The sequence below is a fragment of the Notechis scutatus genome, chromosome 2 (genome assembly GCF_049901735.1).
Source record: "Notechis scutatus isolate UNSWTSFEM ecotype Mainland chromosome 2, rNotScu1.2, whole genome shotgun sequence".
In the NCBI taxonomy this organism is placed as follows: Eukaryota; Metazoa; Chordata; class Lepidosauria; order Squamata; family Elapidae; genus Notechis; species Notechis scutatus.
The window spans coordinates 78,161,393-78,233,481 of NC_142010.1; the positions used below are offsets into that span (position 1 = coordinate 78,161,393).

A 72,089-nucleotide genomic window follows, 5' to 3' on the forward strand; every position below is an offset into this window, starting at 1 on the left:
TCCTAATTGGTTACTTACAGTTTGAGTTTCCTGGGCTTAGATTGGTAAATTTATGTTTAATTCTTTTGTATCTGAACATTTAGGAGTATTTTTTTCTTTTTCACTGCATCATCTAGAGTTCCACTAAGGCTTCAGAATCAATGATTTAAATCTTTCCAGCAATGTAAACAAAATGAGGTTATTATTAGGACTTTGACCAGCATTACAAATAAGAGAAAGGAAACAAGATTGCCATGGCAAACCCATTACCAAGAAAACATAACACAATAGAACCACACATGGCCCAGTAACCACACATGGCCCAGTATTCGGCAACTTGGAATATGTGAAAACTTAACATAGTTTTAAAATAATGAATATAAAATTTATCTTTACAACCCTCAAATGTGGAAACAATTGGGAAGAGCAAAACATGTGTCAGGGTATCATGAACACACAAGGGAGACTGTAAAAAGAGAATGGGCAAGAGTTTAACCTCCCTAGAGCCACAAGAGCTATGTCTCTGAGGATTTATGGTCTCTAGGGAGGAAGAAAGAGCATTAAAATCACTTATAGAAAAAGTCCATCTATATTTACTCAGCATTAGATGTGCAAATACCACACAATAAAGAGTTTGCAGTGGTCTTATCTAGGAGTCCTCAAGCCCTGGGCCGTGAAAGAAGCAAACCAATGGGTTTGTGTGCACAGCTCCACTTGTGCAAATGGCACAAGTGGAGCTGTTCTCTCCTCACCCCTGCCGCCCGTCCACAAAGGTGGAAATGTTGGAGACCGCTGGTCTAACATTTGGCTAGAAAATGTAGGAAGAGTGGTAAGATCATTCTCATAATCAATGTTCCTAATTTGCTCCTTTACCAGTGACCATATTCAGAAGAGAGGCTGAGACTAACAAAATTTATTTATACAAGTTGTTACCATGATTGACAGCTGTCTATCAACAGCAGAGGTAACAATCCTATAGGAATAGAAATGATTCCAAAGCATGAAGTTCTCAGAAATGTAAATTCTAGATCTTGCAAGTTCCTCACCATAAAACCCCTTGAAAGAAACTTGTTTCTCAGACTGAATGACAGATCTGACAATGTTTCACTATTCCTGTTCTTGAAAAATATATGCCATTCTATTTGTAGTCTAATAATCAGGTCAACATTCATACTCCTTTTATCAGATGCACGGTTCCTTTTTAAATTTACCATAGATATTAAAAATGCAATCATAAGATTAAATGGCAAAAATGAAAGGCAAAAAGCAAACAAAATGGAAAGGCCATTTCTGTCCGTTAGAAATCTAAGGATTCAAAGTGCACCTACTTGCATTTTCAGTCTCAATTGTTCTGGTCAATTAAATGGAATTTGGTGTGTCAAACAAAGATCTTCCTAAAGACAAAGATTCACCCTTACTGTAAAAACAATCAAACAATCTAATGAAATTATATTCATTCACAGATGAAATATGAAAATTAGACTTCAAGGAGATTTGAAACAGATATTGAATTTATTGGTCAGCTATGAGTAGGAAAATACATTGGTAAAGAAAAAAAAGACAACCCTGTATATAAATATAATACTAGCTAGTTAAAATTTGACCAAGAAGAAAGTTCCACTGAAGAGAACAGTAAAAGCCCTTGTTTACCATCAGACCATATTCAATTTCCCATTTATCATATTGAAGAGCTGCCTATGGACAAATGCAACATTCTTTGAGCTTAGTGCAGATGATGTGCTGGTTTTTTTTTTTTGTTACACATATGGTAAACAAGAGTTAGTCCAGTGCATTACACGTTATACAGAAATACTGTGAATAGAGACTATCTAAAATTTAGACACTACTTAAACATACCAAGATACCTACATTTTAAAGAAGCTTACACAACTGAAAAGTATATCAGGAGTTAACATATATGAAAATACTGTGTCAGGCTGGATGGGAAAATAAACAGACTCACCACTTAAGCAGTAAATTTGACTTGGAAATTTGCAGTGATTAACTCTGTTGAAAAATGGTAGTGCAATTATTTTGTCTTTGAGTTCTTTGTCCTATGGATGAAGTGAGAACTTGACATCTGAACCTACTATTCTATATTTAAGCCACAGCAAAATTCATATAATTTTATCAGAGATTTACATAAGTGGGTGCAAGTCTGCATTTTGAATGGTTAGTTTTTACAATGGAGACTTCTATGTTTTAAACCCACAAATAAACAGGGACAAAATAATTACACACATATCCTCGATATTTTCCTCGGTGATCTTAACATTTCAAAATCCCTTAACATTTATATTTTCCATTTAAGTTCCGTTAACAACTGAATGTATGCACATTTCAGAACCAAATAGACATACGTAGTTTTTTTTTCTTAAATTAGGGGACAGGGACAGGACACTTCATGCCCAGCAATGCTCTATGGTTTTGACTTAATATATGTGATTACATTGATAAGAAATACTGAACATATATTATGGCAACACCCAAAGCCATCTTAAGTAAATAAAGTGTTAAAGTTACCGGAAATTAGCATTTGTGAAGACATTGTTTATTGCATTTATTTATTATCTGAATTTGTTTGATGCAGAAAATTATTTAAAAATATTACACTTGATGCAATTAATGTATCATCCAGTAAAGTTGCAGAATATTTCCTCAAAGTGAGCTTCGATTCATTGCTGCAGAATCTGACCAAAGGTCCACTGATGCCAAAGAGGCTCTATTGTTTCTGAGATTTTATTCTTCATCTTCTTATCCAAACATAAAAAATTTTAATTGAGCAGCTCTGAGACTGCAATATGCCCAGGCAAGAATAGAAGAGCACCTGAATAGGCTTCTAAGCACTGAATATGCTACCACAAATTCATACAGATATGTATTTAAGACAGAACAACTAAAGGTGAAAATGGATTTGTAAAGCTTAAACCTTTAAGATTTACCAAGTGCACTCAAGCTCCAACTTAAATGGAAAAAAATCAACTCCTTTCAAGAAATATAAAATGTATAAGTGCTTCCCTTCTATAAAGCTTTCTGGACATACTACTAAATAATCCAGATGATCAGGAAACAAAAGAGTTGCAAAATATGGCAAGCTAAATTGGTTCCACTGTCATAGAAAATTGTCATGACATACATTACCAACACATTGTTAAGGAAAGATGAGTAAAACACCTTTTATTCACACTTTTACAAAATAACCCCAACCAAAAAAAGAACAAAAGAACAAAAAACATCACTACTCATTGGATCTACTACATCAATTGTTACCAGCATTCCGATGTACTGATTATAAACTGGACATGTTTGGTATTTGAATAACTAAAAAAAAAAACCAAACAAAAAAAAAAACACCCCACAACAACAACAACAAAAGAAAAAAAAATCAGGTCCTAGACAAGGATTCAAGATCTCCCCTTTTTCTACTGAAACTTTAAAATGTTTTAAACATGAATTCATTGTAAATTTATTGTTCTCTTCAAAACAAAATGGTTAAGCACTTCTAAGTGCAGATAATTTCTTCTTTATAAAATATTCAATTATTAAGATCCATTTTTATTTTTTTAAAAGTCATTATTTTCTGAATTTCAATACAACAACGTGCTTTTATTTCTCTGCCTGCAGTTGAAACAAAAGCAGTTTGACCAAGTTCTTTCTTTATATAAGGTAACATTGAAGGTCCACCTACTAAGGAGTCGATAAAATTCCCCTTTAGAACAGATTGTGTGTGTGTATGTATGTGTGTGTATACAGATAGATACACACATACACACACACACACATACACACAGCTTTCAAATACTAATGGCACTATGTGGGTACACAATTTTATTTTTGTTGACACTTTACAGAAAAGGACTTGGTCACTTTAATGATTGATCTGAAATGTTGTCTAGGGAACCTGTACTGAAAAAGCATTTCTAATTACACTGCTTCATAAAATAGAAGACGGTATACTTAATCTTCAAGGAATGGCGACTGAGGAATACAGTTAAATTGAAAAAGGAATTCACATGATGGTATTTAGTGGGGGAGTGAGGCTAGGAAAGAAACAGCATTATGCAATAACATTGAAAGAAGCAGTGCAGGGGTATCAGAAGCTTAGAATTTGTGTACCCACCATCTGAGCATGTTCATAAAAGTGATATTCCAATGCTTCACAAAAGGAAAACAAAATAGATGCCACAGCTTATACAAAAGTATCTTCATAAAATTTTCACAAAATGTTAACATTATTTTTTAAAAAATAAAAGAGGATGCCCAGGTTCCCTCTGCATGCACAGGCAGTGCTAATTGAGAACAAAATCAAGCAGGCACAGTGGAGATAGGAAATTGGTGACTCAACACAGAAACTAAAGAGCTGTACACAATGTTCCGCCCAACCCACTTCTGACAGGAAAAATGCTAGTGATCATACTGATGAGTGCTATCCATCCACAAACGCCTAATCAGACACTGCTTAGCTTATCTGTTCCGAAATCAAGTGAAAGTTGCCACTTTTAAGTGAAAAGAAAGAAAGAAATGGATGCGTGTTAACTATGAATTTACCAAATTCAGATTTAAAAGCGGTGTTCTCAATTTAAAAAAATGAAGTAGTACATATGGGCTAAAAGCCCTAACAGTGCAAATCATTAGCAGAGAAAATCTGGTGCAACTTCTTTTACAAGCTGGCCTTTATAACACATGAAACAGATAAAAATTTAGCCTTAGTTTACAATACAATCATTTTCCAAATCTGATTTTTTTAAAGTACAAAATCTCATAAATCAGGTTTTCTGTTGTTCATATACAATCAATAAAGGCTAAATTCAAATTCTATATTTTACAAACAAACAAGTCTGAAAAAGAAGGGAGTGAAGTATGGAAGAATGGTCTTTTGATTTTTAACTACTGGCCTCAAAAAGTAGTGCTACAGATATCTGTGCAAAAGAGAATTTATTATAGCAATTCCCTATTTTCAAGGCATGAAATATTACATTGGATAAAACAAACAGATTATTGGTAACAAATCTAAGAAAGGTGCCCATGCACCAATCCCTGTCTAACAGTATATAAAGCATGTTGGGCTCAGAATTGTGTGTCTGATAGCACCTGGCTTTTACTATTTCTTTAACAAATTATTAGATTTAAAATTAAGATCATTAAGAAAGATCCCTGTTGGCCATACCTCACTCCTCTATATTCAGATTTTACAATTTTACAAATTACATCGAGGTTGTCCTCTAAAATGTACTTGACTACCTCCTGCTAGGCAGATGGATTCCATTTACCGGGGGCAGGAAAGGCAGCACCAGCTCCAGTTGTGCAAAAAGTGAGAAGTGGTCAGAAGGAATGAGCGGGTGTGGACAGCCACTTATATTGTTCTCTATTAGCCAATGATGATCCAAAGGTCCTAAGATGCCAAGAATATTCAGCTGAGGTTTAGAATAGAAGATGTAATCAATAATACCCTAAAAAGAAAAAAGAAAAGAGAAAGGAATTGCATAAATATCTTTACATTAATAAACCATAGGCTTGTTTGAACACATTGATTTCATGTTAAAATATCCACTGGTGTATTTTTAGATGGCTGGCCTATGCAGAGTTCTGAGACACAGAAAAATGCCTACTCCAATATACATTTTCCTATAGTTTGAAATCAGATGTGACATTTCTACTGCTTGTAGCTATCAGGTTGTCACTCCAATCCCGTCTGCCTATAACATTTAATTTACAGTTCTCTCTAACCACAGATGATGCATGCAATAGATCAACTCACATAACTACCGAATAGGAGAGGTATAAAATTGTAAAAACCATTTAAATATCTGGAATCATAAGTCAGAGAAGACGGCTTTTGCCATGCTTTCTTAGCTACTTGGTGTAGCATATCCAGCATCAGAATGGCTACCACTGCATGTGTGAATGGGCTAAATTACAGGACTTTGAAAGGGGACATTTTAAAAGGATCTATTGTCTTATATTTGTGATGTTAAGAAATGGCCCCTGATCCCAACTTCAGAAGATGAATTTGATTAATTACCTTCTGATTAAAGGATAGATCCACAATGAGAGAAAGACTCTTGTTTGCAGGAAAACAAGATCAGGTTTATGGCACCATAAAATATGGTGTGATATTTTGGTGTGGAGAGAAGAAAATAAGCTATAGTTGCCACATGATACGGAAGTCACATAAAGTCAATTGTGAAACTAGTGGGATAGCTATTTGTGACGATGGCGATGGTTACAATATCCTTTTTCAAATACTTTTAAAAACACAACAATTTCTAGACAAGAAAGGAGAGGTGATGTAAGAGAAGCCATAGAATCTGAGTTGGTTTGACACATTCACATAATCTCAACAGATGGCATATGAGATCCATACTTCAGAAGTACTGAGGCTTATTGCTTCTGGGCAGAACAGAAATCTCCACGATACTGATCTAGAAGAAGTCAAATTCTACTTCTGAGGACAGAATAGAACATTTTCAAAATGCTTAGAACTAAAATTTACAAAATCCCATAGCTCTAGCTACGAGGGTTGGGATCTAAATATTTGGAGAACATCAGATTATTTAGCTACGGATAATTCTAGACTCTAGATGAGACAATGGAGGCTAAACTAATTCCCCATTCATCAGACATCTTTCATAGTACATTAGTAGCAGTAGTTCTTGAGAAATACCAATAATTTAGCCAATGTACATAATAAGAATATTGCCCTGAACCAACACAGCAGAAAAAAATGTTCATCTTATTATTCAGAATCCAATATCTGAACCTTGCTGAGCCAAGGACTTGTTTTCCAAAATCAGTATAGCAAAGGAGAAGAGACATGAGAGAAGCATCAACGAGATAATATGAAGTAAGAGTATTAGCTATAAATAGGTTTCCTAATCTGAGTTTATATATTCAAAAAATTAATATACTCTCATCCACTTAATGGCTCTGGGTAGCTTACAAAGGTGTGCTAAAAACAAAAATATTTAACCTTGCAACAACAAATTCCTAACATTAGAACACTGAAACAAAGTCTGCCAGTATGGCTGTCTATCTATTTTAGAAAAGGAAAATAGATGATGGGACGCTAAGCCACATGATGTGGTTCTGATCCATTATCATCAGTTTAATATTCATTAGCAACAGCACTTAGACTTATATACTGTTTTACAGTGCTTTACAGCCTTCTCTGAGCAGAGTCAGCATATTGCCCCCAACAAGCTGGGTCCCCATTTTACCCACCTCAAAAGGATGGAAGGCTGAGTCAACCTTGATTTCATGGTGAAATTTGAACTGCCAAATTGCAGGCAGCCGGCAGTCAGCAGAAGTAGCCTACATTACTACACTCTAACCAGTGCGCCACCACAGCTCATTAAGTTTGTAATTGTACTGTTATAAACATAAATATGATTTAAAGCTGGGAATGTATTTCTTAATTATACATACACACAAAATGTAAAGAATTACTGATTTTACTGAACTCTGGGGTGGGACAGCAATAAACCATATATATCTCTTCATGTTGTAAAAACAGTGTGACCTTCAATTTGCAACTTTGGATTGTCAAAATGTGTTTGTTGTGTGATTGCAAGCTGGCTATTTATCAATGCAATGGAGCGTCTGATATCATTCCATTGGGTCAAAATTTAATGGCATGTTTAAAGATTGGGCTAAGTGTCCTGGCTGATCTGGCAGGGCAGGGCAGGGCATTCTCTAGGTCAGTGGCACCTATTCTTTTGGTCTCTAGGGACCAGTTCTGTGGAGAAAGGTTTTAACACAGACAGGAAGGGGCGTGGTTTTGTGTGCTGACTGCATCCCATGGTTGGGGCTTCGCTTGTTTGCATGGCCGTTTCTGGCATGCCGCAGTCTGGTGCCAGTCCTTGGACCGGGGGTTGGGGACCCCTGCTCTAGGTACTTTCAGCTAAGGAATATTGGCTGGAGGGGCGCAAAAGAGCCTTTTTGCTATGGCACCCACCCTTTGGAACATCATTCTCCCATATTAGATTGGCTCTGGCCCTCTTGGGTTTTTGTAAAGCCTTAAAACCTTGGCATTAGAGTCTAGCCTGGTGTCCTGGGCATGTATTACGACCTATCACTTGGCTGTGTGAATGATTGGTTAGATTATGCTGGCTGCTATCCATTTTATTTTATTTTTATTGAATATTTTATGCATTTTTATTTGTTCTATTGCAACCTGCCTAGAATCACATAAAAGTGAGATACACAGCTACATAAACTGAAGAAATAAAAGATTTTATGTGTAGCATAATATGTTTTTGTTATTTCCTTATTTGTGGGGGAAGGGGTTTCCTCCCTCCCCATTCTCCCTTTCTTGAACATTATACCCTATTTTTAAAAACTCAGGCATTTTCCAAGGCCCCCTCTAAGCTGTAATAAGAAAGGAACTTGCTTTATCTCCTGAGGCCATCTGTTATAGCTACAGAAAGCAGAATTAATCGCTAGTGTCAAATGCATATTCTGGCAAGATAAGCAATAAGTGCTTCTTTGAGGTCAATAGGAGATGAGTCACCAAAGCCAGGTCTCTCTCACCAGGCAGGGACAGGTCTGATTTATCAGATGGAAATGATAAAAGATCTACCCGTTCACTGATGTTATATGATTGTTCATTCATCAATGATGAATCAAATAGGACAATCTCATGCTGCCCCTGATCCTTAAAAATAAATGCCATTCTCTCCACTTATAATAAGTGTTTCTTCAAAATTGTAAGTCCATCTCCCACATTCAGTAACAAATATGTCTTGTCCTATAGAGGTTGTTTGTTCTCCCAAACAACCTGGAAATGCTCAAGATTTCCTGAGATGTCCTGAATTTACAGAACAATAAAAATAAACAACATGTTAGCAACAACTAGGCTCTAATCCTGTGATAATCCTTTCCAGAAACTTCATATACATATGAAATAACAGAACCTTAGGGGACACTTCTAGATAATTACAACAGGAAATTCTTTCTTTCTTTTTCAATTTCCAAAGCACTGCACATTCTCAGCCTGTACATGCCTAATTCCCACCATAACTGACTTCACATTTCATGTTTCTGGATTGAGTTTTCCACGCTAAACTACATAAACCTTAAAGCAACATTGGTGCAATGGGAATTTGTTTTAAGGAGTCATAATCTTTGTGTAAAATCAAGCTTACCTTGAAATCAAATGTGTAATTTGTGTAAGGCATTAAACCATTCTCATAGGCACTCTTCAACTTGAAACCATGAGTAATCCTTCCATTGGTAGTTCCATTTTTTCCATTATAACTGAAGTTAGAGAGACTTTCATTATATCTCAGTTCCTTGAAATCTTTATGATTTGTTTCTACGCCACCAGTGCTCAAATATTCAACCACACCTATTACAATGTAAATTAACAAAAGAACTATTAATAACAAAGCAAATGTGTTCATTTCAGTACTATTGCTCCACCATAACCAAAGGAAAATATTACCATGCATTTTATTTTTATACTGCTTTTATTGACTAAGAAGCTGGAAATATTTACCAGCTTATTGTATTTTTTGTTTTCTATACAATAAGCATTAAGTATGATTTGGAAGAATCAACTAAATTAAAGACACAGTGAGGTTCTATGTGTTTGTGAGTCAAAGGTTAATAAAATGAGCCTAACTCCACTACTGGTAGTCCTTGACTTACAACCATTCATTTAGTGACCATTTGCAGTTACAAAGGTATTGAAAAAGTGATTTATAATCATTTTTATACTTACAAAAATGTAGCATCCCCATGGACATATAATCAAATTTCGGACGATTGGCAACTGGCATGTATTTGGGACAGTTGCAGTGAACCAGGGTTATGTGATCACCTTTCTGCAACCTTCTGACAAGCAAAGTCACTAGAGAAGCCAGACTGACAGTTGTTAAGTTACCATGTTACTAATTTAACTATATTCACTTAACAGCTGTGACAAAAAAGATCGTAAAATGGGACAAAACTCAGTTAACAACTGTCTTGCTGAGCAATGGAAATGTTGGGCTCAATTGTAGTTGTAAATCAAGTACTACCTGTACTTAGTATTCATATCAAATTTCAGTCTTCAAAATTCTTTCACTTCACCAATACTGCAATGCTTTAATGAAGGTCAGTATATTCCATGCTACATACGGGAGATTAGAAAAATTTCCAGCAGGTGCAGTGAGATTGAATTGAAACTAAATTTATTAGATGTATTAGTTAAGGTGCTAGACTAGGACTAGAGAGACCTAGATTCAAGTTACCCTTGGCCATGGAAACTCATTAGGTCACTTTGGGAGAGTCATTTGAGGTCACCAAATTAACTGAAAATATTATTACTGTGGGGAAAACTGAAGGAGGAATGGTAATGTATGTCACATTGAATATCTGTGGAGGAAAAGTGGAACAAAAATCTAATACAAAACACTAAATCCATAAAAAGCTTTACACGCTCATCCTCAATTAAATGCCCGCTTAACTCAGAACCTGAACAAGTGATGGTCAAGCAGAGAATTTAGAGTGCTTTGGACCTTTGCTACTCATAGTTTTGAATTTTGAACCATGTACAACTACTTGGGCACCTCTTACATTTTAATTTTGTACTCCACCTTCTGCCTTATTTAATTCTTTAGAAGCACTAATTGAACCTGAATTCAGAACTGATCATTCAGTGTGCTCAAGAAGACTTTAGCAGCTTGACGTTTCTGAAGTCCTAACAGCAAGGACCCCATCCTACACCTTCAGAGATTTTTCAGTAAATAAAATGTAAACTCTGTTAGACTGTACAAAAGATCAATCAGTCATATCATTGTTCTAATAATTAATTAGAATATGTATCTGCTTACCAGAATCTGGCAAAGAATTCAAATCTGCACACAGTACAAGTGGAATTGTTGCATGTTCCCCCGAAGCACTAGGCCTGAGATTCCGTGAGGCTTTGTCAATTATGTTCTTTACTTCAGAAAGGAACATCATTGTCTGAACCAGCTTCACATCAGAATAGTCTGGGTCCCAGTGCATGTGTGCATTTGCTACCAGAACCAGCTGTTTATCCATTACAGAGTGTGGTTTGCCAGCTAAAATTTAAAAAAAAAAGTAACATATCCAATGAGGCAAGAATGGAATTGTACTGTATGAATCTCAATGGTTAATTTACTGTAACCTACTTCTGGGCAACTAAATTGAGACTGTCAATGGAAATTAACCAGGATTCATTAGCATAGCTAGCCATTTTACCATTTAAAAAGAAAAATTAGTCATTTTTGTTGGCATTATTACATTACTAACACAAGAACAAAAAGCCACATGGTGATAGTCTGCACACAAATTGTGTTGCTTTAAAACAACTGCTGCTGCTATCTATAACTATGTAGCCAAGATGATCCTTTAGTCTTTTGCACTGTCTGCTCAGAAAATCAGAGGCAAGGTGATAATTTTGTAAATGGAAAAAAACCTAAAGGAACTTAGGCCTAACCAGTAATTATACACCCTCTAAGGAACAGCAGCAATAGAAAAGGACTGCAGCGTATCTTTAACCTGACCCTCATTGTTGCTTGAACTCTCTATCTTCTAATGTAACTTCTACATTTTCTCTTCATAGAGGCTGCCTACATGAACAGAAATATGAGAATATCAGATCTCTAAGTCACACAGCGACTCCCATGAATAGACAATGGTCTCCCTTGCAGAAGAGATATCGTCACAATTAAAAAAGAAAGTGCCATGTTACTTAGAGGCAGGATTAAATGCTAATAAACTGTTCTACAACTGTTTTTATTCAAGATGCCCCTTTGTGTACTAAATAATAACTAAAGAATTAAACTAAGAATTAAACTAAACTGTAAGAATAGCTAAAGAATATGTTGTAGCACTACCAAAGAAATCCGTTCTCCTCTAATAATACAAGGGGATCAACGTTCTTTATAAAGCAATTCAAAAGTGGCATCCTTACATAATTACATGAAATACTATATATGTGTCCATTTTAGTGTTTTACATATGATTTAATTTTCATTAGACAATAACAAAACATACACAGAAATATGAAAAGATGATGGCATGAAAAGCAAGTTGTAATAACTCATTCATGTTACATTTTTACTTTCAATTTGCTGACATCAACGGATCTTTTGTACTGCAAAAATTAGATGTAGAGCCACCTCTTGTGTACTAGGTAAGATTGTCAGCTGTAGCCGAGTCAGATAAAATATTTTTCTTTGGTACAAGAATTAAAGGTTTCCTCTTTTAGTAATGTTGAAAGCTAGGAAATTCTGATATGTGAAGAACATTTTGGGAGGGGGGTGTTCCATGTCCAACTAACCATGTTGTAAATAGCAGTACAGGTAGTCTTCATTTAGTGACTGCCTTGTTTAGTGACTGTTTACAATTACAACCATGATGAAAAAATACGTTTCTAGACATTTACAGATCGGGGGGAGGGGGGCAAAAGATTGTTACCACAGTTGCAATTTTACTTAAAAACTGCATTGCTGAATGACTGATTTGCTGCTCACAATTGTGGTTGTCAAATGAGGACTATCTGTAAGGACTAGAACTAGAAAAGTATTATAAAATAAATGTTCATTCTTAAATCAATCACAACACAGAAAGCTTCAAATAGCCACTGATTAGTCATTCATCTTTTTAGTTTTTTTAACAGGCCTTCTGAATAATTTTTCCCTCCCAAAGTAGGTGTGTGTGCGCACGTGTGTGTGTGTGTGTGTGTGTGTGTGTGTGTGTGTGTATGAAATGAGTCAGTCCAGTCTACTACCAGATTAACAACAAACTTACATGACATTTCCATTAATTCCTTTCGCAGTTCTAACAGCACAGCAACCCCAATGTTGTCTTTCGTCATGACTCTGTTCAGCATTGCCTCAGATCCTTCAGAGTTTGCCATAGCCAATTGGTTAAACTCAACAGTATGTTTTTGAACCAAGGTGAACCTTAAAAGAACACGGCAGAAGCAAAGACGTCATTTCCCATTTAAAAAAATAATAATTACTTGGCGCATCTTATTTACTTAAGAAAAGGCTTTTTAAAATATAGAAATGATATAGTGAAATGTATTTATTTAATACGGACAATGCAATGAAGTGATAGCTTATGCCATATATAAGTAAAGGTCACTCAGACTGAATTTCTGAGTAGGCAAAAAAAGTGATTCATTGGCAGAATGAAACAAATAACCAGGTTATCAACATATGCACTGAGATGTCAGACTTTGGCACTCATTTCCAATCTATATAAAATTTTAAAGGAGTTTTATACCAATTATGCTCTAAATAGCCTCTCTACAAGGAAGTCTGGGGTTCTGCTCAAATTTAATAAAGTTAATAAAGTAAAAAAAAAAACTAGTGTACTGGCAAACCAGTTTCATACTGTTGCCAAGAAAACAACTTGGATATACCCATTAGAAGCTGAAGAAGACAGTTTACTTATTCCTATTAAAAGAAGACCAAACTAAATTGTAGTGTAGTCCAAACTAAAAAATGCTATGTTTATAATTGTTATAATTAATTGTAACAGCTGATGTATATATAGTCTTCTTTAAAAATAGAAATGCTTCATTTTGCAAATAATGTTATCTTGAAAACATCATTTGAAAACCAAGTGAATTTTAAAAAATGTTACAGAATTATTTTAGTGAATCCTTGAAAATAATACTTAATGATGCTAGTGTTTCAGTACTGTATACTGCAGCAGGATGAACAATCTATTAATTCACTTAAGATTCAGTATATTATTAATAGCTTCATAACCAAGGTTAGACATAATTTAGTGATTTGAAAATTTATTGGCGTAACTATTATATCAAAACTTATTTTTATAATCTCTTACATTTTGCCAAAACAGATAGAATTTAAATATAAAGGGTTATTTATTTATTAGATTTATAGGCTGCCTTTTGACCTTTTCACTTCAAAGTAGCAAACACAATATTTCTTTGCATCATTTTTCCAACAACAACCACAGGATAGATTGGACTGAGACAGTGTGACTGCCCCAAAGCCACCTAGGGCTAAGGATAGACTTTAGTGGATCTTCCAGATTCTGATTTGGTATACTTTAACCAGTACAGGTAGTCCTTGACTTACAACAATTTATTTATTGACCATTCAAAGTTACAGTGGCATGAAAAAGTGACTTAAGAACATTTTTCACACTTATGATCATTGCAGCTTCCCTGTGGTCACATGATCAAAATTGAACTGCTTGGCAACTGGCATGTATTTATGATGGTTGCAGTGTCCCGAGATCATGTGATCATCTTTTACGACCATCTGACAAGCAAAGGGGAAGCCAGATTCATTTAACAATAATTTCACTAACTTAACAACTGCAGTGATTCACTTAACAACTGTGGCAAAATTCACTTAACAAAATGGGGCAAAATTCACTTAACAAAATGTCTCACTTAGCAACAGAAACTTTGGGCTCAATTGTGGTGGTAAGTCAAGGACTACCTGTATACCACACTCGGAAACCTGTAATTGTTTAAGAATCATATCTCATTCTGTGCACGGAGAGAATGAGATTGAAAGTAAAAGAGAAGACAACTGCTTAAGATTGCCTGGCAATCTTATGATGGAGAATTTTTATATTTATTTGTTTGTATCCCTCATTTATTAACTTTACAAATAAATTTATAAATAATTCAAGGTGGCGAACAAAGATGCCTCAATTCATAGCTCAGTCGGTTTCCATGCTACAGTAGCACTCTTATGGTGTAACTTCAACATAGGATATCTTTCAGCTACAAATACACATTCATGTCAAACACAAACTACAAAGAAAACAAAAAACTGCTTTCAACCAACATACTAAACAATTCTAAACATCTGAATCTAGAGGAGGAAAAAATCAATACTGATTCTTCAATAGCAATCAAATCTCCTTGCTATTATGAAAATAATGCTGAATATTTGACTCCAACAGTTTCAGGTGCTAAACACCTCATTAAAATATGCAGTATTCCATCTTGACTGGAGAACAGACTGTTTTGTATAGCTCAGATGTATTTTGAGCTCAAATAAATTCTGTTCTCTTATTTGTAATATTCCCCAAACACTTGAAACTGCCCATCTCATACCTGAAACAGGTATTTCACAACCTTGTGTGGGACATTTTGTACCCAACATGGGTGTTTCAGATTTGAGGTAACTCAGTTTGAAATGTATTTCACATTCTTACTTTCAAATCCACAGTTCCCTTTCTTCATACCTCACTAATGAACAGTTTTGCAGTTAACGGCTGAGGTATTACAAGATTCTTAAATCAGTAACTTATCAAAAGACCTTTTAATGCAAAGTAACTAAAGATAAAGCTAAAGAAATAGCTTTTGTTGCAAGGGGAAAACTGATTTTGTTATGCAAGTTAATGTATCCAGGGAAAAAGCATTTGCTTACTTTTCTGTCTTAAAAAATATTGCACAACCATCAACATGCTTTCTTTCTTGTTCAGACATTGTTCTAGCTCTGGATTTTGGACTAAAAAATCCATTGTACCCACGTTCTTTCAATTCTGCTAGGAAAAAACTGTAGTACTGCTCAGTTTCAACCTCCTAAAATATAAAAAAGCAAATAATTAGTTGAATACAATATATTCATTTATAATTATTATGAATATTTGAATATCACCCAATTCAAAAAGATTCCAGGTAGTTTACAAAGTAATAATGAAAATTTACCATTCAAAAACACCTGAGACCCACAAAACAAAACAAAAATCACATTAACTGCAAACTGTTGACTGAAAACCAGAAAAACATTAAAATATACCCTCCTCCCAAAAGGCAATCCAATACCAACATGAATGGCTTTGTGGAAGTAAGTTGTTCCATAACCTTGGGACTGCCATGATCAAGAAGGACTGCTTGTCAAGCGCAGGAAATCAGGAGTCCAGGAAGTTCAAATGGTTTATTGTATGCTAATGCTCTCTACAAGAATCTGAATTACTAACAGTCAAAGCAAATTGGCGGTAGATAAGAGTCAATGGATTTCAAGGTCGAGACTGATGACATGTTTGACCTCTCCCTCAGGCTCAACCTGGTCATCTCCTACATCACCTCTCTACTTTCTGTAGACACTGTAAGCATGTATTCCTGGGATGAATAGACAGAATGGTTTGATTCTTGCTATAATAAGACAGCTGTGAAAATACATGAGAAGTGAATCATGAAAAATGTTATAGGCTCAAGACTGAAGTATGCATTGGAGTTGGCAGTCTGCTAGTAACCACTGAAGTTATGGAAGCATCAGATGTTATAATCCTAACATCTAAGTGCTAGATTTCGCCAGCAGCTATGTTTTCAGCCAACTACACTTTCTCAATTATCTTCAAACACCCATTGTAATAGTCTAAATCAGGGATGTCAAACTCAAGACCCGGGGGGCAGATCCAGCCTGCGGGGTGCTTAGATCTGGCCCATAGGGCCACCCTGGAAACAGCGAAGAACAGCCCATGATGCCTCTGCCAGTGAAAACAGAACTTGGGAGGGTTGTGTGCAGCCCTCCCGAGCTCCGTTTTTGCTGGCAGAGGGTTGCAGGAGGCCATTGCAGCCGAAAACGGAGCTCAGGAGCCTGTTTTCTTTGGCAGAGCGCTCCACAGGCACCCCCGACATGAGTAATGTTGAACTGGCCACACCCTCCCTGGCCATGCCCCCCCCCCCAAGGTCAAACACAACCCCAATGCAGCCCTCAATGAAATCAAGTTTGACACCCCTAGGCTAAATACAGTAGTATGGGGGGCAGAAGGCGCAGTTTAAGGGCTTCATAACTCAGAGGCTACCACAATAGAAGTGCCAGCCAAAGCTGGGCAAAACTCCTATGACCGAGGCCTCCTTATTTTTACTCAAGCAGAAGTCCTGACCTTAGGAAACCCCTCAAGTCACAGACGTGTTCCTTCAGATCTAAACCGATTACTCATAGTATCTGATGATAACCAGACCAAATGAAAGAGTGGAACCAAGTTGTGTCACTCAGCAAAATGTTTGCACATTTCCTCATCTGATCCTTAAGCACCTGGTCCTTAAGCACTCAGACTTCCAGTTGCATAGATTCGAAGGCTGGCTCTTATGATTTAAAGTAGGCAAATGATTAAAAAGTAGCTTACCCAGTTTGCAAAATAAGATGTTATTCCTGTGGATGTATGCTACATTTATATTTGTAGCCCATAGAATTAATAAACTACTTTGTTAATAGCGAAGTAGTTTGTGCATGACTGCAGCCTTTTTACCATTTACTGGATTTTGGGTGACCCATAATAAGGCTTGACTTAAGCATTGGTATGAAAAACGTGGCATGGAACAAGCAGTCTTTTCAGCCTTCTAGCACTGAGTGACCAAGTGTTGCCCAGATCATGCCTGAGGCAGGACTGAAGCACAGAATATCCTGGATGTCTAGTCCAGTGCCTTTAACCATTACACCAAACTGGTTCTCATGTGAATGAGATATCATGCTCCAAAATAAAATGTTTGTGCAATGCATAAAGCTGGGGGTGTGGTTCAGGAACAATTGAGCTAATTTGTTGGCAAGCCTGAGGAAGGTATAAAGTGTACCATTTTAGAAAAAGTATCAACACTTTTGTTCAACATCTTTGAGTTTGATAAGTCAATAATGAAGAACAGATACACTTGTCCAGGGTCTAGGTAGTAGAAATAAAAGCCTTGTGCATTTCCTTGGTTGGTCTCTGACAACAGCTAATAGCACTTCTGAGCTACTTGTAAGTATTCCAGGTTACAATGATCCATTCCAACTTCAACAGGGTTTTGAGTTTCTTCCAGTAAATGCTTCCAAGTTTCAAAGGCTACCTACATAGCTAAGAGTTTCTTGTCCCAGACAATATAGTGCTATTTTTATAAATTTAATTTTATCTAGTTATAGGCTAGATACAGGGAAGCAAGGTCTGTATTTTTGCTGCAGCTCGTAGCCAAATAACCTTTGGAGTCCTCGGAGCTCTCTCAGCTTGGTTGTTTGCTTGCAATTGTTTCATTACCCATCTAGATAACAGCATCAGTTCTTAGGGGTGTTACCTAATATCTGCCAGCAAACAACCAAGCTCAGAGAGCACCAAGGTTCTACCCTGAGCTACATATATTCTCTTCTTGTTGAAATAACATTTATTGTGATATCAGAATCATTAGTTTCCATTGCAAATGGTTCAGCAGGGTTAGGATAGTCTGGGTGGAGAAGGATTCATTTAGTTCTTGGAAATCTTTCTGCCTGTGGTATACCATCTGGATGGTGCACTTTTTCAGAGATGTAGGTTAAAGAAGTTGAGTGTTTTGAAAAGTTCAAAATGAAGGTTTCAGCAAATGTGAGGTCAGTGAAATTCTTGAAGGATCCAGAATAATCTCAATATAATTAAACAATGAAGCTATGGAGGTGTAACCCATTTTGTTACTGAGCTAGATAGTAAAAACTGGTGTTTTTTGAAAATGGTGTATGGGAGGTTTTCAAGGCAAAAACTCATATACAAATTGCACTGAGCTAAAAAGGCTAAAGCATTTTCAGGCACTACTGCAGGACATTTTTGAAATGGTGCTGGGTACATTCTATACTGTATAGCTTGTATGATCAGATGAAAACCTGTGTTTTCAATTGTCAACAACTGCAATTAAAGGAATTACTTTCAATCTGTCTTGTACTGCCAACTGCACATATACAGACGGTTTTGATACAAACTCAAGGTTTTTATTGTAGTCATAAATCCTTAACTGTAGTGGCATAAACACATTGCAAACAGCAAACTTTCTGCTTATGGAATGAAAACACGACAACTAACTGTAGTCCAGAGAAGGGGGGAAAAGGTCAATTCAGAAGTGGTCCTAAAATGATCAGGTTTTAAAATTCATCCAGACAATCCAAAGAAGCATTGATATATGATTGCATCATTGTTTAAGTGGGGTCTTGTCACTATCCCACAGTGTGATTGTGATGCTCCTCGACAACATATTCATCCCATCATGTCCGAATGTCCATCAAGAGCTTACACCAGCCCAATGTCTGGTTTTTTTTCAACACAGACCACCCTGTCCTTGAATGGCTGGGTGGACTGGACATTAACATTTGAACCACTTTAAGTCCATGCATTTGCCATAAACTAAATAAATAAATAACATGCATGCAGATTGATTTGGGGGTGGGGGATTGTCAAGTTTCCTTTGCATAGCCCTTACTATCATTTTGATTAATTTGCTGAGCCATGCTTCTTCTTTTTCATTGTGATATGACTTCATTCGATCTTCTCTTCGCAATTTGGGGTGCATTGCTGGGTTTAGGAGTTTGCCTAACTCAGGCACTGGATCAGCTGACTCAGCTGCACTGTGTCTTCTTAGCATTCTCTTCAGCTAATTCCTGTATGTAGTTTAACCTCAGGGTCAGTGGCTGAGCTCTTCAGCTTCTGAATCTAAAGACTCAGACTGATTCCTAACACTAAAGGATCTATCTAATAGGAGTTGGGCAGGTGTGCTCTCTTCATTGAAGTCTGTACAAGTTCATCAGCCAGAACAGTTCTAGTCTCATATCCAAGTCCGAATATTTATTCTAAGGGATCCAGTCAGTCCACTTTACCTAGAACAATTTGCAATTGAAGCCCCATCAAAATCTTCCCCTAAAAGGCAAGATGCTTGAAGTCCAGGTTCCGGTTTGAGTTTCTTCGGCGACAGACCGATATCCACGATCGTGTGCAGTTTCGATCTGTGCTCGCTGCTGGAGCAACCCGAACCGGCTGGTTTCGGGGCAAAGCCACCCCATAGAAATGGTGAAGAGGGGGGAGACTGCCAGCAGGGTCAAGGAGAGTCGCATCTCTCCTCCCCAGCTGGCCATTACTCCCTTTCCCAAAGGCGGTTGCAGCGGTGGTCAGAAATGGCCACCTCAAAGAAGAACTTGACCGGAAAAGAATGTGCAGGAGGAAGATAAGAAGAGAAAGTTTTGGCTGACCGAGTCAAACTGAAAAAGCAACAATATAAGGTACCCTGGAATTTGAATTATAAAAATAACACTGCTCCCAAAGAAGACTTTGAAGCAGCGAATGAGAGAGGGAAGGGAAAGGATTTGGGTTTTTTTCTTTTCTTCCCTATATTGACAACTTAAGAGATCTAAGCAAGAAACCGGCAAAAATCCACTTTGACATTAACAGGTATTTAAGCTAAAAATAAAATGTCAAAGGAATAATAAAGATTTCTGGATTCTTAAAAATTTTTAAAAGAAGGAAAAAAACAAAAGGGTGGGATCTGGAAAAATGGAGGAGACCACCTGGAAGTGAAAGCAATTAACAGTGAAACTTTAACAAGATTCCTAAAAGATACATTTTAATTGAAACTTTGTAACAAGATAATAGAACCCCAGGAAGAGAAAGTGAAAAAAGAAGCAAGAAGAAACAGCTTTGGATTATTTGGATTACTTGGTGATTTTTTGATTTTTTGATTTTTGGCTATTGGATTTAAAGGACTAAAATTAATCGGGTGGTTGTTTAAAAGTTTTTAAAAGGGTATCACTTTTGGAAGAATTGAGAATGGAACTTAAAAAACAGAAAGAAGATGCACAAGAAGGAAGAGGTTCTTTTGGCTTCATATTTCAATTTTTAGAAATGGAGATCCTGAACTATAAGAAACAACAAGAAATGCCTGTAGAACAAGAAGGGCGGGACAAAGAAGAAGCCATCTTCAATGACCAAGTATTTCTATGCGGGGAAAAGAAAGGAAAGAGGGGGGAAAGAGAGTAAAAAATTTAAGATTTGAAAAAACAACCCCCAAAAAGAATAGTTTGAAAAGTAATTATAATACTAGGAAGAAACAGTTGAGAGGATTACAGAAGAGAGAACCAGAATTAGAAAGAGAAGGGGTCAAAAAGGGAAGGGAGAAGAAGAGGGAGAAGAGGGAAAGGAAAAGAAATCATAAAGGACAGAAACTGGACTTAGAGAAACAGGGAAAACGTACAAAGATTAAGGGTATAAGCCTATTTAGAAGACACAGAGATAATAGGTGAAAACTCAATTGAAAACAGGATTCTGCAAGGGTACATAAGATAGTATTGTTATATTAGAAATAGAAATGAACTTTGAAAATGTGAAACAAGTGTGATTAAAATGATAGATAAAATACTCATTGTAATGTAATGGAATGTTTAATAAAATAAATAAAATAAAGAGAATGAGAGAATGAAACTAGGAAAGGAGGGGAACATTTTAATTATTATTAATGTGTTATAAAAATTTAAGTGAAGAGGAATATGAAAGAAATATGAAAAAATTATGGAAATATTGTAAGTGTTCCTAGAAGTATGATATTCTATTGAAAAGAAATGTTAAAGATGTTAAAGATTATAACTAATATTAATGATAGAGTTGAATTGGAATAGAATAAGTATTTTATTTATTATTGTTATATACTTTCTTTTTAAGAACAGTGCGTATTTTAAGAATGTACCAAGCAGAATTCGACTGGAAGTTATGTGTTATACTAAATGTTATAATTGTAAATGCATAAAGTGAAGCTTAAATAAGAGTTGAATGGATAAAAATTACAAGATATAAAGATGTCATACTCCAATCAGTAACTACAGGGGAAAATTTTGTTTAATGAGAAAAGAAAATATGAAATTGAAACAGGACAAAAAAAGTATAAATATAATGATTAGAAAGATACTGAAACCTGAAACTTAGAATATATATATAATATATATATATATATATATATATATATATATATATATATATATATATATATATATATATATATATATATATATATATATATATATATATATATATATGAATTTAATTTAGAAAGGAATGAGATAATTAAAAGTAAGATTGAGAAACTTAAGGGAAGGGAAAAATTATTGAGAAAATGTTAAAATAGTAATAAGATATGGAATAGAACACAAAGATGAATATGAAATTGAATTTGTGTCTGTATGGAGAAGTGATAACCCGGGACCATGCTATTCTCAAACAAAGAAATTTTACTTGTATTATGTTTTGTGAAAACCCAAATAAAATTTTTATATGTATAAAAAAATCTTCCCCTGAAAGAAGTTGAGTAACATGACCGGTTGAGAGAGGGCCTCTTAAGAACAGGCAACTCAACCCCTCTTTCATTTACTTCCTCTATCAAAGAGGCATTAATAATATCCATTCCCTGTCACCTTCCTTCTGGTTGCCTAAATTACCTAAGGGGTGTGGATTCATCCCACAGGTTTCATAGCTCACACTGCAAAGTATCATATACACTTTCTTGTGGTCCATAGTTCAAAAGATAACATTGCCAAGACATTGCTGCAATATTATCCGCATATGGTCCAGGAAATACTGACAGCCTAAAAATTCTTAGATCAAATTCTGCTGTTGGATAATACACCTGCAACAGCCCCAAAGTGTGCCCAACTTCAGATATAGACGCTGACACTCAAGTTACGGCCAAATTGGAATAAAATCCCTAGCAGCACGAGTTTTCTATTTTTAAGTACCGTATATACTCGAGTATAAGTCGACCCGAATATAAGCCGAGGCACCTAATTTTATACAAAAAAACTGGGAAAACTTATTGACTCGAGTATAAGCCGAGGGTGGGAAATGCAACAGCTACTGGTAAATTTCAAAAATAAAAATAATTAATTTGGGAAGCGATCTCACTATCTCACGTCGCCTCGGGAAGGGAAAGGCAAAGTGCTTTTGCCTTTCCTTCCCGGATGGCTGTTGGGAGTCACTGCCGCGGCGCAGCCCAGTCCCGCCTCCTCAGGAAGGGAAAGGCAAAGTGCTTTTTGCCTTTCCCTTCCCGAGGCGGCGGGACTGGGTCCGCGCCGGCAGCGACTCCCAACAGCCCCGAAGAAGGCAAAAGGCGCTGCCTTTCCCTTCCCGAGCGGCGGACTGGGCCGCGCCGGCAGCAGCGACTCCCAACAGCCCCATCCGGAAGGGAAAGGCAAAAGCGCTTTGCCTTTCCCTTCCCGAGCGGCGGGACTGGGTCCGCGCCGGCGGCAGCGACTCCCAACAGCCCCATCCGGGAAGGGAAAGACAAAAAGCGCTTTGCCTTTCCCTTCCCGAGGCGGCGGGACTGGGTCCGCGCCGGTGGCAGCGACTCCCAACAGCCCCATCCAGGAAGGGAAAGGCAAAAGCGCTTTGCCTTTCCCTTCCCGAGCGGCGGGACTGGGTCCGCGCCGGCGGCAGCGACTCCCAACAGCCCCATCCGGGAAGGGAAAGGCAAAAAGCGCTTTGCCTTTCCCTTCCGAGGGGCGGGACTGAGGTCGCGCCGGCGGCAGCGACTCCCAACAGCCCGGCCGGGAAGGGAAAGGCAAAAGGCGCTTTGCCTTTCCCTTCCCGAGGCGGCAGGACTGGGGCCGCGCCGGCAGCGACTCCACACCATTTTTTTTTCAGAGGAAATCTGACTCGAGTATAAGCCGAGGGGGATTTTTTCAGCACAAAAATGGGCTGAAAAACTCGACTTATACTCGAGTATATACGGTATTCTGACCATATGAAATAATGAACCTCTGGGGCTTGTTTCTGTTCTCTCATGGTTCCAGAGTAGATGGAACAGATTTGTGTGCTGAATGCTACCTACTATTAAAACTGCAGAAAATTGGGCCTATTCAATATTATTAATAGCATAAATTCCTGCGGGAAACAATGGAAATATTGCTCTTATCTAACTGAAAAATTAGATTAAATTAGAATGTACTATCAAACCTGACAGTTGTCTTTTCAAGTTCTTTAAATAAACCTCTTCAGTTAATAGAGTACTGAAAGTGCTCAACTCTTTAAAATGTCCTTCAATTAATTAATCCACACTGTGATTTGGTGGTTTGTTTTTTAAACAATTCCTTTATCTGATTTTAGAAGTTACTGTTCCTTCCTCCTTCCTTTCCTTTCATAGCCTTGTACCACATGCAAGCATAACAAAAGCAACTTTGTTGTCCCGATTGCTGGCTGAAGAAATAATTGAACACATATCATTAACTTTACAAGATATCAAAGTACGCACATCACACCCATGTATATCAAGATTCAACAAACCAAAACACTGTCTATATGTCAAGGCTACTAATATGAACATTTCTGTATAAAGTACAGGCACACATATATCTTTGCAATACTTATGTGCAAAATAAATCAGAGTTCTCTCTCTCCTACATACATGAACTCTAATTTCTCCATAGCAAAGTCGCTGTTTTGTTTTTTTAATGGCAGGAACTTGGTAGGCTGCTAGGCATGAAGCTTAGAGCAGGTTTCTTCTGTCTGGTTATATGTGTTTTATTGTATCCTCAACCCCCACCCTGAGTCTAAAGCATTAAAAGCTAAGACATGACTGGCTACACGGGAAAATGGCTGGAAAAAAGAACCCAATTACAACACACAACTGTTGCCCAATTGTACTGCTCTGAACAGTCAAAACCATCAAAACTGGCTCTTGAAGCCATTGTGTTCTGTGACAGCTTCTGTGAGGAAAATGAAGTTATACAGGATTCTCCCAATACATTTTATTTCCAAATTTTAGACAAATTCGTCAGCAAATTGATTGGTATTTGTTGTTGTTTTGGCACTATTCAAATAACTTGAGAGCCTAAGAATGTAGAAATATTTAAATTTCATATAAATTACTATAAGGAAATTATACATAACTGTCCCAAAATTAACTTATGCCAGTATGGTTTAAACCAGAGGCATCCACAGGATCCAGAACTTTCATCAAAATGACAAAAACTGTCACATTGTATGCACTAATCCTTTCATGCAATTTATATACATAAGTTCAGCTCTCATTTTATATCAGGATTAGGGTTCCTTCCCCCAGTCCCCTCTGGATGCTTTTGGTTTAAATCAAACTTGAGCCCTAAGAGTGATAGATAACTGAAAGTACATATAGACCAGGGGTGTCAAACTCAATTTCATTGAGGGCCACATCAGGGGTGCATTTGATCTTAGGGGGTGGGGGGTGGCCAGGGTGGGGTGGCCAGCTCAACGTCACTCATGTTGGTGCATGTTGTGGCCCAAGTGCTCTGTCAGCAAAAATGGGCTCCTGAGCTCAGTTTTCGGCTGTGACGGCTTTCTGCAACCCTCTGCCTGTGAAAACAGAGCTTGGGAGGGCCGCACACAGAAGGTTGCAGGAGGTCATCACAATCAAGAATGGAACTCCGGATCCTGTTTTCACTGGTAGAGGGCGGCCATATTTAAGCATCCCGCAGGCCACATCTGGACTATGGGCCTTGAATTTGATATCTCTGATATAGACTGATGGAATTGGCCTAACTATTGCTGTGTCTTTCTTTGCATGAAGGTAACTCAAATATGTGTTTGCATATTGCTAGTGATATTGAGCTTATGTAAAATGTGAAGACTACTAGTACTAGTACTGTGCACTGTGCTTGTTTGTTAAGTTTTGGTACATTTGAGCAACCTGTGCATTCTCTTTTGCCTCCCACTGTATTGGGGTTCCAAAATATTTAAAAATGTCAGAACAGAGACAATGTCATTTTGCAGTTTTCAGTGACCTTTTCTTATCTTTCTTTTTTTTTTTTAAACAAATTTTATTAATTTTAAAGACAAACAAAGCATCATTAGACATTAAAGACATTAAACCTCTTTCCATTATAAATTTTTACAAGGCAGATAAAACATTGTTTTATACAATATAGTTCTGATATATCCCATTTCCACTTAAATATCTTTTAGCAGATTTCTCATTATTTCTCTTTGCTCTTATTCAATTACATTTCTTCTATATTTATCCATTTTATAATCATCATATTCATATTTCCCTCTGTCTTGTTTACAATTATTCTCCTCTCGCTTTCCTCCAAGGTTTTATTAAATCTCAAACGGACATACACACACAAAACACAAAAACATAAAACTTCTTTTTAAAAAGTAGCTTGGCCCCGGATTACCTCTCTTTGTATGGACTTCAATTAAATTCATGTTCAACTTATATGCCATTACCTATCTTATTTACCCTTCTATATCTTCATTATAACTTCTCCCCGCTTTCCACTCTTCTTAATTCTATTTTATTTCATCTTAATTTAAATCATTATATTTGTATCTTTTGTCCATTCTTTTCCAATTATCCATTTATCTCATTCCCTATAATAGAAAAAAAAAGATTTCTCCTGAAATCACTAATCGAAGTATGATGCCTTTCCATCGCTCCCCTAAATTAACATTTAAGGTAACACCTAGTTCCCTATCTGATTCTGCTTAGTACATTCTACCTACTAAGTTTTTTAAAAAAGAAAAAAAAATAGTAAATCCATAAAGTAATTAAATATATAATTAAACATTAAATCTCATAACATTCCAATTATCTATTTCAAAAACAAATACCACAATAATAAGTTCATACTAACATCCACAACCTTTAATGTTTTAATCTTTACTTAAGTCTTATAAAATTCTAATTTTCTATTTCTAATACAAATACTACAATACTATCTTATGTACCTTGCAGAATCCTTTTGAAACAAAATTATGCATTACCCTTTATCCCTAAAAAAAATTTCTTTTTCACATCTTGTTTCATACCTTTGTGGCTTTTCCCCCCCTTCTTCCTTCCTATCTTATCCCATCTGGTCTTTTTACCCCCCTTAGCTTCCCCTCTTTGTTGTATTTCTCTTTTCTTTTGCTTTCTAACATTGTATTGATTTTGCATCTTATTTTTCTCTTTCTTGGATGTTTTTTTAAGTCTTATGTCCTTTTTCCTTCCTCTCTTTCTCCTTCCTTTCTTAATCAACTTTGTAGACTCGTTAAAGATGGCTTCTTCTTCTTCTTCTTCTTCTTCTTCTTCTTCTTCTTCTTCTTCTTCTTCTTCTGCTTCTGCTTCTGCTTCCATCAATTGTTGTGTTTGCTGATAAGTGGCAAGCGCCATTTCTAAAAAAGCGAAAAATTTCTCTCACACCGTCTTTACCTTCTTTCTTTATTTTACCATATTCCTCTCTCAGTTCATCAACAGATAAAGCCATTATAAACCTTTTCTTCTTCTTTTTTCTCTTCTTCTTCTTCTTCTTAAAACAACCAAGATAATTCAAAGCTTGGAACAATTCCCCAAAATCCCAAAGTCATCAAACAATCCAAACAGAGCACAAAGTTCTTCCCTTCACACTTTTTCTTCCTGGGGTAATATCAATTGGAAAGGGGAAAAAAAACCCAATCTGTATTTTAAAGTCTTATTGCGATTAACTTCCAATCTCAAAATCTTCCAGGCATCTCCTCCAACAAAATCTTAATATAAATTATTCTTTTGTCCTCTCCCTTCCCACTTGTAACAAAAAGCTTTAAATTTTTACCTTCTATAAAATAGCAGGATTTTCAATGTCCATTTATTAATTCCGTATGGAAGGAGAGTAAACTTTCTCTTTCAGCACTTTCACTCGCCACTTATAAATCTCTTCTGGAAACAAAGTATCTTTCAAAAAAATCAGGATTTTCAGGATATTTAATGTATCTTATAGTCCCAGTTCAGCCAAAAAACTTTCGCTTCAAAACTTTCTCTTTCTTCCTCCAGCACAATCTTGTCCAGCTGCCGGCTTCTTTGTGGCGGCCATTGCTGACCGCCGCTCCACCGCCTTGAGAAAAGGGGGTTATGCCGGGTGGGTAAGGGGTCTGCGAAAACCCCAAACCCCTGTCCGGGTCCCCCCTATTTTCGGCTGCCTCTACGGGGCAGCCTTATCCTCCAGACCCATCGGGATTGGAGGCACCAAGACGGCTAGCGCAACAGGGATCGCGGAGATCGCGAAACCCCGCCGCCACCGAAGCCTGGCAAAACCGGAAGCTACCTTTTCTTATCTTTCTGTGTTGCTAGGCTTCTGCTTAGTTTAATTTTTCTTGACTTGAGCCCTGTATATGTGTGACTGTTTCTTTGTCTGGTTGTGAGCTTTTCATTATTTCTTGCTGGCAAAAGAACAGTTTATTTTATGGTACTGTGCAATCTCTTTTTCCCTAATTAACACACCAGTAAGAGAATTATTAAGTGCAATGCTAAGTTGCAATGCAATAATTTTGAAGTATTTTTTTGTAACAAGAAAAACAATGCTTCATAATGAACACACAACGTATCTGTACTGGGTAACCAGGCTTCTTCTGGTCTTTCCAGAGGAACAGTAGGCCTGCTCTGTTAAAGAACTGAATGTTTGTTAACTGCTAAAACTAGGTGCTGATAAAAAGACTGTCAATGAGCGATTAGCTCCCTTTGTTCTCTGCATGCTGCCTGCATGTCTCAGGGGTTTATTTAACAATACAAAGATGACACCCTCTGCCGTGAAGAGGAGGTTCCAATTCAATCTGCTTTAATATGGGTCTCTTTTGTACTGAGCTTGAAATGAAGCACATTATCTATCTAAAGCACACAGGTGCAGATCTAATTAAACTAATTGCAATAGTAACTGATTGAATAGTCTAAAGCTTCAAAAAAGTAAGGGTATCTATCAGTCAGCAATAGAATAACGATTTAAGTGAAAAGTAAAATTAGAAGATCGGAGAAGGAAGAACAATATAATATACAAAAACAATTAATACATAGGATTTGTAAGATCTCATGGTAGGCCCTAATAGTCGTTACAAAAAAAATATATTTTGTTACTCCAGCCAATCAAGAATTTAGTTTAGAGTCCACTGAACTTACAAAAGATCAAGTTGAATGGCAGCTAGACCCTAAAATTCATAAGCTCAATTCTGAGCAATTCTTTTCAGTTTAGCACATTAGCAATTTCAATAATTTTTTATTTGGTCACTGCTAGTGATGCATCAAGTACTTGAATATACAAAATATGCAGCTATAAAAGCTTCTATATTTATAGAGCAAAATATTTCCCTTTGACAATAAGTATCAGAGAAGATCAGAAAAATCCAGACCAATAAAGAATAGCTCTTAAGAAACTTGGGACCTATAGTATGTAGTTTCCTCAATAAACGAGGAGATAAAGAAGTATTATGAAGAAGAGTTACTATTTATGCCAGAATTCTAGTGGTAAGTTCATCACATAAAAGATAAGATTAAAAATACTAGATTACCTATTTGTCCATAAAATCTGTCCATGACAGTTAAGAAAAAAACTAGGTCACAATGAAATATCTACACTTTTGAAGAACAGAAGAGAAATGAAACTCCAAAAGGCAGGGTTGGAAATCTTGACAATTTTTGCCCATTTAATTGCTATTTAGAAAGCATCCAATTTATATCTCTTGATGGACACTTTAAACTCATGAGATGACAAGCTATAATATAATATAAACTCATGAGATGACAAGCTATAATATAATATAAACTCATGAGATGACAAGCTACATTTAACACAAAAAACAAATTAGCATTTCCCTGGCTTGGTGCACTAGCCAGCGGGGTTGACCCTAATTCTTATTTTCTGCTTCAAGGCCCATGTAATCCCTAGCAGAGAAGCTCTGCAACTTTTTTTTTTTAATGCATCTGTTAGTTTGGCACATCATCTGTGACCATGTAGCCCATCCTTAAAACAGATGGGAAAACAACTGAATCACAACAGATGAATGATAAATCAGGAAATGACTTTCATGTGCCTCTCACTATGGGGTGGGGTAGAAAATATTTAAGCTTCATTGTGCTTGTTTACTATTGCTCTATTCATTTGTCTGTGGTTACCTTCAAATAGTTCACAAGCAGAAGCTAAGGGCTCATTTTAGTGATAAAAGCAGTGAGGGATACTACAGACGACAAAAATGCATTATAACTTATGTATTAACAGCTTTAAAAGGTTGTCATCATATTACAAATGGAAATACACTTTCTTACCTGAAGACTTATGATATCAGCATTACAACTCAAAATTTCCTGCATTATAGCTTTTTTCCTGTATTCCCAGTTCAGTGCCCATGATGGACAATATCCATATAGCTGCCGAGTAGCATATTTATCACATAGAACATTGTAACACATGACAGAGAACAGAGCTGGAGAGAAAAAAAGTTTCACTCAGACTATTTTAATAAATAAATAATCTAATTAAATAATCTAATCTTATAATCTATCGTTCTAATCTAATAAATATATTTTTAAATAATTTTTCTAATTTGTATTTCAATTTATATTTAAAAAGCAAGTATCCCTATATATCAAACAGATAGCAAACCTCACCTCCACCCCACATTGCTGCTTCTCCTGCCAATCTTTAAATCTCACATTACTGTATTTACATTGTTTCATTATTTTGCTACTGTTATGTTTATACTTGTTTTTATTTCTCTGTTTTTATTGTTGTAAGCTGCCCAGAGTAGTTCCACCACGGTGAGAAAGGCAGGAGATAAATTTAACAAGCAAACAAACAAATACTAAATTATGGAATTCAATTAGATTCTATGTTTTGGTCTAACTGTTGATCAAATCTTCTAAATTAATTACTTTATATAGTAGCTTTTGTGAAATTGTTATTTTTAAACATCACCAATTTTTGAATCGGAAACACATATAAACATACACTAACTCCATTTGGCGTTTAAATTTGTACTGCCACACAACCATCTTTAGAATAAACTGCAAAATTTTGCAAAATAGTTTTTGTAACAGCCAACCCAAGCCCACTCTATCTTAAGAACTAAAGAAACTTTTTTCTAGAAAAAAGATAACGTTTATACTACTAAATACTTTTACCCTATTTCAGACTTAAAATAATTGAAGTTTTGTTTCATGATTAGCCTCAAACTACTTTATGCATATGCATCTCTAAAATGGAAGAACCTATTTGAAGAAATTGGTCAAACAAAACTATTAAAAAGATCACTTCACCATTACCTGTTGGTCTTGTCCTATCTGGTTCTTGCAGCATAATCCAAGATCTGGGAGGAGGCTGTTCTGTTGAAACTAATGAGGAAAACAAAAATATCTCAATAATAAAAGAGTATTTATGATAAAGAATATGCATATAAGTATTTGGAAAGCACTACTTACTTCTTTTTGCAGTACCTGCCAGATTATCAAGCAAATAATTCAGTAGCCTTCTTGTTCCATCTGGTTCCTGATAAAGATTCAGAATGTCCTGTGTAAGTGGGTTTCCTGTAGAAATGTTTAGACAAAAGAATGAAAGCTCAAGAACACAGTTTTAAGTGTTTTATTATTACAGCTAGTATCTGGGAAATTCAGCACAAAATATCAGAAGTCAAGTCATTACTGAAAACCTGAGGTTCTCACTTCATAAAATTATCAGTAAACCAGACTGGATTCAGCTAAGGGGAGTGGGGTGGAGAAAAAAGATTCAAGCATTACTTTTGTTCAGGCATGACAAAAAAAATAAAACTGATTTAGTGCCTTAAAAAGGGGAAATTTTAAAACAGAAATAGAATGCAGTACAAAGATATTTATGAATATAATTTAAAGGTTCTTAAATCTAGTCTTTGTTTATTTCATATTAGACAAAATGTGATGTCTGCTGAAAATAAAACAAAATGATAAATGGAGAAAAAGTATAAAAGGGAAAATGCATACCTTTCAAACCCAAAGTCTGTAACTGGAATAGTTTTCCCAGCTCAAACGGTAGAACTCGTAACAGGTTATTATTTAAATGGAGTTCCCTGATGTAAGTCACATAAAGAAAAAAAGTAGTAAGATAACTTATTTAATTAAACCTAAACCCAAATTTACTAAACCTTTCAGTGAAAAATAGAAATAATATTAAAGCACACACCAAAAAGACAAGAAGCTTGAACCATAAGGATTAGGAATATTGGATACTACATAATATAATTATTAATAATATAATACTGAACACGATGAATTAAAACAAACCTGCTAGTGTTCTAAACATACTCCTAGTACACTATTAAGAAAGTAAAACAATGAAGCAATAACTCCTAAGCCAGCATTACTAATCAAAATGATTTAAGGAGCTAATACACTAAATAGTTTTTAAATGGTAGCCAAAAGACAATGACAGGCTTAAGATCACCTCAGAGGATTTCATGACTGAGTGGGATTTTGAACCCAGATCTCCTAGTACTAATCCAATGAATATTATACATATTATAACTCAAAAATGCTTATTCAAAACTATATAAAATTCATAACCATTTCTTACTTCAAAGGAAGTAAATTAGATCTTTACACAAAACCAGATTATTTAAGTCCTGATTTCACCCATTGCTCTTCTTGAAGGAAAAACATCATTTGTATCCATTTACATACTACTAAAAGTCTCATTTCATTTATCTGTTCGTAACCTCAAGTTAGCTAAAAAGGTCCAGGATATCAAGGTACCTAAAATCCTCTAAGTTAAAGAATGCTTTAAAAATCTAATACCCATTACTCCTGTGGAATTCAAATGCCTGCAATGTTCAGGTCAATTTTATTTGCAGAACTGTGGCCATTGCAGTATTTCTGTGGTCATGCAATTGTGATTTCCAATGCTCCCTGTCAGTTTCTCACACACAAAGGAAGCTGGCAGAAAGTTGGACATCACTCTAAATCCCACTGTTTTGCTCTCCTATGGCCATTCTGTTTACCTGTTTTGGTAAGAACTTTAGGACTTATTATTAAAGTTTGTTTTCAATGCAATTATTTTTGTATTTATGATATATACTTTTTTTAGATGATCATGGGATCATCCAGCACTGGGATAAAAAAAAAAATGGTCAGCCTAAAATTTAATGTCATTTTGGTTACACTGCCCTACATTTCTCTCAAAGGATTAACCCTGCGGATCATAGGGTTATCTAGTATTGTTTGAAAAAGGGAAAGACTAGACTCATTTTTATCCCAAGTATTCCAATAAATTCATTCTAAGCAACAACAAAATTGTAAGTGATTTAAAATACATATGCTCAGTATTGATGGAATATATTGCATCTAAAGTTTTGTTGTAGAACTAATTGAAATCAAGTAGGGCTATTTACTACTTCACTGCTCATAGTGCAATCTACAACACAGCTCCCAAAGATAAAACAGGAAGAAACAAAACTAGGTACTATGTGGATAGATAGTGGATAGGACTGTATTTGTGCACATGTGAATCAGTAAAGATAACTGAGAAAGCACAGATAATTTGAAGAGGTTTTCACAAGAAAACATTGAAGCAATGCATAACCCGAAGTGCCCAAAAGAGTGGGAGAAGAGATCAATATGCAGAGTATTTATCTCTAATTACCTCTCCCCCTTCAAATATGTTATTGTTTCTAATAGTTATAAAATGTACTATTCGTCTTATTAATTAAAAACTCATAGCACGTTTCAGTTTGCAACTAATAAGGAGTCAGACCCACTAAGTTTAACACAGATTAGTAAGCACAGGGAAACTGAAATCTCAAAAAAAACAAAACAAAAAAAACAATACAAATACTTTAGCTTTGATTCAGAGTATATTTTCACAGCAACTGAACTGGAAGCTTTCTGCCAAATCACCATGCCCAAGGACACAGAACCTGAAATGATTCCACAATAGTCTAAACTATCGAATTACCTGAGTGACACCATGTTTCCGAGTTCAGCTGGTAAACTGCGAATCTTATTAGATGACAGATCCAAATAAATCAGGTTATGAAGCTTGGCAATATCTGAAGGAATACGGGATAAGGAATTGTCACTGAGATGCAAAGCTGTCAAGTGAGTCAGTGACCACAAGGATGAACTCAGGCTTCTGACTTTCCCTAAAAAACAAAAAGGATACGGATGGTTTAGATCACTTCCACTTCTAAAATGTTGAGGCAAAGCAGCCTCCAGATCTTACTAAGTTCTAGCTTCCTTTACCGCTGGCCATGCTAGTTGAGGCTGCTGAGAACCATAGTTCAGCAATGCCTGGAGCGATCAAATAGTTCTTCAAAGCAACATTTCAAAGAAAAGCAAATTTGAGCATAAAATTTAAAGCAGGCATGTCAAACCCAGGTAATACAGTCCCAGAAGATAATAAAAAATTGGGGGTGGGGGGAAATACAGGTAGTCCTCAACTTAAAACAGTTCATTTAGTGACTGTTCAAAGTTACAACAACACTGAAAAAAGTGACTTATGACCATTTTTTCACACTTATGACCTTAGTTGCATCCCCAGGAACATGTGATCAAAATTGAGAAGCTTGGCAACGGGTTCAGCTGGGTTACTGCAGTGATTCACTTAACAACCATGGCAGGAAAGGTCATAAAACAGGGAAAAACTCACTTAACAAATGTCTCACTTAGTGACAGAAATTTGGTGCTCAATTATGACTGTAAGTTGAGGACTTCCCATAAAGAATGCGTTGTTGTTTAAATACAGGTAGTCCTCGATTTGCAACCACAATTGAGCCCAATATTTCTGCTGCCAAGTAAGACTTTTGTTAAGTGACATTTGCCCCGTTTTACAAACTTCCTTGTTGTTAAGTGAATCACCGTGGTTCTTAAGTTAGTAACACAATTGTTGAGTAAATCTGACTTCTCCGTTGACCTTGTTGGTCAGAAGGTGACAAAAATGGATTACGTGACCCCGAGACGCTGCAACTGTCATAAATATTTGCCAAGCATCTGAATTTTGATTACATGATACTGGGCATGCTCACTTTTTTCAGTGCCGTTGTAACTTAGGTTACAAAACAAACTTGTTGAGAGCTATCTGTATTAGATGCCCAGAGTTGCTCTTTGGAAGTTGCCCTGTTTCACTCAGTAACAGAACTGTTGGGCTCAATTGTAGTTGTAAGTCGAGGACTACCTGTATTACAAATGAGTATATCACATATTCACTAGTACAGCACCCAACATGGATAGACTAAAAGAATATTTACTCCAGTCCCCAAAGGAATGTATATTGATTATTTTGCTAGTAACAAGTATGTGCCTATACTTTGAGACGGTCCTTTCTATATTCCGTATCAGAATGTCAAGTTCACTGGATAACAACCAGCAGCTAACATCAAAAAGGTCACTGAGCTTTTCAAATTGGTTTCTCTGAAATGTCCAAAAAGAACTAGAAACACTTGGCTTAAGATGACACAGTAGTCAGAGATAATGATATAACGATACTTTGATTCATCACACTATAGAGGTAAGGAAAACATTAGAAATGAGAGTTCAATTACAATCACTTAGATAAACTAATGAGTCCCAAAGAAACGGTACAAAAAGGGCATATCAACCCAATACTCCATAGATGGAAGGTGGCGCCAGCAATTGCTAGCTAGAGATGTTTGGCTAGAGGTGGCCCCTCCTAAGGGGAGATGGGGTGCATAACACCATTACTCTCCATCCTGTTGCTGGGTAAGAAAAGGTTCAGCACTAACTGGAGAGGTAATCAGCAAAAACAGATACAAGTAGTTCTCGATTTACAACAGTTCATTTATAGTGACCGTTTGAAGTTACAACGGCCCTGAAAAAAGGCATTTGTGACCATTTCTCACACTTATGACCCTTGCAGCATATCCATGCTCACGTGGTTTACAATTGGATGCTTGATAACTGGTTCATAGTTATGACGGTTGCAGAGTCATGGGGCCCTGTGATCATCTTTTGCAACTTTCTGACAAGCAAAGTCAATGGGGGGGGGAGCCAGATTCACTTAACAACCGTGTCACTAATTCAATAACTGCAGTGATTCACTTAACAAATGTGGCAAGAAAAGTCTTAAAATGGGACAAAACTCACTTAAAAATGTCTCACTTAGCAACAGAAATTCTGGCCTCAATTGTGTTCGTAAGTCAAGTACTACTTGTAATTAGCAAAAATCATCACTCTCCCTTCCTCAAGCAGAGAGTTCTGCTGCATGCTATTTTCCCCTGACAAAATGAGCCCTTCTACAGGTACTCCTTGCCTTACAATCATTCATTTAGTGACCATTTGGAATTGCTTGAAAAAAGTGACCTATGACCATTTGTCACACTTATGACAGTTGCAGCATCCCCATGGTCACATGATCAAAATTCAGGTGCTTGGCAGCTGGTATATATTTATGATGGGTGTAGTGTCCCAGGCTCATATGATCACTTTTTGTCACCTTCTGACAGGCATAGTCAATGGGGAAGCCAGATTCACTTAATAACTGTGTTACTAACTTAACAACTGCAGTGATTCACTTAACAACTGTGGCAAGTAACTCATAAAATGGGGCAAAACTCCCTTAACAATGGTATTGCTTAGGAATGGAAATTTATGAAAGTCAAGAACCATTTGTGTTTGGATAAGAGTCTGTAAATAAAATTACTGAATGTAATGCCAATCTCCCTGGAAAGCCAGGCAGTTTATTAGAAAAGTATGAAAGCATGAATAAAGAAGAATAAATGGAATGCAAATGAGAAAATAAAATGTTAAATGTTAAATCTTTACAGAGGAAAAGTTTGAATATCTAAACTGAAAATCAAAACATTCAGTCCATATAGCACATTCTTAAAAATTCTTGAAGAATTTAAATGTAAAATTATTGATACAAAAACAAATAAATAAGACTAATCTTCTTACTAGAAGATAGAAGTACTGTGAATATAAGAATTACAGATTATTTAATATTTAATCCAGAAAACTAGTGGGAAAGGTTTTTATATTAAGTAGAAATATTAAACATATGCAAAACCAACCAATAGCTCAAGAACATCCAACATGATTTCTGCAAAGGGAAGTTTCCTCGACACACTTTTTAAAAATGTTTTTATAACTAATAACCTTGTGGATAAAAGGAATCCAGAAAATATTAAGAGCCAAATCCAGATATGACATGAAAACAAAGAATCCAAAGAAATAAATCCAAAGAAATAAACAGAGAGAGAAAAATTATAATTCATTTAAGAACCATTAAAAAAGATAGGTAACTTATTCATATTTTTAGAATAAATTGAAGCAAAATAGTGGCATAGGAAATAACTTGTGCATTCCAGAAGTTACTCATCAGTAATCTCCACGATTCCTATAAAGGCTAGGGAGGATGGATGCTAGCTGTGTTTAAACAATATCTGGAATGGTACAAGATTTGTATATAGTATATGGAAGGCATTTCTGTGAAGGTGGAAAAAAATAGGATATAGAGACTTTCAGTAAGATCAGAAGAAACCCAACCCCCCTCTGCAAAAAAAAAAAAAAAAGCATTCTTCACTAACTTGGTTGCTTTTTAAAAGGAATTAAATTATTGAATGAAAAATGTATAAAAGAAAATGGAAAATCTATGTTCAGAAACATAAGCCTTGGAGTCCTGTAAGCTTAATATCCTGAAGAGACAGATGGGTCATTGCTAGATAACCTATTTATCTGATTGAACAGGGCTCTCTCTCCCTGATGTATATTAGGGAAGGCCAACATAAAGTATCAAAGATGGGATGCCTTTTTCTGTTCTCTTTGTCCTCTAGCTAAGACGTTGAACAAAAGCACTTATGATTCAGAATTTTCTAGAAGCAAAGACTGTCAGTACGAAACCATTTGCACAGCACACACTTCTCTCTTATCCTCCTCCAATTTTCCACTTTCATTCAATACAAGTTATTTTTATTCTTGCTTTAGCATATATGTAACAGAAGACTACAATGGAGGCATTCATTAATATCTATTTTGTTCCCCCTGTGAGAGGGAACAAAGCAGGACTGGATCAGACCCATAGTTTTTTTTTATAGTAATACCATATGGAAGCCCCAATAAGTTTTATACATAAGGTTTGGAATCATAAAGATAGTCCTCGACTTAGAAAAATTGGAACCAGAAATTCCAGTAAGTGATCAGGTCATAATGTGTTGACATTATGTGATTACATCACTTATGTGGCAATCTCAGAAGTCCCAGTTGCCATTGCAGCTCTGGACACATGGGTCATTAAGCAGGAAGCAAAGGTAAGGAGTGTGCAGGCCATGCATGACATGGGAGATGGTGCAGTGCAATGTGAGCTCAGGGAGGCCAGCAAAAAAGCATGTGGGGGTATGCGCATCTATGAAAGTGAGAGCCTGGGGAAAGGATACAGTGTGGCTTTTTATGCGACCCCTGAACCCCAGGGCAGTGTGAAGATGCGCCACCCCTGGAAGCTTCAATTGCTCCAATCCAGTCCAGCACACTCTGAGAAGCCCCAGTGGTGAAAAGCTGTAGTGCAACAGGCAGCACACTTTGACCCACCACAGCTGTCAGGTTGCAAGAAGCTCCTGAGCTGCAGCACAGTGCAAAGCCAAGTCTAGCAGTGTAGTGGAAGGGATTTCTTGGCACTCCATGGCCCTGGGGTTACAAAAAGCCTTTGAGCTGCAACACAGCATGACGCCGCAGCTACCCCAGCCCAATCCCAGACACTATTGCCTCCCTGCCCTCTGAGGCTCCTACAACCCTGTGCTCCACCATGCTACCTGACCTATGGCCCTCTTCTTTCCACTGCTGACAAGATGCATCCAGGCCAGGCTGGTCCTTTGCAAAGCAGCTGCTGGCCACAGGAGGACATCTTCCCCAGATCTTGCAAAGAAACTACCTTGTGTAATCTACTGAAGAAAGTCTCATGCAGCCAGCAACTGCCTTGCAAAGGGACAGATGAGACAAGCTTAGTCAGCATTTTTTGAGGGGTGGTGGTGGAAAAAGTCAGGTAGGGCATCAGGGACCATAGAGTGCAGGGTGTTAAAAGGGCCTAAATGGGGGGGAATAGAGGCAGATGGGGAAGCTGAAGAGAACCGGTGGTCATAAGCGTGGGAAGGCTGACAAGTGTCTGAATGCTGATCACATGACCCTGGGACACTGCAATGGCTAAAACTTTGGGGACCAATTGTAAGTCTTTACGTTCAGTGCTACTGTAACTAATGGCCATAAGTTGAGGATTACTGGTATTTTTTAACAAAGTACAGTAGCCGGTTTTAATCCAAGTGAAGAATCTAGTTCCAAGTTTGAAATTAATATCAGCATACTACATTCATTTTGAACTAGATTAAATTTTAATAGAATGTTTATAACTGAAGTTATAATGAAAAGGTCAGCCTTGTCAATAATTAATCCAAAATCACTTTTTTGCCATAGACACAATTTTTTTCTCTTACCGCTTATTTCCAACTCTGCCCAGTGTGATTTTTTCCCATTGGCTGCTTCTTCTGAGGACATAATTGTGTACATCCTCCGTGGATCAGGTGGTTCGTACTTTTCTTTGGGCATTCCTGAAAAAAAAAAAGAAGTATAGTGTTGAATTCAAACTGTTTATAGAAAAACAAACCTTGTGAGAAGTATTTCAGAAGCATGTGGCATGTGACAGGGTCATTCCATGTTGTTTACATTAAGGCAATGATCGCTATTATTTTCAGTCAGGAAATCAATCATCAGTCATAACAATGTACAGATAACAGCTAATGTTCCATATAAATCAATTACAAAAGTTACATTGAAAATTGCCATCAAACCTACTAATTTAATAATTTGACATATTTTCCAGTCTAATACATTCCACATTTATCTGTTTCTTCCCAGCCCATTGACCGTCAGTTTCTTTGTTGCTGAAAGCTGCAAAAAAGGGGTGTCATCACACATCAAATTCATAATATAACGATTTCTAGTGTACAATGAAAAATAAACGTTCTTGATCTTTTAAAATGTTACACTTGAAATTAATAAAATGTAAGACCTAAGAAATAAAGTAATGAAGATAAGCTCAACAACAAGTTAAAAATCTTGTAAGACACATGCAAGACCACCACCCCCCGTAGATATCAATATGGATATAGTATTTTACATTCGTTTGTGCTATTTAATGCTATTGTTTTCATTAGTTTGCTTTTCAAATGTTTTCATTTTGCTTTGTCTTATTATTTAATTTGTCAAAATGTGGGTTTGAGGTGAAATAGATCTTTAACAACAGTGGACAATCTTATTTAGTGTCATTAATATATTCCTACTAACAGTGTAAGTACATGGTAACAAATATTTCTGCAAATTCTTTATAAAAAACTTTCAGAGACCAAGGTTCCAACAGTAAAATCAGCCATGGAGAGTTAAGAGGATAAAGAACTCTGAGCTTTGCATTTTATAAACCAAACCAAACTAAACTAAAAAAAAATTGCTAAGGTTTATAATTAATAAGTGTCTCCAAGTCACTATTTTATGTTTTTTTGAAATGGAAAAATTTAAGGTATTTTCTTAGATGTCTGACACACCTCCTAAGAAAAACAGATTCAAGCTGTTCTTTCCAACTCTATACAGAAAGAAAATATATGCTGTATTATATCTTTCAAGTCACACACAATCATTTCTGTATTTCAAAGTACCCACTTGATTTAGTGGCCACTTTGAAGCTGATCTCATGAATTCTAACAGAAGAATCTCTTTCTACGAAAGAATACCAAACTAAAAATGTTTTTAAACATACCTTTATAAATCAATGACAATAAGTCTTCTTAGCAAGGCTACATGTCTGAGAGCATTCAGTTTAGACAGAAAATGAAACACTCTCATATATTATATAAGTGCTAAAAGAATTCAAGGTAGGGCCTGCTCTTAAATCCTTTAGCACTATGTGCACCACAACAAGGAAAAATTTCAGAAAGCCCAGAATGAAGGACAATTTTCACTGAAATGACAAAAGATCTGATCCAGAGTAGTCAAAATCATTGGCAAAATAAATGATATGTTATTTCTAGTGCTGCCTATGTACTCTATTTCTTTTGTTAATTAATGCATTCTGCTTCAGAGTTAACACCAATATTAAATTCATTTCCTTAATCCTGCTAGTTTTAATGTCATTCTTAACATAGGCCTGCTGTGATGCATCAAACAGAACACAGACTCCCAGACATATCCTGTGCCTCATCAGGGGCTTGCTAAACCTATTACAACGCATTAGCTGTCTGCGATTGCAAAAAATAGGAGCTGGCACTACCAGGCCTTAATATTTGACTGGGTTTGATGAATTACAGATTATGAAGAAGTTCTGCCCTATAGATAATTTATGATAGGTTGTTCCTTCATTGTGGTAAGAAAAAAATTGTTCCAAAATTCAAATGCATATTGAAGGTTATTAAAAGCCTACGGTAATGTATTGATTCATTTATCTAATTTGCAATGTTACTTACATTTTGTGATTCAGGGAGTCGATTTGGTCTACCGGTTAAGGCACCAGGCTAAAAATCAGGAGACTGTTGAGTTCTAGTCCCGCCTTAGGCAAGAAAGATGCCTGGATGACTTTGGGCCAGTCATTGTCTCCCAGCCCATGACATCAGACTCAGGCAACAAGCTGATTGGTCAATTCCAGTTTCAACCAATGAATCAACAGTTAGTTAATCTGAAAAAAGTCAGATTACTGTACTAGGAAGAAAAATAAATTTTGCGATTCTATATTTTCTGTATTTGTGTTTTTTATCTTTCTTTGTCCTTTCTTCCAACTGTCCTGCCAATCCTTAGTGCTATTTTTGAATTCTTTACAGCTCAAACTGTGAAAATACACTTCTGAAAAAGGGAATTTCCTTTCACTGCTTGCAGAATAAAGCAGTTTGTCCTCTTTTGTTTCTATTTTACAACTGCCTTAACAAACAAAGCTAAAGGGTGCAGCAGAATGGCTGAAGGTCTCCTTAAGTAAAAATCTCCTGCATTAGGCAAACTAGTAAAAAAAACTTCTGGCATATTCATATTATTGCTGCAATATATAAATAGCAAATCGAAATCAGTTGCTATTTGTTTCCTTCAATTTAAATTTTGCACTACTGTGTAGTGTGTGTGTGAGAGAGGGGGGGGGATGGAGGGAGGGAAGGAGAGGAGGGGTGGAGGGTGGGAGAGGGAAAACACAACTATAAGTAGCTTTCCAGGTACCCTTTGTTGGCTTACTTTTTCTGAAGCAGCATAAAAAGTTCACAAAGAATGCTAGGGTGTGGTATGAGACAAAGCCTACTGCTAGTTAAATTTATTACCTCAGAGTGCTTTGTAGATAATATTAAATTTTAATTCTAAGATCTTACAGATTTGTACATTTGCTTCTTTGACTTCTGCTCAAACTAAACAGAGTATAGATAAGAAAAAGATATGATAATTGGTATATATTATTAATTACGATAGCAGTTTGCATTCCTATAGAGATTTTAGATAAAGGCTTCCTTCTAAAAGGCTCAGATAATTTTAAAAAAATAGTCAAGTCAAAAATCCATCCTAATATATTCAATGACCTTATTTACAGCAGTTATGTAAAATGTTGCTGCATAAATCAGAATTTATTCTCTAGGGTATTCTCAACTTCTTTTTCAGATATCAAGTCCATATGGAATACAGTTACCCTTACATTCTAGAAGATGCCTACATTCTCAGATGCAAATTGATCTAATCTGGGTCAATCTAAATTGTGGGACAAATATAAATCCTGGTACAGATGTGTAAAAAAGGAAAAGGCTTTTGTTCTGGTCAGTGTAACTTGTATCCACAAGTAAAACAAGTGACAGAATAAAATTTAAATTCTTGCATCTATCAATTTATCCCATTTTTCAGCTAATTCGCTAAATCTGATACATATTCTGACAGGCCTAATACTATATTTCCTTTTTTTAAAATGCCTAAGTACAAACATAGTTAAAGATCTCTGTACTTTTAATCAGATGAAAAAGTAATAGCAATTATTCTGCTGTTAAATTTAATTTTCTGTACACAGGTAAAGGTATAGAAGCCTGCCTTGTACTGCTCCTAGCTGTTGCTTTTTCCAGTTAACCTTCTTTAAAAAGAGGAGGAAAGACTGTTATAGCTATCTGTCATTCCTTACTATCCACATCACACTGAATAACACATAGATCCTGAAATGGGGAAAATCTCAGACACTGCTAGAAGTTTTGTATGCTGTCTTTGTACACTAGAATTTTACTTTTATAACTCTGTTTCATTTTCCATTTTCTCAGGCATATAAAGTAAAAGATAAATCAACTAGTTTATAATAAAACAAATCCTGAAGTTTGAAAAATAAAACATTCATACCTAACTGTGTCAATAGATTAAAGATCTATGAATCAGTTCAAATTTCTCTAAGTGAAAGAAGAAATAATTTTCCCCCGATTTTCTTTTCTTCTGTAGCCCCTGTGTTTCTATAAATTTGCTACAGAGCATTTCAAAACCCTTTGGAAGAACTTCGGAGATAAAGGGGTCATAAACAAAAAGGAGAAATTGCAAATGTGAATTCAGGAAAGCCTCCAGAAATCAAAAGCCTTCTGTAAATGTATTTACAGGTAGTAGACTTACGACCATAATTGAGTCCATCATTTCTGCTGTTAAGTGAAGATACTTTTTAAGTGAGTTTTGCCCCATGTTATGACTTCTCTTGCCACAGTTGTTCAGCGACTTACTGCAGTTAGTAACAAGGTTGTTAAATGACTGTGGCTTCCCCATTGATTTTGCTTGTCAGAAGGTTGCAAAAGAGGATCACATGACCTTGGGCAAGTGTCATAAGCATCTGAATTTTGATCATAGAACCATGGAAATTCTGGAAAAGTAACTGTGAAAAATGGTCATAAATCACTTTTTCAGTGTTGTTTGATATGACCAATGCTATCAACCTCAAGAAACCACTACAACGAGCACAGAGGATAACCTGCCCTGGGAGGCTTCACAGCAAGAATTACAGGCCATTCTCCTATGCTTATGATTCACTGGATCAAAACCTTAACAAACAAGGCTTAATTTGAGTGTCTGGGGCTCAACAATAGAAGGTTGTCCATGCCAAAAAAATTACACCAAAAAAACATACACATAGATTGAAAAGTTGTCTTTTAAGCACCTAGCATTTATGCAATTAGTAGACTCTGTTTTAAATTTAATAAATACGAAGACAAGTTTATCTAAATTGGGTGCAAAATACCTAATATAGAAGCAGTAAAAATAGCTGCAGCAAACAAGATTTACAAGATTTTAATTTTTAAGACAAATAAAAAAGGGACCATTTAGATTCATTAGCCAAAATATGGTCAGAGCAGCTGATGCTTCTTTAATTGGCCTATATTTGCATAGTCCACAATTATTTGATACATAGTGAAATCATGTGACATAATTTTGATTCAGATTTTATCAATTTGCATGTTTACTTCTGTAATATTTCACTAATATTGACTGGTTAAGCAATGTGATTTGGAAATGATATGGAATGTAACATTAGTGATACGATTCCTTTGTACAGAACAATGCTGTTTCAAAGAAACAAAAAGAAACTAATTAAATCCAAGACTACAAGTCTAATTTCCTCACAACTCTCTTACTTTCCATCCTAAAAGAAAGCAAAATAGACTGATTAGTTCATTTGTAGGACTTCCTGTACAAATCTGTAGTTTGTAGTGTCTGTTGCAAGTTTGACTTTTGAACACTGAACAACATTAATTATCTATATATTTATGCATTTCTTTAACAGTATCATCTGGGGGGGAAATGAAGCTATGCATTTTAAGCCTGGCTTAAAAATCTACAGGTTATTGAAGACTGATAGACATTTGTGGATTATTTGTTACAAGACATAAGCAAATTCCCTTTTCCATTTCATTTCAGACTTTATAAATCATGTATCCGTAAACATGATTAAACAACCATATTAAGGTGGCCAAATAAGTTTTGTATCTTTCATTTTCTGCCTAATTTTAATCTTTTTTCTTCCTTTACTCAATTTTGTAACTTACTGAATGATTCCAGATCATCATGATTTCTAGATATGTTCTACAAGCAAGATTCCTCCATATACTCAGGTGAAGTTTTTTTAACACGATTCCACATTTCTGATCTACAAAATATATAGGAAAGTTCACAAAATGTGGTTAAATGAATACTTCCCTTTACGTATTGAGCTACTAAAAACTCAAGTACTTGAATCTCCAATTATGTTTTAGGTTTATATATTTACACATTACAGTACTATTTATTCAGTTGTTTATACTGTATATTCTAAACAATCAACAATTCCTGGTAGATCTATATTACATGGAAGAAATATTAAAAATTCTCACTATAAAGTTAATAGTATTATTAATGGCCTATGTTTCATGAATTCAGTCAATTTAATAAGGTCTCAGCCATAGCTAGATATTCAGTAAACAATGAGGTGAATTTAACTTTAATTGCCTAATTATATTTGCCTAAAATGGATGAGTAATTCAAAAATAACAGAAAAAAACAAGTCATACCATATTAGCTTTTGAAAGCTCACAAGCCAGGAGTACACAAAAAAACAAATCATATTGCAATCACAGTATCAAAAGCATAAAAAAGATTAATTGCTACCAGGGTACATGTAATTCAATGCACCAAAAATTATTTTATATTATAATAAATCATGACTGATTAAAAATACTCTTAATTCTGGGCATTGCAGTCCCAAGAGTATGACAATTCCAGTTTGGTGAAAGTTGCATTCAGAAATATCTTTAAAATATGCAACCACTGTATTTTAAATAAATTACCTCTATGTCAGCAAAAACTAGATTTCAGATGTAAATACTAAATTCCAAACTACAATATAGAGAATACAATATAGCTTGCTAAGAGAAACAAAGAGCTCATTCAAACAGGTCAGCAAATTCCTAGCTATCTTCAATTTTAAAAATAGATACAAGTGATTGAGACATTAGATGTTTAGCACCCATTAACTTTTTATGAAAGTGATTCTTATGTGCTATCATAAAGCTCTTATTATTTTTTCACTTCAGTAAGTCCAAACAGAATCCTATTAGAGCACTAGCTTCCTGAAAAGGAATTATCTTTCTAAACATCATATGGACACTGGAAATGTTATACCATATAATAGCCTGGAATTAATGTTTTAAAAGATATTTTTGCAAAATACTTATTTGTTTTGAATAAAAAGAATGAGGAGCGTCAAGCCTCTAAAAGTGCAGGCCTAGCTTCTTGGTACCTTAGGTATATTTACAGTATTCTATGATTAGATTTTGTCACTGAAGTCCTATCTCCCAATCGATGTAAAGTTTCCAAATTTGCACAATATTTACCAGTAAAAGTGTGCCAGAATATTAAAGAAATTTCACACTTCTCTGGATTTTACACCCCCTGATGTTAGATCTGCAGTACTCCCAGTCCAATCCACATTGGAAACCGCATATGGCTGATCACTGGGAGTTGCAAACCACATTAAGAAGAACAAGAAAAAATCCAACCAGAGTAATGTTCTTATTTGGAACAAAAAAAATTTGGGCCAATCTGCTAAAAACTGGAAATCTTAAGAACTTATTTGCACTGGTTTAACTACTTAAGGCAGAATATTTGAATTCCTACCATTTTTACTGCTAAACACCAAAGATTTTCAAATAATTCATATTTATTGGTGAAGTAAGTGAAGCCTTTTTAGAAAATAAAAAATATACTCAAATATTTGAAAGTCAAGATTCCCATCTCTAACATTTTCAAGAATTGGAGTTCAATCGCTGGAGTGAACTATTTTTACAATAAAGCCTATTAATGTAATACAATTTAAAATTATGTTATACTTCCTTTTCTTTTTAGCCCTTAGAGTTAAAATCCAGTTAATTGTTATGAACCTTATAATTCATTCACTTAATGATCTCATTTGTGAGAAGGAGATTGCATTATTCTAGATAAAATACTTAAAACAATGTAGATATTGATATTGGTAATGACTGAAGAAAAATGAATTGGATCACTAAGATGTGGAAGAAGTAATAGGACCATGAGCTGGATCCAAGGCAAGCAACATTAGGAAATGAAGGTGATACAGAATGCCTTAAGCAACAATCTGATTTGCACAGCATGTTGGGCTGTAAGTTATCCTAGTTTAGCATGATATGTGAACCTCATTGTTGGTAAAATGTAATGTATTGCTTAACAATAACCTTCACAGCTTTGGCTTATATATTAAATCATGGTTAGGCAAAGTATGCTTTGCATATGTAAATCTAGTCAAAAGCTTCACACAATAACAGAAGCCAAAAACTAGCAAACCACCATATAACTTAGCATGATGCATGAACTCAGTATGATGCATCAGGCAGCCTGCCTAGAAGAGGTAGTGATAAAAGAAAAACAATGGTTCTCTAGGAACCATAAAGCTCCTCCTGTCATTTTTAACTTTAAATTTCACCAGGTCACTTGGGAGAACAGTCAACAAGAAAGGTGGAAATACCAAACAAGTGATAAGTTGAATTGATCTATTACACTTTAGATCAATAGGTCAACCAATCCAAGACATATCAATCAGATCATACAGTAGCCTAGTCAGAGGTTGAGAGCTGAAATCAATAATGCATATATGCCAACAGTACAAAGAACACGGGGTGAAACAAGAATTAGCCCCTTTGGGTCAGTCATTATATGGCATATATGATTTTTAACTATTATAAGTTTCTTATCATTTTCCATATCACAAAAAGTATACAGGTGAAACTAGAAAAATTAGAATATCGTGCAAAAGTTCATTTATTTCAGTTAATGCAACTTAAAAGGTGAAACTAATATATGAGATAGACTCATTACATGCAAAGCAAGATAGTTCAAGCCATGATTTGTCATAATTGTGATGATTATGGCTTACAGCTCATGAAAACCCCAAATCCACAATCTCAGAAAATTAGAATATTACATGCAATCAATAAAACAAGGATTATACATAGAACAATATCGGAGCTCTGAAAAGTATAAGCATGCATATGTACTCAGTACTTGGTTTGGGCCCCTTTTGCAGCAATTACTGCCTCAATGCGGCATGGCATGGAAGCTATCAGCCTGTGGCACTGCTGAGGTGTTATGGAAAACCAGGATGCGTCAATAGCGGCCTGCAGCTTTTCTGCATTGTTCGGTCTCAGGTCTCTCATCTTTCTCTTGGCAATGCCCCATAGATTCTCTATGGGGTTCAAGTCAAGCGAGTTTGCTGGCCAATCAAGCACAGTAATCCCACATCTTTGAACCAGGTTTTGGCAGTGTGGGCAGGTGCCAAGTCCTGCTAGAAAATGAAGTCAGCATCCCCATAAAGCTCGTCTGCGGAAGGAAGTATGAAGTGCTCCAAAATCTCTTGGTAGATGGCTGCATTGACTCTGGACTTAATGAAGCACAGTGGACCAACACCAGCAGATGACATGGCTCCCCAAATCAACACAGACTGTGGAAACTTCAAACTGGACTTCAAGCATCTTGCAGTGTGTGCCTTTCAATTCTTCCTCCAGACTCTGGGTCCTTGGTTTCCAAATGAGATGCAAAAGCTGCTCTCATCAGAAAAGAGGACTTTGGACCACTGAGCAACAGACCAGTTCTGTTTTTCTTTAGCCCAGGTAAGACGCTTCTGACGTTGTTTGTTGTTCAGGAGAGGCTTGACAAGAGGAATATGACATTTGAAGCCCATGTCCAGGATCTGTCTGTGTGTGGTGGCTCTTGATGCACTGACTCCAGCCTCAGTCCACTCCTTGTGAAAGTCCCCAACACTTTTGAATGGCCTTTTCCTGACAATCCTCTCCAGGCTGCAGTCATCCCTGCTGCTTGTGCACCTTTTTCTTCCACACTTTCCCCTTCCACATATCTTTCTATTAATGTGCTTTGATACAGCACTTTAGGAACATCCAACTTCTTTTGCAATTACCTTTTGAGGCTTTCCTCTCCTTAGGGAGGGTGTCAGTGATGGTTTTCTGCACAACTGTCAGGTCAGCAGTCTTTCCCATGATTGTGATTCCTACAGAACCAGACTGAGAGACCATTTAAAGGCTCAGGAACCTTTTGCAGGTGTTATGGCTTAATTAGCTGATTAGAGTGGGACACTTTGAGCCTAGAATATTAAACTTTTTCACAATATTCTAATTTTCTGACATTGTGGATTTGGGGTTTTCATGATATGTAAGCCATAATCATCTCAATTATGACAAATCATGGCTTGAACTATCTTGCTTTGCATGCAATGAGTCTATCTCATATATTAGTTTCACCTTTTAAGCTGCATTACTGAAATAAATGAACTTTTGCACGATATTCTAATTTTTCGAGTTTCACCTGTACTACAAGGACAATAAGCATATCATTTTACATACACTGACTGCATTCTCAGTCTTTAAAAGTGTTAATATATAAGAAATTCTTCCAATCAAAACAGGGTTGTTGTTCTTCTTAGTGTGTTTCTTTTGCTTGGTTGCACAGATTGCTTGACTTGCATTGTGCCCATCTAGTTCTTTCGGTGAAGCTTATCCATGCATGGTGCAGTGAGGGATTTTGATTCAGCCAGCTTAATGCAGTGCCTGGCATTGATTGGGATGAGAGGGGCTGACTATGCCAAGGTCATCCAGCTGGCTTCCATGCCTAAGGGAGGATTAGAACCTGTGTCTTTATACTCTTCATCCAGCACATTAATCATTATGTCATACCAGTTCTCACATTTCCAATCGGAATATTGGAAGGAATGGGCGTTGGTAGAAGTTACCCTGAACGCCCTTTCTATCTATGCTGCGAGAGAGCCCAGGATGGGTTGCCTCCTTCCTATGACATCATTTAGCTGAGTCTATACTAAGGAGGAGGGGGAGGAGCATAGGGCCCAGAAGCCTGTTGGAAATAAGGCCCAGATCTGCTTAGATCCTGAGGATCATTATACTGCAAAAGCCTCAGGAGACAGGCTCATAGATAACTTCTCCTCCCCTGGGAGGGCTTGGCTGGGGCCCAAAGGTGTCACCTGAAACATGCTGTAGTTGCACTCCCTTCTGTTGAACTGCCTCTCTAGGGCTGCATTGCGCTTTTCTGCCCTCAACTCAGCCTGAGTTGCCTTCTTAGGGGCTAGAGCCTTAGCTCTGATTTTAACAGCCACCTCCCTCTGGACTGATTGGGTGCGTTGCCTACAACTTTTTCTCTTATTGGCTTAAGAGACTGTTCCACTGGGAGGGGGGAAACTCTGCCTCTTGCTCCATTTGAAGAATAAAGGCTCTTACGATGGAAAGAAACTGTTTGTAAATTTTTTGTATTAAGCCCCTTAGGGTATAAATTGGCCCCCGGGCTTACAAAATGGCCGCTCACCTCGTGATGGAAGGCTTCAATCCAAGATGGCCACTGACTATGGGAAACAGGCTCCGAGGTCGAAGAATTTCTCCTTAGGCTATAAAGAGCCCCGAGTGAAGTCAGCAAAGGAAAGGGCAGCCTCTGGCCACACAATCAGCTGGCTGATGCTGGTATCAGTTTGCCGATCGCTTTTTACGACCGCTCAAACCACAGGTGTGGGGGAGGTCTACAGACACTGCCCAACTTGCCTGAACAGCGCTCTGGCAACGCTGCTCCCAACCTTGCTTGAAACGAGGAAAAATGGTACTGAAGATTGCTGGTGAGTGTTATCTAACAGAAGCTTTCAGAGACACAACTACTGACTGAAAGGAGCTGAGTCAAAAGCTGGGGTCTCTTCCGAGGGCTGGCTTTTGTATCTTAGTAAAGACTCAGCTAAATGACGTCATAAGAAGGAGTCAACCCACTGAAAAAGCACAAGGAATATGTCTATATAGGAGATTCCTAAAAAGAAAAACTTTTCTATTCCATTTGACATATAAAGTTTGTGCTTTTATTTCTATGGGTAGGAGAGCACTGGAGTACAGAGAGTTCCAGAGATGAAGAAGTTACATGGAACTTCGATAAATTCTACTTGAAAACTAGTTTTCATCAGACCTGCAAAACAGGTCTAAAACAATTATAAATTATAGAACTAGGACCATGATGGCAAACCTATGGCACGCATGTCAGAAATGGCACGCAGAGCCATCTCTGCCACCATGCAAGCTCTTTCCCCAGATCAAGTCCACTGCGCATGCGTGCATGCCTCCTGCCAACCAGCTGATTGTTGGGTATCTGCCATGCATGCAGAGGCACATGGTGCGCAGGGGGGTTCCAAGCGCATGTGTGTGTGGGGGGGTCACACACACATTGCATTATAGGTACAGGCACATGAACGTATTCACGTGCACGCACACACTTTTGGCACACGATAACAAAAGGTTAGCCATCACTGAACTAGGAGATGGTTTGATCATGAGTATATGATGGCTAAAGAGCTCTATTCAGTGCTTGTAAATTGTTTCAAATATTCAAATGCACAAATATCTATTTGGAGATTAGGAGTCAAGCCAGAAATTAGTCTGGAATCTTTATGTAGGTCAAGAGGGCAAGGTCTGACACCACCATCCCTTGAATGCCATTGAACTTTATGTAGTCTGGTCCAGGTACAAATCATCAGCCCAGGAAGATTCCTGTAAAATAGACACGAGCAATAAAGTACTCTTTATTGAACTGTCTACATGTGGATCTGGTTTTTCATGGATTGACATTTGCTGATTTTAAATTGGCATCTGATTTGATTTCAAGGCCCCTCCTATGGGCAAAACTCAAGGCCCATCCTATGGGCAAATGTTTTGGTACTACCCTGTTTCTCCAACAATACAGCCTCCCCCAATAGGAAGTCCCAGCATATTTTATAGGCATGAAATGAAATTAAGCCCCTCCCCCAAATTAAGGCCTATATTAAAACATGCAAAATGGGGGAATGGTGGGGGCTTGCCGTTAGGAAGTACTTTGTTGCACACCCGAATATGGTGCTGCCTGCGTTGACCCCGATATGAAGTGCCCCACCAACGCTGAGGTCAACATCCAAGCCAGCCACCTGCCCACCCAAAGATGCAAGGGTGGGGGGAATTAAGTCACCCCCGAAAAGACAGCCTAGCCATTTTTTCGGGGCTCAAAAAAAAATAAGACCCGGCCTTATTATATGAGAAACACGGTACTTAGGATTACTGTTTCTCAAAGTGATTATATACTGACTGGAGAGTATGCTATGACATTCAGGATCTACCATTTAAGCCAATTTCAGCACACAGAAATGTTGGCCGTGGATGTATCATTGTGCCTACCCTATTTAATGTATCATAAACTCACTGCTAAGGAACTCTAAGACCCAAACTTTCATCCCCCCAGAATTGTACATGTGAATGTCTCTATTACTTCGTGCAAATGATGCAGTCATTATTTCCTGCAGCTGGCCTTAACCACACTCTTAACACCTTAGTGTGCAACTGCATCAACTTCTGATTAACTGCTACAAGACCAAAATAACAGTCTTTGCTAAAACATTTAGGAGTCTCTCCTAATTTAAGAGACTGAGCAGGAGAATGTTTTTGGAATACTTAGGTTTGATCTTCAAGACATGGGGTCATGGAGTGAATATTTAGCCATTCTAAAGTTCTTTCACACTAAAGACAAAGAAGGTATCCCTGTGGCTTTAAAACTATTACCAGCTAAATGTTTGGCTCAGCTGCTTTATGGTTCCCAGCTAAGTCCTTACCCAAATTATAGGTAAATGGAAATGGTGCAAACTAAGTTGATCAGAATTTTGTTCCATGTCTCAAAATGCATATCCAAAAGTAGGTTAAGAGCTTGGTTATTCATTATTAATTACTGGGTCCAGTAGCACTATATTCCAGTGGCTTCCATTGATTCCATCCATCCTATCTGATAAACTACATGGTTAAAAACCTTCCCTTCCTATGGCTTTTCTTTCAAGTTCTCACAGCTTTTTTGAATTTATTCAGACTAAGGAAGTAATTAGAGAATGGCTCCTAGACATTGATTATCAGAATAAGAAAAGTCTTATTCCTAAATCTATATAAATTCAGTTTAATTATTCCAGAGGGAAGCCAGCCAATTATATAAATTCATTAATCTCCCCATCACAATTAAAGTTCTTTTTAAGAGCCAAATTCAACAGCCTTCCCTCTCCAGCTTTACATGGGAAATTTAATAAAATGATATGCCTAGCTGAATCTACCCTTTGATGAGGATTCAATTGAACCCAATTATACTGTGATATTCAAATAAGTCTAATCTTTCCTCCCTCATCCTATGTTCCAGATTGGCCTGAGGAATTTTAAGACAGTTTTTTTCAGTTAGATATGAAAAGTCCCTGTTACAGTAAAAAGGCATTAATATCAAATCTCAACTTTTTGCTTTTTCATAATAATATGAACAAGCCATTTCTATAAAGATCTGTCAGTCTAATTAGTAAAACCCAAAGTCAGAGTTTCATTCTTCTCCACATCAAGCACAAAGTTCAGAAGCAGTCTCTATGTGGAAACAAAAGTACAGAGAGAGTAACAGTCAGAAGTCAACACTTTTTTTCTTTTTTTAATCTTTCCTCACTTCTCCTTCCCCTTTCCCTCCCCACTGCTTTCCTATTTACTTTGTATTTTACATTACTTTATAACTCAATAAAAATGTTAATGAAGATTAAACAAAGAACTGAAAAAATATATAGATATGAAAATACCAACCAAAGTGTACTTGTAACTAAATTTTGTGTTATAGCCCTGCATGTGCATAAACAATCGGCCTGGAACATATGTTAGTAATTACTTTTATATTTGTATCTTATAATTCTCATAGGTGCTGTGATTTATATTCAATTTATAAATTTTAATAGGATGATTTATGCCTTTTGGTCTAATTATTTTATAAATTGAATGTTTACTCCCCTTTTTGATTGAGATACTATTTTTATTCAAGAATTTTAGTTTAATAATATGCACTATTGTATCACTTGCTTACTCATAACTTATTTGTGCACTTGGTTTTATTGCATCCTTTCTCTTTACCATTTTTAAAAATTTGGATTGATCATTGACTGAAATAAATTAATCTTACAGAAAAGTACTTGGTCTTTAAGAAGACTTCACCAAAATGCAAGAATTCTTGGATAAACTACAATATGACTTTTAAAAAAACATATAGGAACCTTGAATTGTTTTATAGATAACAATACCTTTTGATATAATGAGATAGTAGATAGCAATATCAGTAATGTCTGCAAGATCTGGTCTATTATAGTTTAAGATGGTAAAACGCTAAAATATTTTTTTTTTACTATTGTGGTTTACATTGAGTCTTTAACATTATATTTCCAATAATTAGCTAAAATGAAAAAATCCAGAAAAGTGTAATGTAATGGCAATCTTGGACATAATGAAAACTAGATAATGGAAATAGTTAGTCATGTGTTAAGAAGACATGACATCCAACAAGTCAAGCTATCTTTCACTAGCTTCAAAGAACCTACATAAAAATGACCCCATGGTAGAGATCATGTAACGGTGAAACGATTCTTTCAAAAGCAGAAAATATATTGAAGCCCCTGAACCTTAGTAGGAAAGAGTATAACTATAAACACATATACAAGCAATATTTATAACCATTTCCAATTGTAGAAATAAACAATAGAAAAATGAGGAACTGATATTATAGTAAACAGATGTTGTGGTAATAAACAAGGAAGCTATTTTCAGTGCACAACATAAATGAATTTAGTTTTCTAGCAAAATACAGCCTCAGTTAAGCTTCTTTCCAGACCTAATTATGTTATAAGTAGACTGTGCTTCAAGCAATTAAGAGAGACAAATAGTATTGTAGGTAAGCAGATGCTGGACAGGAGATTGTCCACATGGGCATTTGTGTTTGTGCACCTATTACAAAAAAAAAACCCTGGATAAGTGAAATTAATATTTGGCTTAAGACTCGTGTAAAAATTGAAATTCTTTTCAGAGTAATTAAGAAACTTCTGTACCATGCAATTTCTCTCTTATACAAAGAACAGAATATTTTCCCCATTCAAATTCTATGTTATCAAATAAAAAGGTTTTATACCTTTGATTCTGAAACCTTTATTAATTTCACAATTTCAAATTAATTTCACAAATATACACAATACAGAAAAGCAAGGATGAGTTATTATTGAGTTATTAATGATTAATTTCATATCCTATATCATATTCTATGATATGAATATATGATCCTATCATATCATATTCATATGCAAGTGTATGAGGAAAAACTGAGAATTCCAGTTTTGAATACAAAGCCCAAGTTGTCCAGTAAGCATGTAACGAGAAGTGTTCAACAGTAGTTGTTTAAACTTATCAAAATGTTTGTCTTTAAAAAAAACAACCCTAAGCATTAATATATTTTCAGCCTTTTCAGGTAGCTCACCAAGACTAAATTGTCAAATTTATTTTTAAGCCAGATATTTTGGGAAATTATTAATGCTTTTTCCCTGAATAGTCATTTTGAATCATAAGTGCTTTAAGAATAGAAATTCACAAGTTTTAATATACAGGTAGTCGTCAACTTACAGCAGTTCATTTAATGATTGTTCAACATTACAACAACACTGAAAACAATGACCTATTACCGATTTTCACACATATGACCATTTGCATTATTCTCATGGTCACATGATTAAAATTCAAGCACTTGGCAACTGGCTCATATTTATGAGTCGCAGTGCCCTGGGATCATTTGATCACCATTTGTGACCTTTTGAGAACCAAAGCCAATGGGGAAGCCAGATTCACTTAACAACCATGTTACAAAAGTAAGAACTGCAGATTCACTTAACAACTGTGGCAAGAAAGGTCAAAAAATGGGCAAAATTCACTGAACAGAAGTTTGCTTAGCAATAAAAATCTTGGCCTCAATTGTAGTCATAAGCTGAGGACTACCTATACTGACTTCCAAATATTTTCAGTTTAACCTAATTTACACTGCAGGATGCTAGTTGTTTAGCCAATCAAGATTAAATTTATTTTTTAAATTCAATGTAAATTAATATAGTTTAAAATTACATCACTACTCCACTAATTACTGTATGTTTTGTAATATTTGCTTAGTATCATACTTCAGTCTGAAGTAACCAGATTGTCTAGAGTATTTAAGCAGAATGCTCTCACAACATAAGCTAATACATCTTATTGCACTAAAAAATTATGTGGCTAGCTGTTAGATCTGTGTTATATGTGAATCACATTACTATAAATGTGTAAACTATGGATTAATGCAACATATGACTCACTCTCCTGGCTGCAATAAATGTTTCATCTAGGTGAGTGAGATTACTAAAGGAGGGCTGGAATGCTTTGCCCCTGACGGTTCATTCAGTTTCTATTTGAAGACAGAAATCTCATTCATCACAGAAAATAGAAGAGTTCAGGCAATAGTATGAAGGATTTCATCCATCCTCATCTACACACCTGCTATGTTTCCATTTTGGGCATAGATGATGCAAAAGTCCTTTTTATTTGTCTAATGTAAGACCCAAGGAGTTGGTAGCAAAGCTTACTGTATAAAGGATTAAGCCTTTCCTCTGCTACCAGCATGAGGTATTGCTACATTAAACATACAGATAGTGAATTTTTGGACATATTATAAATACAGTAATTGCTGTCTTGCATGAACAAACTTCACTTTTTAAATCAGTCTGTGATAAAGGGAAGGTGCGCCCTTCCTTCCATCTTGCTTTGCAATTTATGATGCATGACTAAGATAGTACTTAAAACCATAGGCTAAGGAAGGAACAAAATTGTCCACAATGGCGGACAGATTAAAGGAAGGAGGCCTAGTTTCTATTTTCCATGAAGAAAAACGGCTCTTTCAGTAAATATGTTGTAAATAGCAAGAAAGACCTGCAAAAGAAGTGTGTGTGATCACTTCAACTCATCACCATCAGTGAAAGCCTCTTCTAGAATACAAGTGTAAATCACAAGACATTGTTCCTTCCTATCCTGTGGGATTATTCACTATACTAATTTTTATTGATAAATGTTGATAAAGACCAAAAGTTCCATATATCTATTATTACCATAAAAAATAAGAGTCTTATAGTTTGAAGGCCAGTTACTTTATAAAATTGAACTTCAAATCATCCTATTGTTCTGCCATTTAGTTTAAGTATTATAACTGGAGTTCATAACATCATGGCTCAAACTCATCTCAGCTAAAATAGTATTTTTCATATAAGCTTATAGATTTCATGAACAAATGTCCACTCCATCAGTGCAGCACCTATAAAACAAAAATTAAAATGTACAAAATCACATAACTTGTATTGGACACATTGTAACTAGAGTATGATCCCCCAAATCAGCACAGAGGATCCTGCATTCGGAAACTAAATCTCAACATATGGCTACACATTTAAATTATATTTCACAGTCAGTGAACACAATTTAATATATACAAATTCATTTTATTTAGAAACATTCTCTACAGCCCTGATTTAACTTTTCCACCAAAGAAAAATTATCATACAATAGTGTCAACTGAGTTTAGTTTTTCTTTTACAATAAGAACTGTAAAAGTTTCTCATTATGTAAAGGAATCAAGAAAAAAATGAAGACATAAAATCCTAAAAAAGATTATCTGTCCATATATTTATTTTAATCTGTCCTTCTTTCTCAATAATTCAGATACATTTAACAGATTGAACATAAGGGTGTTCAAAAGTTCAAGAACGAGATACATATCAGTCACCTTTATGAACTGATCCAAGAGATTCAGATGAAAAAGGAATAAAGCTTTAATCCACATGTGAATGATTTCAAGAATAATATGAATAAATCTCCAGAGCAGGCTTCAATCCTAGCACACTCCAGAGTCCACTCAAATCAGTAGGGAGAACACAAGGTGGATAGGTAATTCTGTAAAATTACCGTTGTGAAAATGTTGATAAATCCCCAATTATGACACCTACTCTAGGATAAAAACAAATGCAAAATACAATACAATCACCAGTCAATATTTGCAAACCTTTCACATGAAACATTAATCCTCTTCAATTTTAAGTCTGTTATCAACCTGATAACATAATTTACTGTCAAAATTTATAACTATTTAGAACACAGTTCACATCTTCATTTGAATGTTTAGCATAATCACATGAACACAAAGGGTTAACAGTATATACATACAAATACCCGCGAGAACCTCAGAAAACATTATATATATATATATATATATATATATATATATATATATATATATATATATATATATATATATATAATATATATATATATATATATATATATATATATATATATAAAATCATTATCTAGTTTATTAAGTTAATATTGAAAAATCCTGAAAATCTGAAATGATCCAGATATTAACATTTATAATATTTTGGAAAATGTTATCAACTCTCTTGCCACATACCATGTAAGATTAATAATTACACTGTTGCAACAGACAACAGGTAAGTTACTGATAAGTTAACACAAAAGTTTATTAGCATTTACAGGTTAAATGCTTACATATTCAAAATGGCCAATATGGAAATAACACCACATATGGAAATATCACATAAAACATGGCTTCCAAAGTGCAATTTACCATTTTTGTTGCCCAAATAGGCTTTTCCTTTATTCCCAACCATAAGAAAGTTCAGGTTTCTCACAACATATTAGCCTTTAACTGAATAATTCTCTCTACTCAAAGAACAGGAAACAGTCTTATTTTTATATCCTAGCAGAGCCTCAAACATTTGCATTTCAATTCTCCAGCTTACACTTATATGTGAGGTTTGCTGTCTCTGTCAGCCAGCTGTCTTTCTACACATACTCAACTCCTGCCCTTATTTTACTACATTGGCTAGCACAGCTGCCTATCATTTCAGCTAATGCTCTTTCCTTTCTATTTCAGACACAGACTGTCTATTGTCCCATCCGTATTACCAACTAAGTCTTTCAGCACCATATAGTGCAAGCAAGTCTTCAATTTATCACCAACTATAGATCCTGTTCCCAGCAATCAGGCTTATTCTAGAAGTCCTAATCTATTTTTTCCTTCAGATGGCAGAGAGACACTGCTGTAGTGGTAGAGTCCCCCCTTTCCCTTCACTTCTTTCTAAATAGACCTAAAGAATTGCAGCAGCCTTCTGTTTGGTTAAACCAGTTTCATCTCATGTCATTATTTCCTCAATTGCTTTTTATATATATACTATAAACGGATACTAAAAGGATATCAGAATGAGTAGAATTTTAACTGTTTCCTAGTATGATTTGATTGCTTATTGAACCATATGACTACCATTAAGTGTTGTACCTTATGATTCTTGACGAATGTCTTTTCTTTTATGTATACTGAGTGTATTTGCACCAAGACAAATTCCTTTTGTGTCCAATCACACTTGGCCAATAATAAAGAATTCGAATTCTAAAAGGATATCGTGCATCCTACTGTTTTTTGTTTGTTTGTTTGTTTTTGTTTTGGCAGACCAAGTTACTTAATGAGCTTCCAAAACCTAACCGAACGTCAAGGAAAAGCTTCTCCCTCGCGCACCCACCCACCCCTTCCTCCCTTCTACCACCCCAGCTCTTGTCAACAAGGACTGAGCACACGTCACTTCCTCCAGAACCTTCCCATAGCTTCCAGGAAGGCTCACCCGCCCCTTTTAGTGCAAAACATCCATCCTCTTTCGCGGACTCAAAAACTTTTTCTTCTTAGGGAGTCGGCTGATTCTTGCCACCCCTCAAGAAGGCTCCTGGCCTCCCCTAAAAAAAAAAAGGCCCGCTTTCTGGATCCATTCCGTCAGCTCTAAAGCTCCCCAGATCGTCATCCCCACCACCATATTTCTCTCTCTCTTTTCTCACTCACACACACACACACACGCCCCCCGTAAAGATTTAAGAGACCCACCCCGGACGGCAATAGATGCCTTTCGAGCGAAATGCTTCGCAGACCCCCGTTTCCTTCCGCTCTTCTCTCCCCCCGCATCCCCTTCAGAATTCCTCACCAACCGCTCCACCCAATTCATGCCTCCCACTCTCTCCCGGCTGGCTGGGTCCCGCGTTTGTCCCCACTCCCATCCCTCCCTCCCCTTGAGAACAACACCTCCCTTACTCTCCAGAGTAGTAATTCTCGCTTCCTCTTCTTCGCCAACCCGCACTGACTACTACGCTGGCTCTCTCGGCCCTCGAATACAGCCCCCAACCTTCGCTCACCATCTGCTGACCTGACCTCCACAGCACCCATCATCCCCATCCCCGACGTCCCGACCCAACGGTCGGGTTCCCTCGCTTTCCCCGCCCCCTCCCCCAGCTCCGGGATATTAGCGCCCGCTTCTCTCCACACACCCCGCCGCCGCCGCCGCCGACCTTTCCGCCTCCCAGCAGACTCACTTCGGCAGTCATTAACCCCGAGGAGCCCCGACCGTTTCCCTCCTCCTCAGTTGCCCACCTCCGCCCCCTCCCGTGTGCCCCCAGGCCGGCCGCCCCCGCCTGATCGATCCTCCAGAGGGGGAAACGGAGGGAATGAGCGGAACAGCCCCGCCCGCGCCTCCCCCTCCCTCCCGTACCTGTAACTGCAGCATCCCCGTCTCTGAGCTGCCGGCCTGGCTCTTTGTTTCCTGCCGCGGGCCGGACAGGAGAACTGGCTCCCCCCGCCTCCTTCTTCGCCTCCTCCTCCTTTTCCTCCTCCGCCTCCTTCTCACACTCATTGAAAGCAAACAAGCATCATGGCGGCGGCGGCGGCGACGACGGCACGGGGAGCGCCTAGGCCCGGCCCACATCTCTCGGCTCGGCCGCCCACTCCTCGCCGCGATTGGACGGGCAGCGCGGGGCAGGCTCGGCGGGCGGCTATGGCTGCGCAGAGCCAGAGGGACGCGGGCGGAGACGGGGAGGACGGGCGTTTAGCGAGACGCGGCGCCGGCGGAGGAGAAAGAAGCCGCGTCCGCGGCCCCGCCGAAGAGGAGCGGTTGCAAGTCGAGCCATTTGCTGTCTCGGGAGAGAACTCCCCGGGTTGGGGGCGGGGGGGAGGTGTCAGTAGAACCCGAATGGTTGGAGAGACTTACTACGAAGAAAGCTTAGGGCTGTGTTGAATAGACTTGAAACTATGGACCCATCGGTGCAAAGGCAGTAATATTTACTTACTCTGGCAAGTAGGGTAGGCAGTTCATTTAGTGACCGTTCAAAGTTACAACGGCACTGAAAAACGTGACACGTGACCATTATTCACAGTTAAGCCCTTTACAAGAGGCCCGTGATCATGTGATCAAAATTAAGCCGCTTGGCAGCTGATTCATATTTATGACTGTTGCAGTGTCCCGAGGTCATGGGATCTCCTTTTGCGACCTGACAAACAAAAATATTAGGAGTCTGGATGGCCATTAGAGGCGGTAAAAGACACAGAAAAACCTTACCTTTTGCTACCATCTAGTGGTTGTCTAGGCTTTTGCCACCAACTTATTGAAGCAGCTATCCTCATCAGGAAACTTAATTATCAAAAGAAAAAGTATGCATACAGTATTAGCAATATAATCTAACCACGAATTTAGTTATCAGCAAAATAAAATAATAAAGGACAAGGTATGAAAAATTACAGTGATTATGTTATAAATAGAAAACCTCAAAAGAATTGACTATATTTAAACATGATCCTTTCTTGAAAACCCTTAATTCAACTGTTGACAATTACATGTATCAACAATTTTTTACTGCAAATCTAGCTTTATTATCATATTACCTTGCATAATCATTCTTTTAGCCAGTCCTCATCCCTAATAATCCATAATTTTTTATTCCAAATCAAATGTCAGTTCTTCCCAGGAAGAATATACATATTTAATACACAGTGCTTTTTCTTGAGTCTTGTCTTGTTAATTTCCACTAAAAATATAACGAAGTGATAGTTTTTCTGTACAGATTCCTGAGTTTCGCCTCCAATAGTAAGAAAATTGCAAATAATCCTTCAAGTGTTATGTATGTTTTGAGATAATATACAGAAAGCATTCTTTGCTGCATTAGCTTCATATTAAGGTCAGAGGAAGCTAATTTCAATTGTTAAAGCAACCTCCACTGACATTTAACCCCATTCTTCCAGAGAACATGTAAATAATATATTAGAACTATTTCCTGTAAAAGGGTTACTGATTTATTTACTTCCTTGATTTAATTTTTTATCTGTTTAAATTTTTCTTTCTGCTGTTTTGAACTATGATTTTCCCTTCTTCAGTCAAATGATTATTATTAGTAATACCACTCTTCCCTTTTATTCTTACTTATTATAATTATTTTTGCTGTAATGTTATTTAAAAGCAAACTCAAAAAAGTGGAGAAAAGTAAGAAATAATATGGACATCTCTATATAATAATCAATTATCAAACTACACTTAAGGAAAACCAAACTTTTGTTTAAGTAACTGATAGAAAATTAGATCAAAGTTGAGAGTCTCAAGCTATTTCTTTCCAGATCCTCTTACACGAAGTCTCTTTCTCCCTGCAACAGAAGGAGGAGCCTGGATTTGTGGAGGGGCTAAGATCATAAATTCACCAGAGAGATGAAGATAATTTAATTCAAGCATATCCAATCCATGACCCATGTGGCTGCATGCAGCCTGACAGTAATGTAGCCCCACTAGTTAATTATAAATATTAAAACATGTTTGTTTGTTATATATATTAACTATATTATATATTTTATATATAGCCCAAGGCAATTCCTCTTCACTCTGTGACCTAGGCAAGCCAAAAGATTGGACAACTATGATTTAACCTTTGATCTGGGTTTTATTCTTCATCTTGGCATAAATCTAAAATATTTTAAGTCTTGATGTATTGCTTTCGCATATTCACCACCCCGAAACAATTATTATATAATACTGTATATCTTATAGTTTAATATAAGCTTAATTTTGGGCCTCGCTTATAGCTGTATGTTTGTTTTACAAGTGTGTTATAATTCTGTCTTAAACTTTGATTTATCATTTATTAAGGTAGAACGTACACATATTCATTCATAGAACAGTCCTCTTACACTGATCTGTTACCACAATCGAGTTTATTGATCAACATGAGAAAAATCAGTATTTAAATATTATTGTTTTCATGTTAGGGGTGAAAGAATGTATACTTATTTAGAATATACTTATTTAGAAAAATTATATGGTTGCCCGTCCTATCTTACATGATAACGTAAGACATGAAATTCTAGGCAGCTCACACTGAAGTCCAATAAAACAATAAATAAGACCAACCAAACCATACAACATCATATATCCATACCACAACACCACAACTTTCCAGCAACTCAACATACATTTGCTGGACTCAGTTCCATATTAATAATGTATCTTTCAGAACATATCCTCTACCAATTGGGGATAGCACGTTTGGGACTATTGAAATGTACCAATCAGAAATTTGGAAGAAGAAAATCTTATGTAGTGCCTGTTATTTGGTCACCTCTTTTCCTTCCCCAAGCTGAAGCTCGCAGTTAAAACCAATTATGAGTCCAGAGAAAGAAAATTTAAGAGTGATGAGAGGTTCTAAATGTGTGAACAATTTAGTAGTATTAAGAGTGTAACTTGGGAAGAAATGGACTGGAAGAAAAGGAAACAAGTACAAATCTGGTATGAAGATTATGAGATAATCTATTAATTTCCACATAGGAAAGAGAATATAAAAGCTCTTTAAAACAGGGTAAAAATAATTATAGAAGTCAATGCGGTTACAATAATTAAAATATGAAAAAGGTTTGATAAAATGAAAAAGGCTGTGGAAGAGCTAAAAATGGTATAATAGAATGATTGTAGCAAAAAATGAAATTGAGAGAGATACTGCAATCTACACAGAAAAGGTGCTTATAGAATGCAATCAAAAATTGTTAAGATTAAAAATAAGAAAATACAGAGATTTTCATATAAATTAAAAATAGATTGGGAAAGGCTAAACAAAGTCGATTATTTCAATTATTCTATTTGCAACATCTGGATCCTACCTAATTAAAATGAAATCTGAACAAAAAAATACAGATTTAGGAATTAGTAACACAATGAGCACTTGATACGATTCATACACAACCACTTTTTCACAGTTCTAATTGAGGCTCTAGGTTGGGGAAGGGGGATTTCTTTTTTCTGAAATGTACCGTGTTTCTCATATAATAAGGCTGGGTCTTATTTTTTTTTGAGCCCCGAAAAAACAGCTAGGATGTCTTTTGGGGGGTGAATTAATTTCTTCCCCCCTGCGCACCCTCGCCTAGGGCGCCCTGCGGGCAGCTACACCTCGCCACCAGCCACTCCTAACGGCCAATCATGGTGGAGTGTGGAGGGCTCCCTACCCCTGCCAAGCGCCTTTGCTGCAGACCCGGGTCAGCAGGTGGGCAGCGTCAGCGTGGATGTCCGCCAGCAGCGTTTCAGCCACTTCTCAGGCCTCTGTAGCTTCCACAGTTCCCACCGGTGCTGGCGCCTCTCGCCAGCACTGTCTCCCAACAACAGCGTCTTTTTCCTGTTACGGGGACAGGAAAAGCTCCCGCTTTTCCCCTGTCCCCATAACAACAGGAAAAAAAGATTTTGAGGTACCTGGGAGCACCGCGCGCTGCATTTTGGTTTAATCCCGAGCGGCTGGGTGGGCGTGAGAAGAGTCGAACGAGCATCTCTGCTTCTGCTACCCTTGGTACTCCAGCCTCAGGCTCTGCAAGTTTCCGAAAGTCCTGGTGCGCAGCCCATTCCTGCATTCCAAGCGCGCCCAGGCCAAGCTGCATATGTCCCTCTCTCGCCAGCGCCATCTCCAACAACAGCAGCAGCAGCGGCGGGAACCGTGGAAGTTATGGAGGCAGCTCCCCCACCCAAGAAGTTGCTGAAACGCTTCCACGGTTCCCGCCGGTGCTGCTGCTGTTGGAGACGGTGCTGGCGAGAGAGGGAGATAATTTAAGGGAAGATAGCGAGAGGGAAGATAATTTAACTCAAGCATGTCCAATCCATGACCCATGTGGCTTCATGCAGCCTGACAGTAATGTAGTCCCACTAGTTAATTATAAATATTAAAACATATAGGATGTTTGTTATATATATTAACTATATTATATATTTTATATATAGCCCAAGACAATTCCTCCACTCTGTGACCTAGGCAAGCCAAAAGATTGGACAACTATGATTTAACCTTTGATCTGGGTTTTATTCTTCATCTTGGCATAAATCTAAAATATTTTAGGTCTTGATGTATTGCTTTCACATATTCACCACCACGAAACAATTATTACATAATACTGTCTATCTTATAGTTTAATATAAGCTGTAGCTAGTTTGGAATAGCAAATTACAATATGTGTGCATGTAAACAAAATAACTGAGATCAAAGTTTGCCACACTATACGTAAGATGATTGGAGTTATTAATGAAGTAGCTTTATATAGCAATCCCATAAGTTTTGTGGGAGGTTAAAAAAAAAGATGCAGCCTTAAAGATAACAGCATAGAAGATAATTGGGGGGGAATCAAAATAAGATATAACATATTCTAGGACATATTTGTTAGTCAAAAACACGTCATTTTATGTTGCAGCTTATCTTTCATCTTTTACCAAAATTGTGCAGCTTGTGTATGGGTAAACATACATAGGATGCAATAAGCAGATAAAAGCTGGTGGGATAATGTGAAAATGAGTGAGAGAGAAAACTCTTAGCAAGAACAGGTACATAAGATTAGAGTCTGCTGGCTTCACTTCATTTGTTCTCTTACATCCTGATTACTGCCTAGCTTTCCCAAACGCAAGGCTAGATTTAGAGATGAGGATGCCCTAAGCATAAGTGAAGCTGTAGAAGCTTTGTTGGCAAATACTAACCGAAAATAAAATTACGTAACATCTGAACTTGGCAAGAATGTCCTGAAAATGCATAACAACTTTGTGATAGAGTGGGGAAGAGCCCTCTTTGAACAGAAAGTATGAATGCGCACAGAAACCAAACTGACAATTTGATTTTAATAAAATAACAAGAATCATGTGAGTCAGACAGAAGTGCTTAATTTATGGAGATATTCATGTACTGTATGAAATTATAATGAAAGGATAACAAATGAGAAAAACAATGGACATTTTGTGAGGCCCCTTAAGATTGTGAGGCTCTGTCTAGGCTACATTGTAGTCCTTAGCTTATCTGGGCAATCCAGTTTTCTTTAGCTTTCCTTGGATTGCCATTTCTACCCAGCTCAGAGAAGAGGTATCTGTTTTCTTCATGTATGAGATCTATAGTTTCACTAGGAGTCGAGTATGCGTTTTGTCTCCTAAAACAGCAATTTTGCTCCTTCCACCATTTTCTTCTTTTTGCTGTAGATTTGAAGGTGTATATTTAAAGCTTCGTATGCTATTATGAGTGATCTGAAAGTTGTCATATCTCTTCTCTTTTTAGTGGCAGAATTTTCAGTTTCAGTTTGCATTATATAATTGAAATTGTTTATTGAAGCAGCACGTTATACTTTACACTTTTCTGTTGTATTTTTCACTTTTTTTAAAGCACGTGCTACATATTTTTTTAATTAAAGGTTCATACCAAGGACTAAATATTAGGATGATAGACACTGTAGTAACCAGTAGCCACTTATATTATTGCTAAAGGTAAATGCTGGATTCTCAAAAGGTAAAGGCCTATTAATTGGTGGGTTAGGACCAAATTAATTAAGCTAATTGCCCTAGGTTTGAAATCTAAAGATATCCAAAGTACATAATACAGTACTCAATTAAATATTACTTTTGCATAACTTCATAGATCTATGTATTTACCCAGATTAGAAAAGAAAAACACAGTTGGGAGGGTGTGGGTGTGGGTGCCTTAAAGAAATAGTATTTTTTCCTGGGTTCACTTAACAACAGAAACAAACATCATGCATTTAAGGAGGTACAAAGAAGAGAGTACATCCCAAACCACTGTTTTCTCTATAAATCTAGATCATTGTTGAACTCCACACTGTATTTTGTATATATCACCCCAAAGTAGAGATGTACTAGGTATATATTTGTCTAGTTCCAAGACATCCAAATGCCATCTTTTGTAACCCTTCTTCACGGAGATTCCAATGTGTGCCACTAGAGGCTACTGTTTTCCTTTTCACAAAACAAGCACCCTTGCTCACTTTATTGTTAAACCAGCCAATGCAGAAAAAAACTATAATGGATTTTGTTTCATTTTAAAAGAAATTCAAGGGTGAGAAATGTGAATTTAAATTAAGAACTTATCCAGGTTTTTATTTTCTAACTGATCCATAGTCATTGTGAAATTTCATGATAATATTTTCCTGAGATTGTTTTCATGCAGTATTTTAAAAATGCCTTTAAAATGTGAAAGTTGTCATTTCTCTTCATTTTCAGTTGCTGGACCCTGCATGTAATTGTAGTGTATTAGAATATGTAAATAGAAAAATTAATTGGGGCATTAAAATAAAGAAGTTTAGAATTGGATACTTTCTACAAAAGGATCATTGCACAGTGAATAAGCACAGTTCTATCATGGTTTAAAGATGCAGAAAGTCTCCAATCTGATCCTGACATTACCAGTTGAAAGGCTGCCTGGTAAATAGGGAATAGCTTGAATTACATAAATAAATGAACTGACAATATAAAAAAGTATATTTTCACATGAAATACAAAAAAACTGTTTGCCACAATTAAGCTTAATGTAATGACAGGAGTTCTTGGTGTTCTTTGAACCACGTTTATTTCATTACTTGACGAGGTAAGATCATCAGTGTACTGTTGTATACTGGTAATGTTATCTGGTTGGGTAAGAAAACAGCAACATACATTTTATTGTATTGATAATTTAATATAATAATAGTTTGTTAGCCTGGTGATAATATTTTTGCTAAAGTTTATATGGAAATTATATTTTTCATAGTAAAGTATTTTGATTATATGTTAATGCAATGCCAAGAATAGAGGTAAATCTGGAGGTCCCCTGGGGTAATGATAAAATATCTGCATGTATGGGCTATTAACTTTAATCAGTTCAGATCAAGTCTATGTGATATCAAGAGTTATTCACAGAAGATCAAGATTGTGTTCAGTTTAAAAAATTGGATTGCTTTTGGGACTCTGAACTTTAGAAATATTTTGGTAGCAGACTGCAGAGTACAAAACCAAAACTGCGTCATGATTTGTGAATAAGAGAGAACTGTCGCAATTGCATTATTTCCATAGCAACCTGGGCTATAATAAAGCAAACAGATTTTAAGAAAGCTAACAAAGTTAGCTAATTAGAAACAATTTTAAACAGTTGCATCAGTGAAAGATAGTAATGATTAATAATGAAAGAAAGAACATTTGTTAACCTGCTGATGATTCTTATTTGCTGGGAATGTTAAATAGCAATGTTAAATATGTAGTGCTAAGAACGAATTAATAAGCCTCCAGTATATATACTTTACACAACTAGGACAGAAATGAAATTATGAAATTCAGTAGTTATACTATTGAAAACTTTAAAAATCTCCAAATGTCTAGACAAGTAATAACCCTTAATTTGATGCCAAAGATATTATGAGAGCAAACCCTCATCTCTCATAATGACATAATATATATTTCCCAAAAAAAATTGTATGAAGGAGAAGGAGGAGGAAGATGATCCAGCTTTGAAATTCAGATAAAACGTACACATACCTGGAAGAAGCACAGACTAGCTTAAATATAGACATATTTACTTTATTCGGATAGTTTTTAGTAAACAACTTTTATTATTTTTTCCAAATTCATAATAAATTAAATGATCCTAACCAGTGTTGTTTTTACATTTCAGATTACTGTGCTTCATAAAATCCGGTCATTACAAGCACGTGGAGCATATGGTAGAACTAAGGATCCCTCAACTCCAAATATAAGTAGTCCTTGATTTACAACCAAATTGAGCCCAAAAATTCTATTGTTAAATGAGACTTTTGTTAAGTGGGTTTTGCCCCATTTTATGACCTTTTTTGCCACAGTTGTTAAGTGAATCACTGCAGTTGTTAGGTTAGTAACATGGTTGTTAAGTGAATCTGGCTTCCCCATTGACTTTGCCTGTCAGAAGTTCGTAAAAGGTGATCCGATAATTCCACGGCACAGCAATGGTCATAAACATGAACCAGTTGCCAAGCATCTGAATTTTTATTAGACTGCAAAGGTCATAAAACTGTAAAAAACGGTCATAAGTCACTTTTTCAGTGCTATCACAACATTGAACAGTCATTAAATGAACTGTTGTAAGTCGAGGACTACTTGTATGCTCAGATTGAGTTGGCCAATATTGGCTTAATCATAAGAATCATTCTGATCCTCTATCTGCTTCCGCTTTGAGAGAAATCATGAAATTTACTTAACCCCCTTCTCCATCGGGTTTATATAAATATTCAATCCCCCCACTCCCCTGCCTCTTTGCACACTGTGCCTCTGAAAAAACAAAATTTGGGCTAGAAACATTTTAAAGGTCATGTATCAAAACAGGAATTCTATCTGCCCTGCCTTGAAGAATAAAAATCTGTTCTGAATTACACACTTTACCTCAGGATCCAAGATTCAACTAAATCCAAAACACAGCTGTAATTCAAATGTTTTTTTGACCTGAGTACAGTCAATACAAAATTGGGAGCTATTTAGCAAAGAAGCATTTCCCTCAGCTAAATAGCAAGAACAAAATATGTTTGTTTTGAAAACAGTCTTCCTCTTTTTGCTTGCAATTTGTTATGAAATTTGCTCCTTGAGAAAAAAATCATATTTAAAATCTATAGGTAGCATCATTTAGGATATGTATGTAATGTTTCTTGGGCAATAGCTATATGGTGTTTTAAATGAGACTTATTTGTATTAGGGCTGTGCAGTATTTCAGATTTGTGGAATGAGATTGAAAAATGCATATAGGGATGTAAAAATAGGCTTAATTATGAATAAAAGGCTAAATTTTATGTCAGTGAATTGTGATAACAGGAATAAGTTTGGGAAAACTACACCATTCTGAGTATGATCTGTGGGATAATTTATTCTGCTGGATGACAGGAATTGATCCATTAATGGAAACAAGAAGAGTTTAAAAAATGATTAAGTGATTTGGAGACCTGAGAATGAATGAGAATAGTGGCTGAAAAGATTTCAATACTATTCTATTCTGTTCTAAGAAATTATCTCACAACAGTACCTCTAGGTAGTGTGCTATTCAATGACAACGTAATGAATAAAAATTTTAAATCACTGATTGTGATTTTATGGTTTTTCACGAAAAACTGAGAGAATTAGGGAGAAATACATGATTTATGAAAGGTTTGATAGAGTCAAGGATAAATCTTTGAAAAAGGTGGACATGCAAGAAAACGATAGTAAAGAAAAACTAATTTTACTATTAGAACACCAGCTAGAAGAGAAGGTATTCAAAAATAGATTTTATTTCTACAAAATGAATGGAAAATAAACATAAGTAAAAGTCATGTGGAAGGTGCTTAAAACAGAGTAAAATGTATTACAGAGTATTGCAGAAGTATATGGAGTTTCACTAATGGTACAAAATTTATTTTTGGTGAAATGATGGGGTGGTAGAATGGTTCCAATTTTTAAAAATGCATTTAAAAGAATGGTAAAAAATAATCAAAATAAGATACTATGTTTATAGAAGAATGGTAAAGAATGTCATCAAACAGAGCAAGAAATATTAAAAGATGCAGAAAAAATATAGAGTGTCTTTGAGGTTTATATTTAAATTAAAAAAATATTTGGAAGTGGTAAAAATGGGCTAACCATGGAGTCTCCAGTAGAGTGAACTTAATTAAAAACAAAAAGTGATGAAATTACTTGGAAAGAAAAAGAAGTGAGGGAAAACTAAGAAAGAGTGTTTTGGAGATTTGTATGGGAATGACTGATACATTGAAGAATATAATTTTGGCAAATGTTATAAATGTTAAAGAGTCCAAGAAAAAATTGTGGAAAAGAAATAAAAGTGCTGTCAGAATGGTACAGCTGCAGAAGTAGATTTCTCACAGTATTTGTTACTTCTCTTTTGCCTCTGCATCATGTTAACCCAAAAGGGAATCGTGTGATCTGAATGTATGTACAGGTACAGTTACATAGTGTAAATATATTTGCCAATTATAACAGTTAATTAATTTAACTTCTCACATTGTCTTGAAAGAAAACCATATACTTCTAAGATTCTGAATGACTCCTTCATCTCTTAAAGTGACGGGTGCACAACAGGCAACCCTCCAGATGTTGCTGAATTGGCGTTTAGAAATAGTTGGAGGGCTGCATATTATTTATGGATCCAATAAACACAAAAATCAGCAATACCAGCAATTTCACCTACATAGTTGTTTTCTATGTTTATTGGATTAATTAAGCTTTTTTTTTTTTTTTAAAGAAGGCTGCTGACCTATTTCCTGGAATTTCAGGACTCAGATCTATAAAGCTCAGTTGAGGATAAAAATAACAATAAAGGAATGACAAATCACTTACATATTCATGCCACAGATCTACATCTCCCTGTGATCACTAGAACTGAGTTCAATTCAGGGAGACTTTATTTACTGTATATTTTAAAACTGGACTTGCTCCATGGGAGTTTGTAGCCTTTTCCTTTTTTTGTTGAGGGGTTGGGTTAATTCTTTTTCAAATTAGTCTTTTTCAAACTGAAACGCTGAGGAGAGAAAAAAGGATTAATTTGATTTATGATATTCACTATCAAATATTGGATTTTTTTTCCAGCCCTGAATAAAGCAGGAAAGGATATCCCAGAAACAGAGAAGAAAGTATTCTTAAGTAATGTTTAAGAAACTATTCGTAAGAATCTAGTTACAACAATGTATGGTGGTTGGAGGACATGGCGTGGCTTGGAAAGACTTGTGTCAGAAACAGAAGTGGTTGTGGCTGAAAGAACTTTGGAATTTCTCCACCAAAGGAAGGCTGGTATGGGGAAAGAGGGAAATAGACAAGACTCCACCAACTTTCCTCCTATTAAGGGAGGGCAGTGCTGTTTCAGAGTGTTACAGGTCTGTTTTATATAAAACAACAGTGTAAAGCAAAAATTGAAACCAGATAAGCTTCCACATAGAATTGTATGTGTTGGGAAAGTTAATTCTGAGGAATCATGGCAGTGAAAAGACAAGATTGCTTTTTAAAAAATATTTTAAGATCTGTGGGCCAAACATGTGTCCTTAGTCACAAGGGTGTTCCTTATTTCAAAGAAGAACACATTGTGTCATTACAAATTGCTGTCTGACAGAAAGAAGCATCTGTGTCATATTACTGTGTATGTTTTACTGTTTACACATACCATAGTATTCTACACGTTAAATGATGCACAGGATTATATGCCAAGCTCCATCTGATGCTAATCTCAGGACTCAACCCAAGAAGCAGTTGGGCTCTTGTTTTCTCCTGCTACAGAATTCAACTCTTTAATTAGCCACAATGACTTGTAGTGCATTGGGAAATGTACTTCGATAACAATATAGTACAAGTAGGAAATTTCTGGTAAAATATAGGTGGTGTTCTGAACTAGCTGTTATGTGGAATATCCAGTATGTGAAATTACCTTAGCTTATTTTTTTAAAGTGGTCTGTTCATAGGTGATACTGTTCTTAATTTATTAATTGAGAATGTGCCTTTGGAAATGTCAACAAAAACTAGGCTCTCTGTTTGTTCCTAGGCATAGTTCAAAGAACCCATTATTCCTGGAAAGCCTTATGATTGGGTTCCCAGAAGGTTAGCTCCTTGCTCAGATCCACTGCCACGTCTTTTGCCATCAAAAGCTATGGAAGAGATATACTTTCTCAG

The 72,089-nt window shown here is 36.4% G+C and overlaps 1 protein-coding gene across 3 annotated transcripts; it reads right to left on the bottom strand.

The window, feature by feature from the left end:
- Positions 1-1,468: 1,468 nt before the first annotated feature.
- Positions 1,469-59,940, bottom strand: CNOT6 (CCR4-NOT transcription complex subunit 6). Of its 3 annotated transcripts, none has more exons than XM_026686581.2 (12): positions 59,883-59,940; positions 38,839-38,952; positions 33,357-33,543; positions 31,391-31,476; positions 30,857-30,961; positions 30,701-30,769; positions 29,705-29,862; positions 15,357-15,511; positions 12,739-12,893; positions 10,794-11,024; positions 9,123-9,325; positions 1,469-5,429 (listed from the first exon to the last, which is right to left on the bottom strand). In XM_026686581.2, exons 2-12 carry the CDS (start codon positions 38,948-38,950, stop codon positions 5,217-5,219), a joined length of 1,674 nt encoding a protein of 557 aa, XP_026542366.1. In that variant the 5' UTR covers positions 38,951-38,952; positions 59,883-59,940; the 3' UTR covers positions 1,469-5,216. The 3 variants fall into 3 exon arrangements, with proteins under 3 accessions (XP_026542366.1, XP_087811367.1, XP_087811368.1); XM_087955241.1 differs by lacking the exon at positions 59,883-59,940 and adding an exon at positions 59,530-59,606; XM_087955242.1 differs by lacking the exon at positions 59,883-59,940 and adding an exon at positions 40,858-41,066.
- Between the last annotated feature and the right edge of the window lie 12,149 nt (positions 59,941-72,089).

Coding starts and splice junctions, on each gene's coding strand:
- CNOT6 (XM_087955241.1), bottom strand. CDS start 59,569: ATGGGGATGATGGGTGCTGTGGAGGTCAGGTCAGCAGATG. Junction 31,477..33,356: donor GGAAACATGGTGTCACTCAG/GTAATTCGATAG, acceptor GACTTACATCAG/GGAACTCCATTTAAATAATA. Junction 11,025..12,738: donor GGAATTAATGGAAATGTCAT/GTAAGTTTGTTG, acceptor TTTAAATTTTAG/CTGGCAAACCACACTCTGTA.